The sequence below is a fragment of the Emys orbicularis genome, chromosome 3, assembly GCF_028017835.1.
Source record: "Emys orbicularis isolate rEmyOrb1 chromosome 3, rEmyOrb1.hap1, whole genome shotgun sequence".
Taxonomy (NCBI): Eukaryota; Metazoa; Chordata; order Testudines; family Emydidae; genus Emys; species Emys orbicularis.
In genome coordinates this window covers 206,584,072-206,656,160 of record NC_088685.1, presented here as the reverse complement: position 1 = coordinate 206,656,160, position 72,089 = coordinate 206,584,072, and the positions used below count along the sequence as shown (strand labels likewise).

The window sequence follows — 72,089 nt, the reverse complement described above, 5'->3', positions numbered from 1 at the left end:
GAAATCTCTGTCCCTGAGTCTGCACCAATGGAGGGATGAATCTGCCCCTTTGCCTTTTCCATAGGTCAGTCTTAGTTCACAGTTTCCCCACCACGGTGATCTTGCCACTTAATTGTAGTTAGATAGAATAGATATCAAATACGTTCCCCTCCACTAACACCTTGGGGAGCTACCCAGCTAGAAGAAAGGGAGGGGACATACAGCTGGACCCAATCCCTGCTCTCTTATTGCCACTAAAGAACCTCTGTTCAACAGTGGATGAGTCCATCACCGTCTCCTAGGCAGAGCTGAGATATTTTACCTTCCCAAGGAGGGTAGAATTGGGAGAGTGCATCACTGGGGAAATGGCCCAGGCCATAGACCTTGAGCTGGCCTTAGTAAAGCACATAAACAAATTCTGGCTGATAATATAATATTGAAGACAGTTAAAATCTTGTTCTCGTGGATGTGGGAGTTTCCATATTGCTGCCATGTCAGGCCCACTTCTCAAGTCTTTCCTAGCAATGGGGTGGAACTGTAAAATCAAGCCCAGTTTTTGGTGAAGGGCTTGGATTTGTATCCCTAGATCTGGGCCTGACCTTTGATTTTTGTTCTGGGACACATCCAAAAACCTGCGGAAGGGGACTAGCAGAAATCAACTGATATCGCAAGACAGCTGCTGTGTTGGATCCAAACCTCACAAGATTTTGGTTCTCTACCTTGAACTGAATACACACTGAGAATTATCAAGGGCATGTTCCTTCACAAGTGTTACCCTCCTGTGAAATAGTTGATCTGTTTTGGTATTAAAATGTCTTTATAATTATTATTTGCATTGGTCGCATGCAGAGGCCCCAACTGAGAATAGGGCCCCATTGTGCTAGGCTCTGTACATACACATAGTAAAGGAGAGGCCCTACCCTCCAGAGCTTACAGTTGAAATACAAGACAAAGTGTGGGATAAAGAAAGGAGCATTATCCCCATTTTAAAGATGGATAAATGAGGCACAAAAATATTAAGCAACTTGACAAAGATAAGCATTGATCCCAGATCTCCTGAGTGCCTTCACCACAAGATCCTCCTTCCATGCAAGACCTGGCTTCCAACTGCTTACTCTTGGTATCTGCACCACATTCAACAAGGCCCTGTGTACTCTGCAACAAACTGGAATGAAATGGCTTTAAATTGCCTGTATCCTCTGGCAAGGCAGACTGGAAATTCTGTGGTAGCATCATTTAAAACGACCAACTGAGGTTTTTAATTAATTAAATATGAAAATGAATAAAACAGTCAGCACAGCAGTGGCTGAGTTGTTAATTTCTAATATTAAATTCAATTTATTTTATGCTGTCCTGATCTTTTCAGTTTTTGATATGCCACATATTTTTGTCCTGCAATGTATAATTACTGTATAGAAAATATCAAGGGGCGAGGTAGAGGTTTTGGTAGGTGAATAGGGGACAAAGGGAGCTTTTGTCACCTGTGGGGGGCAGCTTAGGTTTGTGGGATAAGTGTATTTGCTGGATATTTCTGCTAAAATAACCAGCAATTAAACAGTTAACAATAACAACTTTTAAAGTATAATTGGTAGGTTTCAGCATCAGCATAATATTAAGCTGAATGGTGGCACTTCAGCCATTTTAGAACTATTGTTTCAGTCTGTCTACAGACTCAGAACAACATTTAGTTCTTGTTTTCCTGGTTGTCTTTACACCCATGAGGACTAGAATCATATATATTTTTAAATGAAAGAGTAGATTTCAAAGTACAGTTTGCCAACAAGCATTGGCAAAGGGAGAACCCTACAAAAAATTCTAGAGCAGAAGAATCACATAATGCCTGGGGCCATTTCTATAATAAATCTAATCTGGATTCCAACACGTTTCTCAGGGACTGTTGGCACAGCAACCTTACTAAAATCACAGACCATAATTAATACATTGTACAAGTAAGGGGCAAGAGTTGTTTTAAAATCGTTTCAGTAAATCACACTGAGAACAATCAAGGACATATTCATTTACAAATGTCACTGTCCTTTGAAATATTGGATCTCTTTTGGTAATAAATCTGCCTTGAGGATCTGCTTTCATTACAATAAGGGTAGAGGGAAGGTTAGAGAAACCATCTTTCTGCTTATAAATGGAGCATATTTGATACAGAAGTCATTGGGGCACAATAAATATGCCATTTTTACAATCACCTTTGGGAGTAGAGCAGCACTTCAACTTTTAATTATTAAAAAAAAGAGTTTCTAGTTCTTATGAGTATGAAAAGTATCAGGGGGTAGCTGTGTTAGTCTGTATCCACAAAAACAACAAGGAATCTGGTGGCACCTTAAAGACTAACAGATTTATTTGGGCATAAGCTTTCGTGGGTAAAAAACCTCACTTCTTCAGATGCATCTGAAGAAGTGAGGTTTTTTACCCACGAAAGCTTATGCCCAAATAAATTTGTTAGTCTTTAAGGTGCCACCGGACTCCTTGTTGTTTTTACGAGAATGAAACTGATTTTCCAAATGTGGACCAATGCCAGGTTGTCTGAAGAGAGATTGAAACAAAGGGGTAGGGACAAGAACTGCCTCTCTTAGTCTTAATATGTTAGCTCTGAACCCTAATTATGGCCCCTCAATTGGCAACATTGTGAACAATTTCAATGCTAATCATTTTAGCAGAGGTATCCAGCTCCCCTGGGATTGTGGATGGATTGTCTGTAGAACACCATCACTTTCTACTCCAATCCAATCCCTGTTTGGAACAAACCCAGTCATCAGACAGGGATCACTACAGCTCTGGCTACATCTTTCCCAGCGCCTCCTTTAAGATTATTCCTTTGCACGTGGTAACTATCAAAGGAGATCAATACCTTGTGGGAAATAAATGTCTGAGCTATAATGACAACTTTCCTCAAAAAGTTTGGGGGTAAATCTAGTTCATGATTCCAGGGTGCCCCTAAATTTCACTCCCAGCCGTGGGCCAGCCTGGAGAGAGGTGCCCTGAACCCAGATGTGTGTGTATATCCTGAACCCGCCCCGTGCTGTGTGTGGCTGAGAGCCTCTTTCTCCACTCACTGGGCAGGGCAATACTCCCTGCAAAGGGGGGAAGCGGGCGGATTTCTCTCTAGCGCAGTGGTCTCCAAAGTGGAGACCAGGGGGAGCGCCGCTTCGGCAGGAGTCCCGGTCTTTTTGTTGTTGTGGTTGTTGTTTTTGCTTTGGCAGTTTGGGCGGGAGTCGGAGCGGCTTTTTGTGGTGGTTGTTGCTTCGGCAGTTCGGGAGGCGCGGCAGAGGCTCAATTTTTTTTTTTTTACTGCGCAGCTAGGGGTGCCCCTCAAAAAAGTTTGGAGACCACTGCTGCCCTGTGCAGCGACCCGAGCCAGACGGAGCCGAGCTGGGGGAGGCGCAGCCACCATGTGGGAAGCGCCCGCTCTGCTGCTGCTCCTGCTGCTGCTGCTCCTGCCCCTGGCCAGGCTCCCGCGGCCGGCAGCGCTGCAGCCCGCCGGCCGGGCGGTGCTCATCACCGGCTGCGACAGCGGCTTCGGGCACCTGCTGGCGCTGCGCCTGCACCGCCTGGGCTTCACCGTCTTCGCCGGCTGCCTCTGCCCGGGCGGGGAAGGGGCGCAGCGGCTGCTGCGGGAAGCCGCCTCCGGCTCCGGCCGCCTGCGGGTGCTGCCGCTGGATGTCACCCGGGAGCGGGACGTGGCCGCGGCCAAGGAGATGGTGCTGAGCAACCTGCCGGAGACAGGTGAGAGCATCCTGCGCCCACCCCTTACTCCGAAGGCAGCGCGTTCACACGGCACTGCCCAGCTCCGGGCTCCTGTCCTCTGCCCCCGGCTGCCACCTGCCAAAGACCCTTCCCAGAGACAGCAGCCACCCAGGGCAGCCACTCACCCTCTGCACCGGGGCCAGGCAATGGGTGCAGGAGCTCGGGACACTGGAGTATATCCGGAGCAGCGTTTGCTCCGGTGTAGGAGCAGGATGTGGTCCTAGACTCAGGTCTGGGAGTTCAACCAGGGTAGATATGGGGGCAAAAATAGATTATCATCAATAAACCTTCATGTGTTGTAAACTCCTTGGGGCAGGGACCCTGCTGCCTTTGTCTCTTGTCCAGCCCCAAGTTTGCTCTGAGGCTTCATCAGTAAAATGTATTGATCTGGCCATCAAATATCAATGGAAACAAAATTGTAAACAAAGTTCCCCTGATGTTCCAACCTGTTCTGCTAGTTCATACCCCTTTTGTCTGGGGAATTTCATAACCCTGCTTTGTCCAACCATTTGACAGAGCTGAATACGACATGTGCTGGGTTAGGTGCTAAATAGATGCTGCTGGGGACAGAGGTTCATGAAATCTTTCTTCTGAGGTTTGACAGCTTGGGGTTTGCGCTCCTGGGGTTTGAGCTCTGAGATTTGGGTTGGGAAGAACCCAAAAATCTGAACCAAAAATTCAGCTGGGACTACTGACTATCACCTATTTTTTGAGACTTAGCCATAAACCAACCCAAACTGTTGTTAATTTGTCCTGTGGCAGCACCTAGGAGGCCCTACATGGACCCAGGACCCCTTGTGCGAGGTGTTGTGCAGACACCGAATAAAAAGACAATCCCTTCCCCAAAGAGTTTACAAGCATGAGCCTGCCAATGAATCCTGACTAAATTTCAAGTTTGTAATGAAAAAGGAAACCCACCAAGTGTTGCTTGTCTGGGGGTTTCTTTGTGAGTATTTTGCAGAGATCTAATCACAGGAAATATGGGGAGGAGACCAAATTAAGATGTACAAGCAAGAGGAAAAAAAAGTAGTTTCGGGCGTGATTTGAAAAGAGGTGAATAAATGCAGGAAAGCTGCAGGGAAGAAGGCTCTTGTACCAAGAATGACCAATTATTTATCATTCTAACGTTTTGTTTTATAAAGCTAGTGCATTAGGACTTGCTCAGATTTGGGATGGATATTGAAAAGCAAATGTAAAGTCTAAGCCTTATACAGTGTGAATGGCTGACCTGACACCAAAGGGAGCAGAGGGGAGATGTGCTCATTTGCACTCCTCATTGGACATGTTACCCATGGTAGCAAAAATGAGGCAATTTCCCTTAAATTAGGGACAGCATGTAACCAGAATTGCGTTGTCAGGTGGGCATGCTAGAGATGGAAGAGCACACTGGAAGCCTCCTTGGACCAGCTCCCTGTCCCACCTGCACAGCAGTAGGGTCGAATTTCCCTCTAGCATGGGCAATGAGATCCATGCAGGAGGACCCCTCTGCCTGCACAGAGCTGCATTAATTTCAGCAGGGCTGTGTACTAACACAAGTGCGCCCACAATGATTTATCTGCAGAACTGGATGGTTGGGCACAAAGTTGGTGAGGGGATGACAGCACCCATTAGCCTCCACATAATACATGAACTTAGGGTATATTATATTGTCCAAAATAATCACAAGCAGCACAAATCCCTGTTTATCCTATCAGAATAGTGTTAGACTGCCATGAGTGAACTTAGTGGATCCAAACCATGCATGAATGAATATGTGCCACGCAAGGCAAAACTCTTTATAGACTTAACTCTGCAAGGCGTAAACACTTCTATTACCCATTGAAGCCAATGGAGTTGCATCAGGGATGGATTTAGCCCAATACATTTACTCAGTACTTTGCAACAGAACTTAAGTGCATTTGTAATTCTGAACAAATGATTTCCATTAACACAAAAGTTATAATGAAGAATAAAGCACATGACACAACCATGGAAATGCAGGACACATTCTTGACTAGCTTGTTAGGATATGTCGTGGAAAGGAACAAGAATATAGAAAGTAAACAAAAGCACAGACGCCTCTCATTAAGTATGTGTATTTATGGGTTATCCTGACCTCAACTGATTAAGTCTTCCCCTTTTAGGTTCTTTCCCCAGCTTTAGAAACAACAGCTGAATCCCAAGGGTGTTTATAGGCTAGACAGAGCCCAGGGACTTAAAGGAGCATCACCCTGAAACTCCCGTTCAGGGGCAATTAGTTGTACCTTATACCAAAGCAGTAGCTGGCATCTATTCAGCGAAATCTTGATTAACAAGGTTAGCTTGCCAAATTGCGGGTATTATGAAAGACTCTTACTGCAAGGCCTGATTCATGGGGGCAGCAGGGAAGGGAATTTTCCAGGGATTATGCTTGTTGATTCAGCTCATTTACACGGAATGTCCAGATCATAATATATACATTATCTTAAATTGATCTAGACTTTTAAAGCCTGATCCAAAGCCTAAGAGAGTCAGTGGAAAGACTCTTCTTGCCTTAAATGGGCTTTGGACCAGGCCCTTAATGAGACAGTTATACCTATTCCGTTATATTACATTATACATAATCAGGATCTTGTATGTATTATACATCTGATGATGGCCCTTCACTTTTTTGCTCAACCTCTCTGCTTGAGCAGCTATTGAGTGTGCCATGGAGAAAACCAGGTAGTCAAAAGGTAAAGTGGTTTTACAAATCCTACCAGCATGTACTTTACTTCTAAATTACTAGGCAATCTTTCTCCTATGAGTATATTAACGTTACGTACAGTGGAGCCACTGGCTTAATTTAATATCTGATTTAATACAGTGAATTCAAAAGGCCTTATTAGTGGCTTGCAAAATATAGGGGCATAAAACATTTCATTTCAAGTGGAACAAAAGCCGAGAAACCGATGTATGTGGGATTGACATTAGCAACCTCCCTGCATGGGCTTCTTCAACAAGCCAGGATGTGGTGATCCATCTCTTTAATTATAATGGGCTAGGTTGTGCCCTCCCCGCCTTTCATGATTGTCCTGTGTGCAGGGGCGCTGGAACAATTTGTATCATGGGGGTGCTCAGAGCCATTGAACCAAACTGTAAACCTTGTATATAATGAAAACCACTTCAAATGAGGGGGTGCTGCAGCACCCCCAGACCTCTAGTTCCAGCATCTATGCCTGTGTGGGTGGACAGAGTAAGGACCCTGCCTCCTTTGTGAGGCCTGGATAAGAGTCTCCTAGAATTTCTAACACTGTGCGTGTGGGAGGACGCAGTGGTCTAGAGACTGTTTCTGAGTTGCTCGCCTCCTCCTTCCTATTTCCCTAGAACAACTCACTGTAAGAGGGTGGGCCAGATTTGGGGGGCGATAGGATGAGGCGCTCCTTAAAGCAGTATAACCAATTACTTTCTCTGCAGTGCAACCTGGAGCTCAGAGCATGTATGCTGTCCACGGGACGCTGCACCTCCCAGGTTAGCCCAATATTTCAGAAGGGCCTAACTCTGCAGCCCGTACTCACACCATTCACCTCCTTGGGACTCTTGATGAAAGCTATGTACCTTAGTTGATTTCAGTTGGACTCCTTGTCCGAGTAAGCACTACTCAGTGTGAGTAAGGGTTGCAGAATCAGAGCCTAAATGAATGAAACATAAAAATGAGAACCTCATCTCCCTTGCCTTTTAAAAATATATACGATATTATAGATAAAATTCTACATCTCATTAGGCTAAATATTATTTAGCCACTAGATAAGTACAGTACTGCACTTTGAGTGCTGCATAGAGTTCCAGACAAAATGTAGTGCCTGTAAAACAGATCCAGATCAAGCAGGAACTCAAGCTGTCTGGAAGCCTGTTCGCTTGTGCCTGTAGATACAATAGCTTTTTATACTAAATTTCTCCCGCTTAAGAAGGACTGTGATCCCGGAATTCCATATGCTATGACACAGACTAGGCAGTATTATTCCAGGCATAATAATGACCTTACAGCCAAATCTTCCAAAGGGGCCACAGATTTTGGTTGCCTCAGTACAAAGACTTCAGTGGGAGTTTCGGGTGCTCTGCACCTTGGAAAATTGGGCCTAAGGTGACTTGTTTTTCAGCAACAAAACAAAACAAAAAAAATTAAATTAGTGAACCATTTGGATAACGGTTTTGATACAAATTTTGATACAAATGTTGCAAATGTATGTTTTGGGAAAAGCAATTTAAAAAAAAAAGTCACATTTTTCTATTTTTGAAAAAGAAGTACATCTTTTTGTTTTTTTACAAAAAAACCTTTTCATTCAGAAAAAATCTAACCTGTGTAATCATGACCTATAAGTACCTACACGGGGAGAACATATCTGATAGCGGAGAGCTCTTTATCTAGCAGATGAGGGTAACAAGATCCAATGGCTGGAAGTTGAAACTAGACAAATTCGAGGTTAAAAAAAAGGAGCACATTTTTAACAGTGAAGGTAATTAACTATTGGAGCAGTTTACGAAGGGATCTGGATTCTATATTATACCCAATCTTTAAATCAAGATCAGATATCTTTCTGAAAGATACGCTCTTGTTCAACCACAAGTTACTAGGCTTGATGCAGAAATCCTTGGTGAAATTCTCTGGACAGTATGATGCCGGAGGTCAGACTAGATTATCATAATGGTCCCTTCTGACCTTAAAGTCTATGAAAACATCTTGCATTAGAATAAGTTCACCTAAGGTTTCCCATTCTAACTGACGAGGATAGCTAGTTTCTAGTTTTAAGTATTGCTGAAGAATTTTCTGACCCTCTTAATACTGTGAATAATACAGTTGTATGCATGAAAGAGGTGTTGGATCTTTTTGAGTCACTAAACATTTGTCCTTCAGACGTGATCTGGTGAATAGCTGTCTTCTGAGCCCCCTTTCCTAATGGATAGGCCAATATTGTGTCATCTTTGTTCCCTTTATCATAAAAGGAGTATTTATTTACTCTTTTTCTCTAAGGAGCTGATTCCGTTTTCCTCTAGTGTTTATTACATCCCTAAATAATATTTCCTCCACTTTGGCCTTCTGCAGAACATCCATTACTATTTGTATTTCAGTATCACCTAGAGACCCCAGAGAACATCAGGGCCGCATTGTGCTAGGCATATATATACATGTGGTAAGAGACAGGCTCTGCTCTGAAGACCTTACGGTCTACATAGATAAGTCAAGCAGAAGATAGGGAATTGAGGTGCAGAGAGATTAAGTGATTAGCCCAAGGTCACACAGGGAATCTGTGAGAGACCAGGAACGGCATCCAGATCTCCTGAATCCCATTCTGTTGCCTTAACCTCAAAAGCTTCCTTCTTCCCAAGTTCTAACCTATGTTTCCCATCTTTTCTAGGGTCCCTCTGTAGGCTGCAGGTCCTTTGAACATGAGTTCACTCATTATTATTGCTTTGGCAGCTTTCCATAACACATCATCACTACAGTACTGTGTTCCTTGTTTGCCATGTTCTCTGACATATCATTTCTCAAGTTTTTAAGGCTGTTCTCCTTTTGTAACATAGTGTTATGTGGGGCCTAATGCTACTGGACCCAGGGGAAGATATACTTCAGCAAAATCAGTACCAAATCAGATACCAAAGTACTGGTAATACTTGATTGGATACTCTCTCTCTTCATAGATTGTTTCTCTCTGTTGAGCTATGGTCTATTCTAGACTATAAAACCAGGTGCTTCTGAAACTCGTTTTCCATGGGTATGTAGCTTTCCCTGGACAATTTCTCTGACAATTGTGGATTCTAGGGGTCTGTTACCCCCTTTTTTTTTTTCAGGGCTAGGAACCCAGTTAACGTTTCCTGCTACGTAGATGGTTCCCTTAATACATTTAGTCAGAGGCCTTGTCATCGTGCTTAGGTATGAGAAGGTTGTGTCATTCAGAGCCTGATCTAAAGCCACGGAAGTCAATAGGCATCTTTCCATTGACCTTAATGGGCTGTGGATCAGAATTCTGATTTATTATAGTAACCCTCTTGTCATAAAAACATACCCTGCAGTAAGATGTCTCCCAGCTGTTCCCCTTACAGTCGTCTCAACTCACAAGGAGAGTCCTCTTTTAATTAACCCCTCTTCTTTTCCTCCTTGTTATAAGTGGTTGCATAAACTTCCCTTTCCCATAATTGTTGTCTTTTATAAGGGAAGATGTGTTCCTCACAGGGCTGTAATGTCCAGGTCCATTTTTTCAGGTGATTAAGTACTTTCTTCCACTTGATTGGATTATTCTGTCTGTGTACATTCCTTGAAAATACCTTAACATTCTTGAATCCGATATTTCTGAATCTATTAACCAAAATAGGTCCACGCTATCATATTTTTCTTCCAGTTTGCCTGCAGGCATGTACTCAACCTGGCAACAATAGCAATCATGACAACAGAACAATGTAATCAAAACCACCAACTATTCTTGGAAGGATGCTCTTCTGATTAAGGCACTGGTCTGGGACTCCGGAGAGTTTAGTTCCATTCCTGCCACAGACTCCCTGTGTGATCTTTGGCAAGGCACTGGATCTCTCTGTGTCTCAGTTCTTCATCTGTAAAATGGAAAATAATGTGTCTTTCGTCTGTCACATCTATTGAGATTGTAAGCTCTTCAGGAAAGGGACTGTTACTCTGTATCTAAAATACTTAAAACTTAAAATACTTACACTGTATATCTAAAATACTTAAAACAATGGGGCCTCAATTTTGGTTGGGGCTTCTAGACTCTACTGTAATCAACATCATCATCATTATGGAAGATGGTATAACACAGAGCCTTCATTACTGAAACACCCTCTTTAACCATTTATAACATAATGAGCAGAGCTGAATGAAAAGTGGGAAGCATGTTTCAAATGAAAAAAATAAAAATAAAAAATGATTTAAAAAATTTTTCAGTTTTTGAAACCACACAAATACACACACAGAAATAAATAAATCAGTTTTTTTCTTCCTATCTCTCCCCTTTTTTCTTTTTCTCCTTTTTTTATTTTGTCACTGAAAGGGAGGGGGGGAAAGGGAAAGAACAGGGAAGTGGGGGGAAATTAAAAAAAATCAGTTACATTTTGTTTTAAAAAAGACCATTTTTCATCAGAAAAAAAGTTCAAATGAAATTTTTCAACCAGTTCTAATAACTGTGCTTTTTTCAGTGGATTCTGAATTGCCAACACACCACAATACATATAAGGAAGCAAGAATATTTACTAACAATATATTTCACAGAACCAGTAACCCAATTGGCATCTATCTTGTAACACGTTCTTTGGTTTTATATTCCATAAAACCCGTGGTTAAATATTCCCTTCCACATGTAAAATTTCCCTTCCTGTCTGACTGCTCATGCATAACCTGGAGAATCTCAAAAATAATCAAATTTGAAATTGCAAAAGAGAAATAAACCTAGAGACAGCACATTTTTTATTTTGCTTTTCACCCTCTTTTCATCTTGGATTCTCATTTGCGGATTTAGAGTGCAGTTTCCTATCCAGGGAGCTATTTAGATTGACAGACTGTGGGCTTCACTGCCCAGTAACCTTTTCCAAGGAGTCAAGGAATTATTTAGCTTCTTACAGATGTGCTGAGACATTTGGGTTTGTTGTAAAGAATATGCAGCTTTGTAGTGTACCACACTGCAGAGTGTGTACCCAGCTCCATAAGATTTTCTATATTTTTAAACAGGAGTGAATTGTGTTATCTTTTTCTCTGTTTCTACCCTCACATCAGAAAGAACATCAGGGTATCTTCTTTATATGAAAGAGACATCATTTCACGTGGCAGGGATAGGAGTTTTTCTTTGTCCTTGTGAGAGCCTACTCCCCCTTCTGGAAGCCCCACTAATCTGAAATGAGGTCTCCTAAAGTGAACCTCCAGATCCTCTACTTTATCTGTTAATCTTTGTCCTCAGAATCCATTTTAACGACCACGGTGTTAGTGAGCATCTCCCCCCAGTCCTCTAATTCTGTTTGCAGCTTCAATCCTTCTGTGTCTGATAGAATCTGTACATTGCCCAATGTCTACCCAGCTCTCAGAAACTGCTATGAGCTCAAGTGAATGTGTGTGTGTGTAAGGCGGGGGAGAGGCGTGATAATATCCATTAGGTCTATGAGCGATGCTGCTCCCCTAGCCAGGAACCTTGCTGGCGTGGTTGCAGCAGGCTGCGGTCCCTGCTACAGCCTTGTAGCCATAGATAACTAGGCAGATGCCCAGCACCCTGTGTCAGGATTAAGAGGAAAGATTCCATTACCCACTCCAGCCCCTACAAATACCCCATTTTCACTGATTCTGTGCAGGGCATGGGAAACGGACCATTTGTATCAAATGCTGCCTTCAGATAACGATGGGCAAGGCCCCCGGCGGGGCTCACAGTAAGCAGTAAGCGAAGATGACGAACCTGGGAGAGACTTAGGGGAAGTCTACACTCCAAAATTAAGTCGACCTAAGTTACGTTGACGTACAGCCACTGCAGTGATTAAATCGTTTTCGCATGTCCACACTGCGCTCCTTGTGCTGGCGGTGCGTGTCCTCACCAGGAGTGCTTGTACCGACTGTACTGTCATTCTGGGGCATTGTGGGATGGTGTCTGAAAGGCAGCAACAGTCGATATAAGCCATGCAGTGACTACACTGACCTAACTACAGCGACGTAAGTGCTACGCCTCTTGTAGAGGTGGAGTTGTTAAGTCGGTGTAGTGGGCAAGTTATATCGATTGGAGCCACATTTTTGTGTAGACACTTGTAGTTAGGTCAACATTATGTTGACTTAACTCAGTTATTGAGTCCAATATAGACCTCCCTATGTGATTCTTAACTACTGCACAGGCATTACAGTGCTGGTCAGCCTGGAAATACCTGCAACAAGTATTTGAGGACAGGATCTGGAGTAATGTTTTCAAAAATGACTAAGTAACTTTGGCTCAGTCCCATCTTTTAAAGTGACTTAGGAGTCTAAGTCCATTGACTTTCAATGGGTGTGGGCTCCTAAATACCAAATCATTTTTTAAAATAGGATTTACGCTCCTAAGTTACTTAGACACTTTCGAAAATGTTACCATTTGGCTTTTAGTCTGCTTAATATTGTTTTCACAAAGGTGCTCCGAGTTACATAGCAGGATTCATGTAGTTAAAATACCTTGGTGTGCTGTTTTGGTAGCAGAAAGTGGCCTCCTAGATCATGTTATTCATAAATAACTTAAGGAGACAATATAGTGAATGATTATTAAATAGTGCTTAACAGGCTGATAGGGTCCAGATAATGGCCACAATTATGTTCCTTCCTTAAGCAAAATGTGCACATGCTTATGAATACAAACCTAAAATATAATGTAGCCAAGGACTTATTTCAGATTGCTCTCATTGTGGTGTTCACTGGTAACTTGCTATATAAGCTGCTTGCAAGAGCTCTGCTTTATTCTATGTCAGTTCCAACTGAGTGGGTTTCAGAGCGCCGCGCCCAGCCTCTGTCTGGGAAGCTCAGTCCTCAAAGGCACAGACCAAAACCACACCCATTTTATGAACATTGTTGAAGGCTCTGAGGGTGTTGTGTCCAGTTTGTCTGGTGGTTAAATATGTTGCAATCAGGAGACAATTTTTCCCCCTTCAGGTTTTTGGGGACTGGTGAACAATGCTGGAATATCGACATTCGGCGAGACAGGGTGGCTGCCTATGGAGAAATATGAAAAATTTGTGGATGTGAATCTCCTTGGGTGTATAAGGACAACGTTGGCATTTCTTCCCCTTCTAAGGAAATACAAGGGTAATCCTAATCCAATGTCATCTACAGTTGTAGAATAATTAGCTTACTATAGTTAGCTGAAACAAAACCAGTATGTTGTCCAATTTCCTGAAAGGTTACCTGAGAGGACAACTTGATCCTGACAAGAGGACAAGGATGTATAAGGTGAAAAAAGTAGTTAGTTTTAGTTTATGAGGAATTAATGACATCAATATCTGTGATTGAAAACAGAGGGAAATGCTTAAAGCTAGTTGTTAGCAGCCTTCCTTCGAGTGTAAGAGACTGTCAGCATTGGCACTGGGACACACGCAGCATGGACAAGGGCTTGTTCCGGTATTTAGATTGTACTATTTTACTGTTCATTGCTTCTGGGAGGAAAGATGATCTTGTGAAGGACTCAGGAGATCTGAATTCAATTTTGGCTCTGCCACAGGTTCTCTGAGTTTTAGGGCTGGTCCCTTAATCTTTCTGTGTCTCTGTTGTCCCCATTGAACAGATTGGGGATAATAATATTTCCTTTCTTCCACCTTTTGTCTGTCTTGCCTTAAGCTCTTCGAGGCAGGGATTGTCTCCTACTATGTGTGTGTACAGGGCCTCTCACAATGAGGTCTCGCTTGAGGTCTGGAGGTGCTACTGTAACACAAATATTAGAAAGGACCCTGTGATCCAGAAATGGATGCTTTTATCCTACCATTTATCCCTTAGTCACAAATACGCAGCTCTTCAGCCTCCTAGTAACACTGCTTATGATTTTTCAATATATGGGAAAAAATGTAATGAACCCTTAACACACTGTAAAATGAATGGCCAGGTTATGTGAATATCACAAGAACACAGCACTGCGTGTGCCTCTTTAGAAGCTATGGAAGTGCTATACTGCTAACATGTGGGACACGGTCACTCTCCTATGATATGTCGCTGCTGACACTCTGTCACCCAGATCCTGCAAAGACTTTTATGCATGTGCTTAACTTTAGGCACGGTATGGCAATGCATTGACGTTATTCCTGAAACACTGCCACGATTGTAACAACTTATATTTTGTCTGACCCCAGCGCCCTCTTATTCTGGCCAATGGAGATAGGTCCTGTGCAAGGGAAGTGCAGAGTGATCCCAGAGTGGCCAGGCTGCCCTGAGGTTCCTGGGCCATTGTGTCTTCCTGGCACAGTACATAGTACAATAGCACCAAGATGCCACAACCAAGATCAGAGCCCCATTGTTTTGGGTGCTGTACATACATACACATACTCTGGGCTGGTCTACACTACGGGGGGAGATCGATCAAAGTTACGCAACTTCAGCTACATGAATAACGTAGCTGAAGTCGACGTACTTAGATCTACTTACCGTGGTGTCTTCACTGCGGTGTGTCGACGGGAGATGCTCTCTCATCGATTCCCCTTGCATTTCTCATGGAGGTGGAGTACCGAAGTCAACGCTAGAGCGATCGGCGGTCGATTTATCGTGTCTATACTAGACACGATAAATCGACCCCTGCTGGATTGGTCGCTGCCCGTGCAGACATGCCCTAAGATGCAATCCCTGAGCTGAACAATTCACATTCTAAATAGGCAAGGCAGGGAAAAGGAAGTACTGTGATCCCCATGTTACAAGGGAGCTCTGAAGCACAGAGACATTAAGTGGCTTGCCAAGGTCACCCAGTGACTCTGACACAGGAGTTGAACCCAGATCTCTTGAGTCCTTAACCACAAGTCCATCCTACTTCTCAATACCTGAGGTATCATCATACATGTAAACATTTCTAGTTCTATGGTATAATTATTTGTGGAACTATAGGAGTAAATTGTTGAGATGGGTCAGAGCACAATTTCTTGTTCTGGACACCTTTGAACTTCAGTAGACATTTGACAAAAAACATTTGACAAAAATCATAAAATGATTATAACAATGGCACAAGCCATGGAAATCACTGCCAAATGGAATGAGAAGACACACATTAGTGGAAATCAAACTGCCTTTCCAGGGCTAACCTTCTTTGAAGTCAATGGAGTTGCACTGGTATAAAACTGGTGTCAGGGCCGGCTCCAGGGTTTTTGCCGCCCCAAGCGGCACAAAAAAAAAAAAAAAGCCGCGAGCTGCGGCGGCAATTCGGCGGGAGGTCCTTCGCTCCGAGCGGGAGTGAGGGACCGTCCGCTGAATTGACGCCAAATAGCTGGACGTGCTGCCCCTCTCCGGAGTGGCCGCCCCAAGCACCTGCTTGGCAAGCTGGTGCCTGGAGCCAGCCCTGACTGGTGTTACAGTGAAATCAGACCCATAATGATGAATAATTAGACACTGTCTCTCTCCCCTACTACAATCCTCCTTTTAGATGCACAATCCCTTCATTTTTATTTCTTTTATTTACCCACTGATTGTAGGGGTTGCTTTGCTGCAATCTCTTTCCTCCACTCTGTGGAGTGGTTATACAATTCCTGGTCTTCCACAGTTTCCAGAGAGGACCAGGATATATTTCACCAAGGAGCTTAATAAATGTAGGAATTTCATGGGTCAGGGAATTCTCTAGTTGCTGGCTAAAGCATGGCTCTTTGCGTTTATGTCCTCACGCTACACTCTTTATATCTGAACTTACTGGCTCAGAACTGGTAGGATGCAAGTTGTGACTATATTACACTTAGTCTGGTTCAGCACCTGCAAATAACCAAAAAATGAGACTTTTGGAGGAAGCCTGGTTTTCAGGGCCGCCCAGAGGGGGAGGCAAGTGGGGCAATTTGGCCCAGGCCCCGGGCCCCACATGGGCCCCCACGAAAATATAGTATTCTATAGTATTACAACATTTTTCTGTAAGGGGCCCCCGAAATTGCTTTGCCCCAGGCCCCCTGAATCCTCTGGGCAGCCCTGTTGGTTTTTTGAGCTACAGAGCTGAACATACTATAGTAAGGTTATGCTGGGAATGCACATCTTAGCCTAGCTGCATAGTAAGGCAGTTATGAGGGAAAGATTATGAGGGAAAACAAGGGATTTAAATATGAAGTTATTTGAACATTTGAACAATGTTTTTTACCCCCTCCAGGACGTATGGTCTTTATGTCTAGTGTTACTGCATACTTCACTTTGGGGAATGGCATTTACTCTATGACCAAGGCAGCCATAGAAAAATTTTGTGATGCCTTAAGACTGGAAATGAAGAAGTTTGGAGTTCTGGTAAGATACTTATTCAGCGTTTTTCCCTCACAAAAGCTGTTTATATATTTCAGGAGTAACCATTAATTTTGCGGGAAGAAAGATGTATTCTATATTTATATAGCACCTTTCCTCCTGAAACTCTACACACATCACTGACCTGCCGTTATTTCTGGGGGGGAGGGGAGCAAGCAGCTGACGCAGAGGGATATTGCATATTGATGAGGGGAAAGGGACATTTTGGCCAAGGAGACTCTTACTCTTGTGAAAAGTCATATTTAAAAGCCCCTCCCAGTAAACGGCATGTAAATGAGTATATTAACGCTGGAAAGATGAAGAGCCGAGCCAACCCTGGGATTCCAGCCTCTGATTCCAGGATGTCTGAGATGCAGATTCTTCTAGGATTTATGTTGGTTTCTAGGTATGTGATCCCCAGTGTGGCCTAGCGGATAGGGTACTGGCTTGGGAGTTGGGTGCTCTGGCTTCTATCCCCAGCAATGTGGGACTTTGTGCAGAATCATAGAATGTCAGGGTTGGAAGGGACCTCAGGCAGTCATCTAGTCCAACCCCCTGCTCAAAGCAGGACCAATCCCCAGACAGATTTTTGCCCCAGATCCCTAAATGCCCCCCTCAAGGATTGAACTCACAACCTTGGGTTTAGCAGGCCAATGCTCAAACCTTTGGGAAGACACCTTCCCTGTGTTCCCCCTCCCATCCTTTGTGTGCCTCATCTGTTTACATTGTAAGTTCTCTGGGGCAGGAACTGTCTCTCTCCATGAGTTTATACAGTGCCTGTCAAGAAGAAGAGGTTGAAACAACACACTGTAACTAAAACTTCCCTTCAGTGGGGCCGCTACTGGCGGGGATGAGGACTTCAAAAGTGAGTGGTGTGGGGTAAGAAGGAAGTGGGACCAGGTTGCCCAGGGAGTACATTGACCTGGTGTGTCTCACTCACAGAGCTCCTCTGGAGTTTCCAGGAGGGGGTAAAGGTTCACTCCTCTGGTAGAAAACCTGAGCGCAGGAGACATCCCTCCCCACTAGATTGCCAGGGGCTGTGCTGATGGTGACTGGTGAAATATACACCCCCTGGACAAGGGCTCCTCTGCTGATGGAACACTAATGACCAAACCTAAAGCTTAGATCACTGAACAGCTCATCTAGCTTTTTTCCTTTGAATCATTCCTCCATTTAAATCCTCATTTAGTGCTCACTAAATGTTCCCCCTGAAGTAATAACGACAGCAAAGACGAACTGTATGCACTGCTCACAGCAGTTTGGTTGTGGAAAAGCTGTTGTTGTGTTTCAACAGCCGCCCCCTTTTGGAAAACAGTATAAGATCACTTGCTTTATACACTTTGAAATACCTAGGGCACGATGAGGATTTGAACTGCTTAGCTAAGGATAATCTTGAGTGCGTGGAAGTGCTTAGTTTAAGAGGTTAGCTGTTCTATTTGCTTGGACTTCAATGTTCAAAAATATATTTCTCTAATAATTACCTTTACATGCCAGCCGCAGGTTTTTAATTACTGTTTGTGCTCTCCGTAGCTAGGCAGGCCATTCGTCCAGTAAATGGTCCTGCTTTTCTAAGGTTTGTCCCCCGTCCGGCACTGAGACAAAACCAGACATGGTTTTGTCTGAGGGATGCCCTTTTGAAGAGTGTGCTATCCTGCCCCTGCCAGCGTGACCTCATACACATCATGAGTGTGAGGTCCAGTTCTCCTTGCCTTGCATTGGGTCTGTGCTGCCACTTACAACAGGCTGTGGCTAAACGCCACAATCTAGCCCTACAGGGTAAGTCTACACTGTAATTAAAAACTCATAGCTGGCCTGAGCTCTACGGCTCATATTATTTCACTGAATTCAGAGCAGCTGATTATAGTCTAATAGTTATTTCCTAATTTTGTTTTCCTTTTAGGTTTGTGTTATTCAGCCAGGAAATTACGCACGTTCAACTAATGTTCAGCCACCAGTCAATGCGGAGCAGATCTGGAATGAACTCAGTGAGGAGGAAAAGGCAGTGTACAATAAAGAATATGTGCAAGAACGTTCAGACTTTTTCAACAACATACTTAAGGAAGGGTGCACCACAGGCCATGAAGTTGTAGATGCCATGGTGGATGCGTTAATGTCTCCTGCGCCCAAGGCACGTTATATGGTTGCGAAGCTAAAGGAAAAACTGTTGGTCTTTATATGCACAGTTTTCCCAACTGTTGTGATGGATTCAATTCTGTCCTATGCACTGAGTAAAGTAAAACTCACCTAGCCCTGTGGAGAGAATATTGACTCCTGTTTCTGGTCTATAATTCAGGTTGGACAACTTTTGTAAGCAAAGGATTTACAGCTTGGTCTAAAGCCCATTGAAGTCAATGGACAGACTCCCATTGACTGGTATGAGCTTTGGATCAGACTCTTATACAGGACTGTAACTTTTGCATACTGAAATACATCTGGAGTTGAATGTAAAATAATTCACTTGCTGTACTCTGGGGCACAGCATTTCTTCACTTGTTGTAAGGATTAACTCCCATACTGCTGTATTCCTTGCCTGTTGAATCTAATGCATTTTATTTTTTGATCGAATCTTTTATATGAAAGTACCACAAAATGCTTCCATGTCAGTTACAAGTAGAGTTTACCCTACAGGAGCATTGATGGATACAATCAGGCAGGGATGAATAGCTCAGTGGTTTGAGCATTGGCCTACTAAACCCAGGGTTGTGAGTTCAATCCTTGAGGGGGCCATTTAGGGAACTGGGGTAAAAATCTGTCTGGGGATTGGTCCTGCTTTGAGCAGAGGGTTGGACTAGATGACCTCCTGAGGTCCCTTCCAACCATGAGATTCTATGACCCTTGGGTTTTTAGGACACTAAAAACCAACCAGGTTCTATGAAGAATGCAATAGTTCTGAGAGCCTGAAAAAGTATTTTATTGTTTTGTTAGAGGCAGAGCTAGGAGTGTTAGGCTGGGAGTGAGAAATGGGCCTTGAAATAGGTTTGAATGGAGTCAGAAGGGTGCAGAGAACTAGGAAGCCTTAAAGGAATTCTGAAAGGATAGGTCCTTACCAATGGAAACAATAGCTACCACTGTGAAGTATTTTAAGCTCACAGATATTTTGCTTAAATCTGTAACATCAGAGCAAATATGTCATATGCTTTGTAAAATAAATAAGTAGCACATTCCACTTACAAATGAATGTTCATTCCTAATACGATGTATTACCTGCCTCTAATGTCCAGATTAACCAATGCATTAAGCTAAAGTGCGGTCAGAGAACTAAACACAAAAGATGGCAAGCAGTTAGCACTGCACAATCAGCAGCTAGTAGTTGAGGAAAGTCTGCACATCTAGCTTGTAGCTCAGTTTGATGTTTAAGAGATGCCATTTCTTTCTGTCAATATAGGAATTCATTAAGGGTCTGATGAAAAATCTATTGAAATCAATGGAAAAAGTCTCATTGACTTCAATGGGAGTTGGATCAGAGCCTAAATGCTTTTGGATGTATATGAATTTAGTGCTCATGAAATGTGCTAAATTAACACACGTGAAGCTGCTGCCCCATCAATCTGCCTCCATCCATACTGGAGACTGCTCCAATCAGTGTTTTCCCCAAGAATTGAAATTAGAGGAGATGTTCGAATTTACAGGGGGATGAAGGCCGAGGAGCGAGACCATAAGGGTGAAGGTGGGCTGCATGGCACCATAGTAAAAACTGAAAAATGTTTCACGACCATTTTATTAGATTTAACTCATGTTTTAAAAATCATCACACAAATTACAGTTGGCTACTCAAGCCTTCTATGAAGCACTACATCTACATCCTTCTTGGTTTCTTGCTGTAATTTTGCACAACTCTGTTAATGAACTTCTCAAATGCAGTGCATTCATCTTTGGTGGCTTCTCGTGTGTCCAGTATTTCCAGTCCTTCAATTGATATGCTCATTACTTCATTCACATGATCAGGCAGAATGCGACTTTTCTCAGAATGCAAAATTCTATCAGTGATGAAAAAGAACACTCAACTGTAGCTGTTGTGACTGGGAGTAGCAAGAGATGAATTCCTACTTCTTTCATCCAAGGAAATATAGCACAAAGATCAGGTCGATCCACTAGTGATGATAGAACAAATGAATGAAGATTTGACTTCAACTTCTTTTTTTATGACATTCCACTCTGTGTTCAAATTCTCCATTCTGTCCTGATCACATGGCAGCCCCATTGATGGTAGTGCCTCATTCCATTCACCTGTCAGTGTTTTATAAGACGGGCATCATTAAAAGCTATGTAGCGGTTGAGTAGAATCCAGAAGTCGCTGTTGTAGATTTGTAAGGATCAAGTTTGTTCAGCTGGCTTAGCAAACACTTCTTGTCCTCTTCACTTAATGATTCAATATAAGTGCCTTCATTAGTCAACCTCTGGTCTGAAGTCTTTGCTTCTTCCAGTACGTTTTCAATGGATATCTCTCTGATTAATCCAATTGTAGCTTCTATTGCTGGACAAAGATCTGCTACTGTTGTAGCAGATGCCTGGATGGCATTGTTTAATGACCCAACTGGTTTCAACAGTAGACTTACAAAAGAGAGAATGGCAATTGTCTTCTCTGAATGTCTTAGCAAAAGTAGTCCACCAGCCTCACTACTTAGATCCATCCCCTCCTGGTAGATACTTTCCAAAGCCAGTAATAACGGCTGCAGTAATTTTAAGACAATAGCCAAGAATCGCTCATGAGAAAGCCAGTGGGTTTTCCCAGATTGGACTAATTTAAACTTCAGTTCCAGAGCATCATCTATTTTTTCCTAAGATGTTCAGTCTTTTTGGACTCTTGTTGAAAAAAGAGTATACAGTAATGAAGACATTAAATTTATGGCTTTTTAAATGTATTTTGAAGATTCTGCAGCTCATACTAGTGCTAGTTGGAGTAGATGCCCTCTACAGTGTGTATAGGAGAGATTAGGGTTACACTTTTCTCTGAGCAAAGCTTGTACTTCATCATGTCTTCCAGAGAAGTTTGCAGCTTCATCAAATGCACAAGCAGCCATCTGTTTGGGGTCCAATTTAAAAGTATTTAACTCTTTTAAAATGTGGGTTATCCGCGATTCAGCTGATGTGTCTTCTATAACCTGAACATCTAGAAATGCATCGACTGGCCTTCCACTGACATCAAGATAACGTATGCAATAATTTAATACTTGATTCCCATTTGCATCGGTGCATTCATGAGCCACGTACACAAGTCTTTGATCATACTTTTCAAACCTATTATGCTTTTTCAGGTACAAGTGTTTTACCATATATATGCTTTTAAACTGTGTATTAACGTTTCAATTTCAATTCAAATTTCCAACCAACTAAATGGAATTTTTTCCAACTAGAAATTTTTTTAAAACAACAAGAACAAATTGGAAAATGACTAAATTGGTAATACTGTACGTAACTAGTTGACCAATGGAGGGATGGATGAAAGAGTTCAGGGTTGGTGGTGTTGGGAAATCCCTGGTTCCAGGGGAACTGATTTGTATCAGTTGTGTTGGTGATCTCTGTGACACAGATTCTTCCCCTTTTTGAACTGGACTGAGTTCACCAGCTCCTTCCAGGTCTGTCACTGAGGATCCTAGATGGTCATGAATTTTTTTCACAGCAGACCTGAGACTGGTTTGAACCAGTGTCCATTGGCTAATTTTGTTATTAACAGAGAACTATTAGGGGAGGGACTGCATAGCACAGAGGTATGTTTTTGTAAGAGTTATTAACAAATGAATACAAAGAGAAATAACCATGTAAGAAGAAGAGTATTTAATCTGAGAAAACTGATGCACATTTCAAGCTCTGCTTCAAACATGTTGCTGTAATCCTGCCTTCCTACTGCAGGGATGTTCTCTGAAATAATCATTACACAAGGGAACAGCAGTATTCCTTTAGAAGGAGTTATACTAGTACAAAGTAAGTCACTGAGCACATGAGGTTGGTTGGTAACTTTATGATCTGAATCAGGGGCAGTGCATAGCCCAGGAGAAAATCACGGAATGCATTGGAACTCACAGTGTTATAATTCCTCTGCTGAGGGCCCCTTGCTTTGCAGGGGAACAGCAAGTTACTTCATCCCTTGTAGTGAAGCAGTTTACTCCCCACCCCCGCCCCGTCATGCTTGACTAGCCACATTGGCTACCGAGTAGGGAAGGTGAAACTAGAGCTCTTCTCACCCTGTGGCCCGCTCCACCCCTTCCCTTCCGCCACCCACCTGCAGTGGGATTATCAGGTACGTAGCCCTTGCTTTCCTCATTTAGCCCCACCTGAGAAAGGCCACGCAGGTGAACAGGGTTGGGGCTTCTGGTAGATTTAGCATCCCTCCTTCCCCACAAAGCCAAGTCGCTTTAATCTGGGAATTACAGCCATCTTTCCTGACATTAGAAAATCTGGTGCAGCTATCCATTCTTCACATAGGGTAGGTAAACTGTGTGCCTGGCTCACATGGGGTTAGCGTTTGATATACTCGCAGTGAGGTAGCACTTTACTCCTCAAGGAGATCCTTTTAGATCAACGGGACTGCTTGCGGAGAAAGGGACAGCACGTCAGTAGGGGTTTCACAATCCAGCACATGGTACACATGGTCATTCTGCTCCTTCTGTTTCAAGGATGTTGCTTTTCCACTACATGCTGTTTTACTTTCCGTTTACCGGTTACGTTTCCAAGAGGTTCAGCAATAATTCAGGGTTTGCAGGAAGACAGCAGGCATTTCAGAAGAGCTGCTTTCCCAACCCACTTCTGTCTGACATGCATTATTATCAGTTGAAAATCACTCTGTTGCTTGCTGCATAAGCGATGAGATTGATCAATATTTCATTCGCCTTGTTCATAAGAAATGCTAGACGATTGACCCACTTGAGGCCGTTGTTTCTCATCAGTCTGGCAAACTTAAGTAAGAACCTACAACACATATTAGTAGACAATAGTGATAATGTAACAGCAGGGATCACAGGGGGTTGGACATTAGTGTATACAGTATCAAACGGAGTCTAAGATACACTAGGGTTGCCAACCCTCCAGGATTGTCTTGGAGTCTCCAGGAATTAAAGATTATGACGTGATGAAACCTCCAGGAATACGTCCAACCAAAATTGGCAACCCTAGCTACGTCTCACCATTACTAACCTGCCCTAACTACACTAACATTAATGCAAAAGAACTACAAAAAGAACTCTCTTCTTACTTTTTTTTGTCCTAACCATAGTTGCATACAAAGAACTAATGAAAGGAGTGAAGTGGATCCATGACTCCTGTATTCAATGGACTTTGGCCTATGCCCTTAGACAGGTGAACAAAGAAGACCCGAGGAATTTATATCCCCTCAATTCCAGAGCTTAAGAAGCCTGGAGCACCTTTCGGAGAGTGGGGATTGGATACACTAAAGTAACCTTAAAGAGTTAAAGTGCGGATCCTCCCACAGCACTTTAAAATTCTGATCCTCTCTCTTTTGTGCATCCAGAGCTCCTGCTGAAGTGAGTGGGAGCTTTGGGTGGGCAAAGAATGTAAGGCAGGGCCCGACATTTGTACTTAACAAGTTAGGGGGCAAGTAGAGCTGTGTGAATAGTTGATTTTTCTGTTCCCTGGCTGGAGCAAGACATTGAAACGAGACATTGTTTTAGATTGACCCCAAATTAATTTTCCCCCCCTCTCTTGGTGAAACAACAAAACCAGAACAAAATTCATTTGGGGTTGACTAGAAGAGAGGTAGTAATTTGAGACACCCCTTTATGATGTCTCCCCAACCCTATACACCCATCCAGCTCCAGTGGCCAGGTTGTGACGGGGAGGAGATAGGGCTCGGTCCAGACCTGCCCTTCCCTACCCAATCCCCACTCATTTGCTCCTGTGAGGTTCTCTGCTCCCTCGTGAGTCTGGAGGAGTGATATGGGTAGCGCTCAGACGTGCAGGAGCTCCTCCATCCCTACAGTGCCAGGTGTGGGCTAGGCACAACGTGTTATTTAACTCTACCAAGACTAATACATTCATTAGCCAGGCTAAAGTGATCTCACACTCCTGCAAGGTAACAGGTGGCTGATTTTAACATGATTTATGACCCAGATGGACATTACAATTAGCCACATGCTAGGCTTGTGTCCTTGCACTATGCATCAGGCTTGCAAGCTGGTATGGAGAAGAGCATACAACAAAAGGAAGACTCTTGCAGTAACGTGGAACTAGATGAAAGAGTATAGTAGCAATTAACCTTGGGAAGTTAATGATTGGAGGAGCAATAGGTTTAAGTCACAAACATGCTCAGTGTAATACAGAACAGCATGTAATACCAACGAAAATCATACTAGGCTCCAAACCAGCTCCCACTGAGGTCAATATGGCCAGAATACCACTCTTTGTGCCTCAGTTTCCCCCATCTGCATAATATTTCTGACAATATACAATGCCACCTTCATAGTTCTAGTGCTTTGGGATCCATGGATGAAAGTCACTATACAAATGCAGCATGCTGGTATATTGAGACTGCTAGCAGTGTGCTGCTCCTGTCTTGTAGAGAGAACTTCTCCAGTTGCTGTCAGCCTGGTGCCTTTCACCAGCCCTGAACAAAACACTCAAAAGCTCTTATATTTAAATTCCAAGCACTCTGAAGCAGCTGTTCTGCAGCAAAATCTTTTCATGAGTAATTAGCTCATCCTGCTGCTGTGCAAAGTGAGCATATTGATAATGGGAGCTTTGCCCACCATAATATGAGGCACGCATGCTATCTGAGTCATTGAGGTTAACACTTTGCATGTATAAAACAGGATTCCCTTCTTACAAATTAATATTTTATTGACATAGTGCTGTTTAGGAACTAAAACTTCATTTATTTCTGATCATCTATCAGAATCTGCTGTTATATACTGAACAAAATGATACTTCCTGCATCCTCTTCCGTCGATGGATCAAATTCATTCCTGGTGTAACTCTTTGGAGAACACTTGAGTTTGCTCCATCCGTTGCAGTTTTCCTTTTGTTTACCACAGTCGAGGGCAGATCCTAGCCTTTGGTTCGGCCCTTTGTGTCCCTCCAGCAGTACCAACGGGGCTGTAAACTGCCCTAAATGGGGCAGCTGAAAATTCACCTGGAGTGGGGAAGTCCCCAGCTGGCACAGCCAGCTTTACACAAATCTCTCCTGGCCCCCCGTAGTGTAAAGAGGTGTGCTGGGAGGAAGGGGGTGTGGCTAAAGCATGCAGAACTCTAGTGATTCCTGGATAGCTTAACAGACCTTTGGGAGTTGTTACAAATTAGTGCAGGTTAGAGCAGCTTTGAGGCTGCCCTAACTTATGACATGGGTTAAAATGGCTCTTCCTAGCTCTGCAGGTCAGATGAGCACAAAGGTAGCATACAGCAGCTTTGCCTGCTCCATTGAGCGCTACATCAATGGCAGTTCAGCGAGATCGAAGTAGATCAGGATCTGATTTTTCCTGTGTCTTGATCCCAAGTTCTTCACCTCCTCGGGCTGATTGATCCCTCCATCTATGGAAGCTGTTTTTTTCCAGTCACAGATCTTCGTGGCATAGTCAAGGCTCTGCACCATTTATGTTTCAGTCTCTCTACCTCCTACATCCTACTTGGCTCATCTCCAAAACTGAGCTGTCAACCAAGAAGAGCCTGTTGGGGGTAAAAAGTTGGGAAACGGAGTCACAAGTCCATTTAATTTAGGCTTAATCTATTTTCACCTTTATTTATACAATTGCCGACAGAATTATTGTCACTGATAGTGTCTGGAGATACATTTATACCAGACATATAATAACAGACAGGATCGAATTGGTAAATGGGTCCAAGTTGCCACATTCTGCCATGATAGTCGTCACCCTCTCTGATCTCTTGGCCTGGTCCGGCAGTCCCGTACTTCCGTTTTCTGGTCCAGTGTCTCTCAAGTTTGGGCCCATGTTCAGTTAGGTCATTTATACATTTCCACATTACAGATTACTTAATCTTTATCCAAGTGGTTTTAGCATGTCAACTGTTTGGATTTTAGGTAACTCATATATTATGCATGCACAAGCTTCAGTTACCCAACTTCTAGATACTTCCCGATGAGTTTGCAGTTTCTAGCTCATGTTGTTTTTGTGTCACCCTGCCCAGGGCCTTCCCAGGAAAAGGGTGTTTTTTATTTCTCATTACACATTTGTGTATCTATTACTTACATCTTCCAACACAACATGTTACCTTTGTTCTCTCAGCAATAACATTTTAAGCAGATTTGCAATTCTATGTAAAAGAAGAATTGGCAAAGCCACATTTATGCCAGCAAAGACTTGGCCTAAGTGTTACCTCATCTGTACTTCTTCACTATACAGAATTACAAATCATTAAAAACATCGCTATCAAAGCTCTTAATCTTACCATGAATAATTCTCCATTTTATATTTCATATGTCATTCTGTGCTATCCTATTAGAAAGGGGAGGGGCAGTTATGGAAAACATGATGATTCTTTAACGTCAACATTTGTTTTCGTCTGTAAACATGGGTTTTTCATTCAAATCCAGCTTTGAGAGTCATTAAAACGAAATTTCCTTAGACATTTTCCTGTGAATGCATTTTCATGGGTATCTCAATTTTAAAGCCTTGATATTTAGTTGTTTCTAATGGTACCGCAACAAGCCTGGCAGCATCAGGCTCCAATTCCTGTATAATTCTTTCTGATGATTTTTTTATTCAGGTATGTCGATCCTCATGGCATATGTTGTTGAGAGTTTCTCATGCAAGATTTTGATCTCGTCCTGTCTTGGGAGTGTGGTCAGGGGAGTTCCTAATGTCATAGTGGCAACTGTCTAGGCAGAGACAGACTTCACCCTTGGGGTAAAGATGCTGTGAAATACCTAATTGTGTATTCTACAGCTGCTGAAAAGGGATATTTTCCCCTTAGAATCATGAGTCCCCAGCATCATTCTCAAGAGCATGACAGGATATAGGGCAATCAGACTGCATGGTCTGAGGGAATGAGACAGTCACTATAAAAGGGGGTTATGCCCTACTTAGAATAGAATTCAAATCTCAAAAGTTCCCATAATGTATTAATTTGAAGGTCTCATTCTTATTTTGTGTGTGTGTGTGTGTGTGTGTGTGTGCGCGCGCTTAATTGGATCTCCTGTATTTTGGCTTTAAATTACATTTCAAATTAAGCAAGTTGGCATTTCCCATCTTGAATTGTCTATTTTAAAAAACCAAAAATGAAAAAGAAATATTTGCAAAAGTTCCTCAGCATAGAATTTGGCCACCCATGTTAGCGTAAGTCTTGCTTTCGGAGGGCACAAAACTACAGCAATAGCAGCAACAATATGGAGGAGCAGACTACATTTTGTCCTGCCATACAAAAGCACAATGACTGTGACCCCAGCCTAATGCAATGGGGCATGTACCTCTGCCAAAGCAGGAATGATCAACTGAACTAAAGTAATAGTTGGCCTACAGTCTGGCTAACTCAGGTTACCATCATAAGCAAGTGCTAGCTGGAAGCAGCTACCATGCAAATGGCACTCCTGTTAGGAGAAGCAGTGAAGAGTTCACAGGAGACATCCTGTTTTGTGGCATCAGGATATCTCTTCTTTTGGACCTGGATCCACCTATGCACCGCTGCCCATTCTGATGAAGATATTTGATACGTAGTAGGACTGTCAAGCGATTGAAAAAATTAATCACAATTAATCGTGCTGTTAAACAATAATAGAATACCATTTATTTAAATATTTTGGATGTTTTCTACATTTTCAAATATATGGATTTGATTTCAATTACAACACAGAATACAAAGCGCACAGTGCTCACTTTATATTTATTTTTATTACAAATATTTGCGCTGTAAACATAGAAACAAATGGAGTAGTATTTTTCAGTTCACCTAATACAAGTACTGTAGTGCCATTTCTTTATTATGAAAGTTGAATTTAGAAATGTAGAATTATGTACAAAAAATAACGGCACTCAAAAATAAAACAATGTAAAGACCCAACTTGCTTGCACAAATCAAAATCGGGAATGGGGTGGGGAAGCCTGTTGCTCAGAGCAGTGCATTTTGCATTGTGAATTCCAGGACTCTGAGAACCACACTGTATTACATTTAGTGTACACATACCTTAAGGGGCTCTCCTTTCCAGGGGACCGCACAGGGAAAAAAGCTATGCTGCTCTTTTTTCCCCTCCCTCCGCACCCTCCCTTTCTAAAGCTTTGCAGCAAACTGGGCCCCACCTTGCTCCAGGGCGGAGAGGACAGGAGCAACATCCCAAACCATGGTGAGTGCAAATCTTTCCTGTTGTTTCACGCGGAGTTAGGAACGCAGAATAGGGGGTGAGGGGGGCGCAGGGAATTGGGGATCATGCACATTGCGGGGATGACGTGCAGGGGACGGAGGGCTCCTGATGAGGGGTGCAAGGAGCAGGGCTGCAGACTAGAAGAGGGGGTGCAGGGAACTGGGGCCCAGAGGGGGGGGATGAGGCGGAGGGACCGGCGGGTGCGGAACGGAGCGCAGGGAAGCGGGGATGGGGCGCAGCTGCCCACACAAGCTGGATTCAGCCCGCCCCGCAGCAGCAGCCAGGCGGGGACGCCCTGCGCGGGGCGCGGAGGGGGCAAGGCTGGCATTATGACGCATGGACGGGCGGGGCTGCCGGTTGCTATGGGAACTGCGGGCTAACAGCGTCCCTCGCGCTGCCTGTCCCGGGGCGCGCTGCAGCCCCTCCAGCGCGCGCGCGCCTGAGCCATGCCGCCCGACCGGCTGCTCCCCCCTGGGAGGTGAGTCCTGGGCTCGTGCTGGGTCCCCCTCCCCCGCCCCAGCACATCACAAGGGAGCACGCGCAGGGACATGTGGGGCAGGACTCCCCCCGGGGAGTTTCAGTGGGGTAACGTGCTCTCCAGGGTAGTGGGCGTGCAGCGCCAGTGCTGTGGCCCGCCCCCAGAGGTGGCTGCATTTTGGCAGTGGGTGCAAGGGGGGGGGGGATCCCGGTGCATCGCTGTTGGGAACTTTGGCCAACTTCTTTTAGGAGGAGACATGCAATGGAAATGCAGGGTGGCTGTCCCTAAAGCCTGCACTCCTGCAAATACTGGCACATGTGCTCCACTTAACCCTGGCCTGAGCAGGAGTGAAGCCACTGGGCTGGCCCATCCTTTGCCAATTCTGGTTTGTTCTCCAACTATCATAGACTCATAGACTCATAGACTTTAAGGTCAGAAGGGACCAATATGGTCATCTAGTCTGACCTCCCGCATGATGCAGGCCACAAAAGCTGACCCACCCACAACAGAATCTTCCAGCCTGCGACCCCTGCCCTATGCTGCGGAGGAAGGCGAAAAACCTCCAGGGCCTCTGCCAATCTACCCTGGAGGAAAATTCCTTCCCGACCCCAAATATGGCGATCAGCAGAACCCCGAGCATACAGGCAAGATTCTACAGCCGGACCCTCATTTTACCCGCGATGGCACGTTAATGCCTAATTGACTAAAATCACGTTATCCCTTCAAACCATTCCCTCCATAAATTTATCAAGCCTAATCTTGAAGCCAGAAAGGTCTTTCGCCCCCACCGTTTCCCTCGGAAGGCTGTTCCAAAATTTCACCCCTCTGACGGTTAGAAACCTTCTTCTAATTTCAAGCCTAAACTTCCCCACGGCCAGTTTATATCCATTCGTTCTCGTGTCCACATTACTACTGAGCTGAAATAATTCCTCTCCCTCCTTGGTATTAATCCCTTTGATATATTTAAAGAGAGCAATCATATCCCCCCTCAGCCTTCTTTTGGTTAGGCTAAACAAACCGAGCTCCTCGAGTCTCCTTTCATAGGAAAGGTTTTCCATTCCTCGGATCATCCTAGTGGCCCTTCTCTGTACCCGTTCCAGTTTGAGTTCATCCTTTTTAAACATAGGAGACCAGAACTGCACACAGTACTCCAAATGAGGTCTCACCAGCGCCTTGTATAACGGAAGCAGCACCTCCCTGTCCCTACTAGAAATACCTCGCCTAACGCATCCCAAAATCGCATTAGCTTTTTTCACAGCCACGTCACATTGCCGACTCATAGTCATCCTGCGATCAACCAGGACTCCGAGGTCCTTCTCCTCCTCCGTCACTTCCAACCTATGCGTCCCTAACTTATAACTAAAATTTTTATTAGTCATCCCTAAATGCATCACCTTACACTTCTCACTATCCTTCATTAGAGTTAGGGAGGACCATGTCAGTTGGAAATGTATGTTATCCCATCACTGTGTGAATGTATTTCTCATTAATCTTAATAGATGTTGCAGAAGAGTAGATACATTAAGCCCCTACTCTTTAACTTCCAGGCGTGCTTAGCCCCAGGTCTCCCCATGTGGGGCTCAGGATTGGCCCTTACACCCCAGTCGTGCAATGGATCTGCATGGGCAGATACGTGCACCAGTGTGGAACCCTGCTACCTTCCATGGAGGCCCACCCATGAGGAGCTCAGAATAGGAATGGGAGATTTAGCAATTACAAATTAAAAACAGACACTGGAGCTGACTTTTAATTTTCTAGATGGGTGCATGAGTCAGGTGTGAAGTCCCCGCAGTGTCCATTTGCTTCTACGCTATACGGTATATCTCTGTTCAAACAGAACATTTTTTGAGAAGTGGCATACAAGTTAAAAATAAAAGGCAAGGGGATATCCATCTGAGCCTTAACTGTAGCCAGGGCCGGTGGAAGGATGTTTCACGCCCTAGGCGAAACTTCCACCTTGCGCCGCCCCCGCCCCCGTCCCCGAGCCTCCGCCCTGAGGCCCCCCCCCGCGGCAGCTCCCCCCCTCCGCCCTGAGGCACCCCACCGCGGCAGCTCCCCACCCCCCACCCTGAGGCACCCCCCCCGCCCCAGCTCACCCCTGCCCCGCCTCCTCCCCGAGCACGCCGTGGGTGCTTCACTTCTCCCGCCTCCCAGGCTTGCAGCGCCTAAGCTGATTGGCACCGCAAGCCTGGGAGGCGGGAGAAGTGAAGCAGCCACGGCGTGCTCGGGGAGGAGGCGGGGCAGGGGTGAGCTGGGGCGGGGAGTTCCCCTGCGTGCCGCGCCCCCCCCCCCTTGCTGCAGGCGGCCCTCCCTGCGCTCCACTGCCCCAGCTCCCTCCGCCTAAATGCCGGTGGCGACCGGGGCGGCCGAAGATCCGGCCGCTGCGGTCGCTGCCGAAGAAAATGGCGCCCCCCAAATCCTAGCGCCCTAAATGGTTGCACCGGCCCTGACTGTAGCCTTGTAGTTATTCGCTGTACTGGGATAAATTTTCATCAGACTTTGGTGCTCATCTCCCATTAAACATGAGTCAAATGGAGTCTTTATTTGTATAAAGCAATAAACACATGGGGTACTGTTACCATATTAAGTTCTTTTATGTCATAATATAAGGCTCATGCTTAGATACACTGTCAGTATGTAAACTAATTAGAAATTTTAAAATGCCTATTTTTTTAAAATACAAAGTCGGTGATAACTTTGTTTACTGATTTGTGAACAGTCATTGTTAAAAGGGACATTGTCAACTTGAAATTTAGCTTTTAAAAAAGGAGTAAAAGTAGTTTCAGTGACTGCACATGTCCCTGAATTTCTCTGCCAATTTTTGTGGTTTTACATTTTCCAGGGTTCTTTTTGTGTGTGTGTGTTTCTTTTTGTTGTTGTTGCTGGGTGTGTCTCCCACACAAACAATGGGCAAGGAGCCAACAATATACACAAAGTGCTGACACATGCACACACCAAACAAACAGAGGAAAAAACATTTTTCTCAACTCTTAAAGCCTTGCTCTAGCAAAGACTTATTGTAATCCTTGAGACTATGTTTGTGAGTAAAACAAAGTGCGTATGTAGGTGTTTGCAGGTTTGTGCCTTAGGTGTTACTGGTAACAATAACTGGGGAAAAAATCAGGCAGCGGTGTGATATTTTTATAGTTGATAATGGCCTTTGAGAAACACAGTGGGGGAGATTTTCAAGGGCATAAGGGGCAATTAGGCCCCCAGCTTCCATGGAAAGTCAGTGAATGGGGGAGTTGGACATCATCTACTCACACTTGTGTGCCCTTGAAAAGCTTCCCCTTGTGCATCTAGCTAGTTTGGCAAGTTCCAGGACGAAACAGGAATCTGCTTAAAAGGATCTTCCTACTAATGGGTGCACTGGAAAAATAATTAAACTGAAATTAAAATGTTTTTTGATTCTCAGCCTAGTCCATCACAAAACCACAATGGAATCTGGCACGATTAGCTAGTGTCTCCCTCATTGTTTTTCAAGAGAGACAGAAGTGTTACAGGTTTGGATTTAGGTTTATTGGCATAGGTATGTGAGATGTTCGCCAGAGTGTACCTGGCTCAAGGCTATGCCATCAGTCCTTCCTCCCAACAAAGAATAATATGTCACAGGTAAAACCGATTAAAACTATGTAATGAGTTCAGTTCCTAATATTTGCTTAACAACACAGACTAGCAAGATGCTGAACAATATTTTAAAAAAATCAATACCAGTGTAGTTGCAAATTGCACAGAATTAGAGTTGGTGTTGGTAACATCACCCATGTTTTAACGTTCCCTGACACTTCCCATTTTAGTACCCTGTTTTCAGTTGTTTATAACTTTGACAATCTGTAACTGCTTGGGCTGGAATTTTCCATGCTGAGTGTTTGTCTGAAACTGAATTATTTAGAAAAGTTTCAGCAAAAATGGTTCAGGGATTTCCAAGAATGAGTTTAGGGGAAAATGTTGTTTTTTTCCCCATTTTTAAAAAAAAAATTGTACAACCATTTTCACGAGAAATTCCAACTCCTCCATGCTTTGGAGCAGAGATTTGAAATTTGTCAGGGACGTTGTGCTAGTGTCAGGGGTGTGCCTTCTGAGGCTGTTGTGAAAATCTGCTAAAATTGGCCAAATTATAATCCTCTAAAAAATCAGTTTGCACATGCTCAGTAGTGATGTTAGTTTGGCAGTTAAGTTCTCTGAAGGTTTAATCTGCACTGGGACATGCTCCACCCTAGGGATGCAGAGGCCAAGCAGGACTTTCCTTGCATTTGCGGGAGGTTGGGCACTAGAACTGAAAGCAGGGAGTCTTTTTTCCTGTGCTGTTCATACTCCCAGGGAGCATGGAGAAGGAAGAAGTTGCTGGAGACTGAGCTCATATGAGAAGTCTGGAGGGAGAGGGGGAGCCGCATGGAGAAGTAGGATACTGAGACTGATTGGACAAGGAGACTAGGAAAAAGAAACCTGGGGGGAGACTGGGACTGGAAGCTGCGGTGGAGGAAAGACTGGGACTTGGCTGAAGAGCCTGGTGTGGGAGAGTGGGCCTGCGAGGAGGAGCGTAGGTTTGTGGGGATTCAGATGAGTAGCCTGGGGAGAGGGAGACAGGGACAAGGAGCTGGTGGAGGAAGACTGAGATGAGGAGCTGAGAGGGAATTACAGGACTGGGACAGAGACAGGCTGAAGGGGACAGGGCCCAGAAGTGATCAGCCTTTGTGGAGGAGAGAGGAGCAGAAGGGTCTGTGACCATTGGCGCATGCTCCCGTCTAGAGCCTGGAATGGAACCCATTATTTCCCAAATCTGTCAACAAATAGCTGTGAAACCACTGGCAAAATGTGCCGCATCCCTTCCTAGTGGTTGGTCCACGTCCAGTATGACAGCCCATTATTGCTTTCAGTTACTCCACTAGCTCAAGTAGCAGAGGCCTCTGCTGTGGCTAGCAAGGTTCCGACCCTGCTGAAGACCCTTGGGGAGATCAATATGGTTCCATGAGGGCACAGCTAATCACAGAGCCAGGAGGCGCTGCTCACATGGGGAGTCTCATTGCTCTAGAGGGGAGCTCTTGGAGGGATTGTGCCTCCCAAACTCACCAGCGCACACGGGGAATGCACAGTCTGCACCATCCCTTTGGGTGTTACAGCAGGCTCTTCTCTTGGCGAGGAGCCATTTATGCTGGCCGGGGTGGAACCTTCCCACCCTTCCTTGTCCATTTTGGGATGACTTCTACCCCCAGAGCACTAAGAAGGAGCAGGGACTGTGATTGTGCCTGGCTGTTGCTCAGAGGTAGGGACACACAAAGCAGCTGAAGGACTCTTTGTTCACCCACTCCCTCCACCCAGCCACCAGCACAAGGCCAGGCACAATTGTGCCTTGTAATAATATAGTTGTACACTTTTTTTTGCAGGGGGAGAGGGGAGGGTGACCAGAGTCTCTAAGCATTACGACAATGCAAATCAACAACAACAAGGTGGGTGGAGAAGAAGTGCTCCACTAATACATGGCAGATTTTTAAAAAGTGAATCCAGGCTTCCCTATCATCATATGCCAACAGGCAACGGAACAGGACTACAGGCAAAGAATTCATACTGAAAATTACAAGGGGCTTCCCCCGTTCCCCTTAGCATCTTCAGACACTATCCCTGCAGAGCTCACACCCCTTTGCGCCCAGCAGCCAGGCCCCAGTGCTGACTTGCTGTGTTGAGTCTCTGCTCCCAGTGGCTTGTTAACATTCCAAGCTGAACTTCCTTGTGGGTCACAGCTTCCCTGGTGATCTGGAATGGAGAGCACCTCTGAGTTCTCTTCATTCGGGGGTGAGAACCCTGGGAGGCAGCTCGCATCAATACAAGACATTCATGATTGTCTGTTATAAGAGACTGCACTTATTCCCTTTGACAGAATAATCAGATGCAATATGTATGAGGAGGAAAGAACAAACCACACATGACTGACGTTAGTCTTTTTGCTTAGTATGCTATCAGGTGGTGCGTGGATGCTGTGGTAACAAGGATGGTATAAGAACCGACACAGAATAGAATTTAACATTTAAATCCAAGTATTTGCCTAAACAGGTTAATACTTAGATCGTAAACTCTCCGGGTCAGGGAATATCTTATTGTTCATGTTTGTACAGCGCCTAGCACCATGGGGTCCTGGTCCATGACTGGGGCTGCTCAGTACTACGGTAAAACAAATATAAATAAATAATAATCTAATTCCTAGTGATATTTAGTTTGGAGAAAGCCACATCCTCTGGAAAGGTAATTCCTTAAATTATTGTCTGGTACAAGGGTCAGCAACCTTCGGCACGTGGCCCATCAGGGTAATCCACTGGTGGGCCGCAAGACATTTTGTTTCCATTGAGCATCCGCAGGCACGACCCCCCCTGCAGCTCCCAGTGGCTGCGATTCGAATGATTTTCGAAGTCTTATGTGCGCATGCATGTCTCTGTGTGTGTCTATACAGAGGTGTGTATATAATATATACCTGTATGCATATGCACATATAAAATCAAGAATAATGAGGCTGCTCAGTGGCCTCTGAAGTCAAAATGAAAAACTTTAATTGACCTAAATGTGATTTGGATCAAAACCCATTATGGCTTGTAAGGAGAATAACTTCACACCTGTTTTTTGTGTGTTTTTTTGCCCAGAAAGCATTCCCTTTGAAGAAGACTAGCTTCAGTTGATCAAGGATGTCTTTGACGGACAAAAGACTTGAAAATTTGCAGATCTACAAAGTTCTCCAATGTGTTCGCCAGAAAGACAAGAGGCAGATCGAGAAGCTGACCAAACTTGGATTCCCAGAACTCATTAATTTCACAGAGCCTGTCGATGGAGATAGTGCCCTTCATTTGGCGTGCATCGCAAATGACATAGACATGTGCAACTTTCTGCTGGAGCAAGGAGCTCATCCAGATGTTCAAGACCGAATGGGACGCACTCCTGCAATGAAAGCCGCCGAGCTAGGACATGACTTAGCCTTGGATAAACTAGCGAAGGCCGAGGCAGACATGACCATGGTTGATAATGAAGGAAAAGGTAAAAAGAGTCCCGCTTAATCATATTAGACAGAAAAAGCATCTTTGAAGCCAGAATCAACACAAATTGCAATCCTGCTTTCTCACCGCATATCATGTGCTAGCTATGTGTGTTATGTCCCCCTCTAGTGGCTGGTCAACATAGTGGGTAAGAGTCTTCTGCTGCAGGACTGTTCTTTGGCTCATGTAGCAAAGGTCTGTGGCTTGGTACTGAACATCCTAAGATTCAACCCAGGGTGGGTGTTGACTACACATACAACCCAACAAAGCCATTTTTCTTAAGAGCTTTTGTGGTGTTGAAAGTGAAGACATTTTTACTGGATCAGGCATTTAGGTTGTAGCTCTCTCCAATAGTTAGTTTTATATGTGCCTAACTATTAAGGGTCAGATTCTGATACCCTCACTCTCATTGAATATTGCTTTCTCCACAAGTGGTCCCATTGAAATCCCAAATATCATTTCATGTGTTCATTTCTAAAGTCTTCATCCCGTAATCTGATTCAAATGGACAGACCCGTAGGCCTGAGAAATGAATGGGTCTCTATACTGGTTCAAGGGGTCTGTCTGTGCAGATCAGATTCCTGAATCAGGGCCTTTCCTACTATTTGATTCAGCCTCCTACTGTTTGTTGCTTAACAACCATTTTGTTTTTTGTTCCAGGCATTTTGTTTTACTGTATTTTACCTACGAAACGGCACTGCCGCTGCGTTCAGATTGCTTTAGAAAATGGCGCAGATGTTAACAACTGTACTATTGATGGGAAGCCAGTATTCCTACAAGCCTGTGAACAAGCACACGAGATTAAGGAAATATGTCTGAAATTTTTGGAAAGAGGAGCAGACCCCAATGCGATAAACCTAGTAGGAATATTCCTATAATTAAATACGTATACATACTATTGTAATGCAGTTGTAAGACCACTACAATATATGACCATAAATCTTTAAATTGAAATAATAATGAGACATATCAGGTGGTTAACTTCTGGGCAATGCACAGATGACTGCCACTGATAGCACCTCTCCATCATTCTTGTTTTATTTTACTGGGGTCCCACACCTGGATCATTTATCTCCTGTTTTGGATTTTGGTAGGTTGTGATCCAATTATTTATATGCATAAAAACAACCAGGTCATCTCCCCAAATGGTGTGAAGTGCTATTGCCCGTTGACTTCAGTGAAGCTGTGTCCATTACACTGGCCGAGGGATCTGGCCTATTGTTTTAAATGTTGAAATTATATTCAATAAAATTAGAAGCATAATGTGGCCGGCCCTGCATGAGAACCAAGACAGTGAGATGTTACAAGAAACCGTATCCTTTACCCTCCTTTCCATCTGCACGGGTTTGCAAGGGGCAGCCGTAATCCAGGTCATTTATTTGTTTATCCAGTACAATGAGACATTTTAAAAAAGCCAGACCAGTGCTCAACGTTCCATATGTTTCAGGTAACCACAAATCCAGGAGCTTATCCTCATCCCTCTAGTTAAAGTCAACCAGTCCAGACATTCCTCATGTGCCCACAAACACCGTCCCTCACCGCATTTTTGTCTCCCAAGATGACCATGCATTAAAGGTCAAGAGACTCAGGCTATTTCAGCCCAAGAGGGGGAAGTGAGTGCCAAAGCCACTCACAGAGAGTGCCCTTCCAGCTGCCCCTCTTTATTAAAGTGTGGGGGCCTCCAATTGGAATGGCTTTACAGTTTGTGGGTGATATGAGCTCCAGCGTGCAAAGAAAGGAGAGTGCTAGTACCACAAATGGTGCAAGACACTCCATAGGGAATGGCTTAGGGATATTGCCCTGCTCTCCCTTAGTACCAGCTGGTGGATTGAAGCTGGGACCTGCTGGCTATGCCTCTCTTCCCCCCCCCCCCCCCCCAAAAAAAAACCTTAATAGCATTTCTCCACAGTAAACTCTCTGAGCCCCACAAGACACATTCAGCCTGACTGGAATTTGCACAAGCATAATCACTCCAGCCACTTGCCAGCAATACAGCAGCTACTTCCAAATATACCCTTTGAAATAGACCAGAATAATGGATGAACAATCAAATTTCTTTACTTATTAACTATTGAGTTAATCTGCATTGGGTCAAAAAGCAGTGCAAAATTTAATGATTTTTTTAAATAAGACAAAAGAATCCCTGGCACCTCCTCCTAACAGTGATAGGCAATGAGGAACATTTTAATACCGGAGTTTAGCCGTAGGGAATTATTTTCTGCTCAGTCAGTATCTTTACCATTCCCTAGGACAAATAGTTTCCTATTCACTGTGACTCGCCGTCTGGCCCCAGCTTGTACAGAATAATTTTCAAAGGAAGAGAGTCGCACTGCCTGGCTTGCATGTCCAGGGTGATGCCCAGGGGAAGGAGATGCTATTTCCTCCACCTCTGGTCAGCTAATAATACTTTACCTGACTGGAGCATCTCTTATATTAGAGTGCTTCACAAAATATATATATATATATATATATATATATATATATATATATATATATATATATATATATATATAATATGACTCCACTGAAATGTGCCCGCCTCTGGGGTGTAAAGAACAACAGCACAATGTCTTAATAATTCTAGACTATATTTCCCTTTCACATAAACACATTTGAAAGAGACAAAATGCGCAGGCAGCTATGCAGAAAGAGCGATCCAAGTAATTCTGCAGTACACACTTGGATTAGTGCATAGCCCTATGCATCAATAAACCCGTCATGTACAGCCCTATCCTGTGATTATCTTACTGGAATTCCAGCATAAAGCCACACTCCAACACGTGGGTCTGCCGTAGCAAGTAAGGGGCAGAGCGTGTGTCACTGACTATCTAAGAAGATATGCTATGCATAAGGAAAGGTCTCTGGGTCACCTAAAGCTAGACATTCCTAAGAGTGTATATTCTGTTGTAACAAAATGTGTACAAATGTCATGCATTAATTTGATGTTTGTACTAGCATATGCTAGTTTTGCTTGGGAATATAAGAATACTGGTGGAATTCCCAAAACCCTGCCATCTTCTAATAAACCACCTCCTCCTTGACAGAACTGGTGCACTGAATCAGTCTTCCCTTGCACGTCCATCTTACCACATGGACACATCTAGCACAAGTGGTTTTCAGGCACATTTTGCAAAAAGTTCTTGGTATTGGCTAGAACAGTTACTCTCAATCTTTTCAGATTACTGTCCCCCTTCCAGGAGTTGGATTTGTCTTGCGTACCTCCAAGTTCCACCTCACTTAAAAACTGCTTGCTTACAAAATCAGACATAAAAATACAAATGGCATAGCTTACTATTACTGAAAAATTGCTGACTTTCTCATTTTTACCATATAATTATAAAACAGATCAATTGGAATATAAATATTGTACTTCCATTTCAGTCTGTAGTCTATAGAGCAGTGTAAACAAGCCATTGTCTGTATGAAATTGTAGTTTGTACTGACTTCGCTCGTGCTTTTTATGTAGCCTGTTCTAAAACTAAGCAAATGTCTAGCTGAGTTGATGTATCCCCTGGAAGACCTTTGCGTACCCCCAGGGGTACACACATACCCCTGGTTGAGAACCACTGAACTAAAGGAGCCTATGGTCCTGTGTCCCTCTCTAGGTCATCTGTGACATGGAAAAACAATGGTACTCTGTTTTAAGTCTGTATCCACAGTTGTGGAACTCCTAAGCAAGATCCAACAAGCCCTTTGAGTGTATGAGAACAATGTCAGTTGCTGGGTGAGGAGCACTTCGTTGAAGTACCTAAATGGCTGAGCTGAGCTTTTCTGAATATCTAGGGGCTGATCCCACAAACATGCCTCTGCGTAATTTTCCTCAAGTGAGTAGGCACATTGACTTCATAGGGACTACTCACTTGAGTAAAACTACTTGTGTAGTTACTTGTAGGATTGGGCTTATGTGGCTTGATCCTATAGCTTTTACTCAAGAGAAGACAGTGGGACTGCTCACGTGTTTTAAAGACTGTAGGATTAGGTTCTTAAAGGTGACCTGCAGAAGACTTTTGAAATTATTGGGCTTGCACCCACCCTTCTTTGCTTCTTTATGATGCATAAAGGAGGCCTTCAGTTCTGCTATCCCCTTGTGACATTGGCTTGGGCTGTCTAACACGAAAACGAACATAAAAAGCTGTTTAATTTGCAGGCTACTGGTCGCACTGCCTTAATGGAAGTGGCAAGGGAAGGCGTAATAGAGATGGTGCGTGGCATACTTGAAAGAGGAGGAGATGTTAACATCTTTGACAACGAAAGACACAATGCTGCACATTTTGCTGCCAAAGGAGGCTTTTTTGAGGTATCTTGCTGATAGTACTGAAACTTAACTTCAAAGCTACCCAGCCTGTTTTTTTCCTCCAAGCCAAGCAGCTTTGCTGATTAAGCAGAGAAATCAGTATTCATGAATGGCTTCTATTAAACCATTGAAGGGAATTTAGAAATTATGGTATTTCTCTTATAAATCTGCAGCCGTTTTCTGTGAGGTACCTATAAATGCATGTTCCTACTTATGTCTTATGCGGGTGGGCCCACCAGGGCAGAGGGGTCTCACAAGGCTGTGTCCTGGCTGTGTCTCACGAAGGAGGTGTTGCTTGTAGGTGCCCAGTGATGGGGGAGCGGCTTCTTTTCTTCCCTGTTGTCTCTAAGGCATGTTTGGGAGTCGGGATAGCTGTGGATTTGCCCCCTGTAATTTCAACAGAGATGGGGGAACTGATCAGCAGCAACTACCCCCGCTCCCCCATTCCTACCCCAAAGATCTCTACATTTCTGCTATAGAGAAGCCTGAAGGCAATGCCCACCCCATTAGTACCATGTTGTTTGGATCTAGGTCATTTACTGTAGCAGTATTGTTCTATCTATCATAGGTAATTGCTTCTTAAAACGCAACAGCCTTGGATGGGTTGATGGTCATAGGGATTGAACGTGGGCACTCTGGATTTAAAAGCACAAGCTCCTACTGCCTGGCTAAGGAATCACATAACTGTAGCAACCTCATAAACTTTTATATGTAGATTAATCAGTGGAGAAGGACAGATAGCTGCACAGTGTGGGCATGGGTTGCACAGTGTGGGCATGGATTACACAGTATTTCAATTAGCGCTGTCAAATGATTACAAAAATTAATCGTGATTAATCGCCGTTTTAATCGCACTGTTAAACAATAATAGAATAGCAATTTAAATGTATTATAAATATTTTTGGATGTGTTTCTACAGATTCAAATGTAATTGATTTCAGTTACAACACAATACAAAGTGTGAAGTGCTCACTTTATATTATTTTTTTTATTACAAATATTTGCACTGTAAAAAAGATAAACAAAAGATCGTGCAGTCTACAAGTCGAAGCATGAAGGGGCATATGAATGTTTAGCATATCAGGCATGTAAATACCTTGCAACGTTGGCTGCAACAGTGCCATGCGAACACCTGTTTTCACTTTCAGGTGACATTGTAAATAAGAAGCGGGCAGCATTATCTCCCGTAAATGTAAACAAACTTGTTCAGCCAATCACTGAGACAAACAAGAAGTAGGACTGAGTGGACTTGTAGGCTCTAAAGCAGGGGTCAGCAACATTTCAGAAGTGGTGTGCCGAGTCTTCATTTATTCACTCTAATTTAAGGTTTCGCGTGCCAGTAATACATTTTAATGTTTTTAGAAGGTCTCTTTCTATAAGTCTGTAATATATAACTAAACTATTGTTGTATGTAAAGTAACTAAGGTTTTTAAAATGTTTAAGAAACTTCATTTAAAATTAAATTAAAATGCAGAGCCCCCTGGACCGGTGGCCGGGACCCGGGCAGTGTGAGTGCCACTGAAAATCAGCTCGCGTGCTGCCTTTGGCACACATGCCATAGGTTGCCTACCCCGCTCTACAGTTTTACATTGTTTTGTTTTTGAGTGGAGTTATGTAACAAAAATCTACATTTGTAAGTTGCACTTTCATGATAAAGAGATTGCACAACTGTACTTGAATGAGGTGAATTGAAAAATACTATGTTATCTTTTTTACAGTGCAAATATTTGTAATAAAAAATAATGATTTCAATTACAACGCAGAATACAAAGTGTACAGTGCTCGCTTTATATTAATATATTTGAAAATGTAGAGAAACAAAAAAATATAATAAATTTAAATTGGTATTCTATTATTGTGTAACAGTGTGATTAAAACTATGATTAATCACAATTAATTTTTTAACCGAGTTAATCTGTTCTGAGTTAATCGCTTGAGTTAACTGTGATTAGGGTGACAAGATAGCAAGTGTGAAAAATCGGGACGAGGGGGTGGGGGAGCAATAGGCCTCTATATAAGAAAAAGCCCCAAATATCGGGACTGTCCCTACAAAGTCGGGACATCTGGTCACTCTAACCGTGATTAATTGAGAGCCCTAATTTCAATTATTAAAAAAAAAATTAAAACCCCCACAAATCCCAGTCATTTTAATGCAGGGTTTTTAATGGCATTGACTTTGCTTTTCTAGATCCTAAGAATTATTTCAGCTTATAATGGAGATGTGGGGCTCATTGCTATGAATGGGAACACGCCACTTCATTACGCTGCTGCTGGGGGTTTTGCGGATTGCTGCAAATTTATAGGGCAAAGAGGTAAACAAAAAATGTGTATTTACATAGATCATCCAAATCTTTGCTTGTCTTCTGTGCTAAATACAGGAGTTCACTTTTCTATAAATGGAGGATTTGACTTTCCAAAACTGTCACAGTTGCACTTGTAATGAGCATTTAATCCACTGACAAATACAGATTGTCAGGAAAATTTTCCTAACTGTGTGGCTGAGTCTGTAGAATAATTCTCAAGGGAGGCAGTGGATGCTCAATAGATTGGAGTCATTTAAAACTACGCTGGGCTAAGTATTTAGGCATACACAGGTGGGAACGATATTCCATTAGCATTGGGATGGATTTAATTCTTTCAGAAGTGAGTGTCCACAGCTGCTTTTGAAACTTTTACATTTCATAGGAAAATAATCACTGTATCACTTAAAGGGACTGATCCAGAGCCTATTGAAATTAACGGAATGACTCCCCTTAATCTCCATGTGCATTGGATCTGGCCTCAAAGAAGCTGTGGTCACACTGACTAAAATCAAAGTCAGTGACACACCTGGAATTTCACTGTTTCCACATGAACCTGCAAAATCTGTTCATGCTCTGTTCATGAGGTCCAAACATTTTAAGTAATGGCACCACACATAGCCAAACTTCAATTCTTGGGTACAGAATGGTGAGTTAAAAATAGTATTTCAACCTTAGCTTTGCTCTTCATGGCTTCTTTTATTGGTTTAAGTAAAATCTTTAATGCTTTCAGTGTAGTTTTTGTGTATTTGTGTTTAATAACTATCCCACTCCCTAGTTAAAAAGTGCAATTTAATAGTTCTGTGTAGATCCCAGACAGTATAAAATTATAGACCCTGTTAATAATTATCTGCAGCAGTTTGCAGCAAATCTGAATTAAGACTCAGCTAGTTTTATACACCATCTTGTTTTTTCAGTAAAACGATTTCTGTATGTTTAGGCTGTGATCCTAAATGGAAGAACCTACTAACAAAGACCCCAAGAATGACTGCCAAAGAAGGTGGTTTTAAAGCAGCATCAAAGGAACTGCGCAAAATTGAACGACTCCATGCTAAAATCTCCAAACCTGGACCGAAGGAAGACAATCCACGCTGGGCGATGAAGTTGCACGATTGGTCCTTAGAACACCAGACAGCCCTTCGTGAGGCATTTGAGGTGGTGGATAGAGGTGATGGAACAATAAGCAAAGATGATTTTGCATCAATTATTCAGGAGAAGTGTGATTTTGTGGATGCTGAACTAATACAAACCGTTGCTCAGGCACATGATAAGTCTCGTGCTGGGGGGGTTAACATTGAAGAGTTCTTTAAAGGTTCCAAATACTTGCAAAAAGCCTATCTTATTTCGTCTTTTGGACCCAAAAAGAAGAAAGGGAAGAAAGGAAAAGCCAAGAAAGGCAAGTTCTCCATCCCCGTGCCCATCTGCGTCATTCCAGAGAGCTTGTACCCACGCCGAATAGACGGCGGGCCCCCTTTGTACATGATTGAGACCTATCAGAATGTGACCGATGGTAACCGCTTTAATCGGGATCACCCCCCTGAACATCCTTTGCAGGATGACTCTGTGTGGTACATTGATGAGCCGGAGAAGACTTACTCCAAGATTAACTATCTTACTAAAGCAGGAGACATTGTGTCACTGAAAAAAGCATTTGACGAGGGGGTACCAGTGGACATTAGAGATGTATATTATAAAACTCCTTTGATGGCTGCATGTGGAAGTGGAAACATGGATGCTGTGAAATATCTTCTAGAGAAGGGGTAAGTTTTTGTGGGGAGGGTTGTTTTTGTTGTTTTTGCACAGTGTATATATTTGATAGTCACTTAAACACAAAAGAAAAAAAACTTGGAGATATTTAACTTTATTCTTAAGAATTTGCATAGTGTTTATCACTGTACAATCAAAGCATTGCAAGCAGTAATGAATTAAGCTTCATAACGCCCATGAGGTAGGGTATTGTTGTTATGATCCTTGTTTTTGAAGATGGGGAAACAGAAGAACTTAAAGGTGATCTTCAAAGTTGGCTAAAGCCAACATTTTCAGAGTTGCTAATTTAGGGGGTCTGAGCTTTTGGTCTTTCAGAAGTGCCAGGTACCTACATATCCAGTTGAAGTCAATTGGATCTGTAGGTGCTCAGCACCTCTGAAAATCAGCCTTGGCGTGTCCCAAATTGGGCATTCCAAAAATGGAGGCATTCAAAATTAGTGGATGCTTTTTGAAAATGTTGGCCTAAGTGACTGGCCCAAGGTCACACAAGCAGTCTGTGGCAGAGTTGGGATCTCCTGATTCCCACTGCCTTTAGAGGCAAAGGTGTGAATGAGACTGGTGCATAAAAGCATTACTTCTATTCTACAGCCACAGCAGGCTGACACATGTGCTGACTAGATCAGGCTTAAGGCTATAGTCAGACACTGCTATCTAATATATTCACCACTTTAAAAGTTCTGCAGCAGATTGTAGTCAGCAAACACACTAGGGAAATCTTAATAATAAAAGGTAGGATTTTTATTTTGAATGATAGTTAACGATTCATTAAAGTAATTTGGAAGATGTTCCCTTAGGCATTTATCTGAATGACTGTAGGGCTATACCAGAGCACGACAGGGTGTCTGTTCAAAGAGGAGAACAAAAGAGCAGTATGTTATGTTATATGCAAAAATCGCTACACACAAGTGTGATGGGTTTTTAAAAAACCTTTTTTTTTTTTAATTTTAAAGACAATGACATTAACATTAGCATTACTCTCTACATGTAGCAATTCCCATTTCCAAGGGTGAGCAGTTACTTTAGGGTGACCAGATGGCAAAGACCCCAAAATCGGGAATGTCCCTATAAAATTGGGACATCTGGTCACCCTACGTTATTTACAATCTTAGGCTCTGTTGTTAGTGAAGCCTTGCTGAGGCTGGCACGTGCTCCTGTATCGGTCAGCTTCACCAGCAGCTTGCTGATTCAGCAGACCTCGGTGTTGTTCATAAAGACCATGGACTCGGTTCAGTGTTGAAGGCATTGTCGACAAAGCACAGTTCCAGTGCCCCATAGGAGCTACAGGTACACCACTATATGTATGCCTGTGACAATGGTACCAGCTCAATCAGGATGCTAGGATCCGGTCCCCTAGGCCAGCACAAAGATGCCCCTCCTGTGTCTTCTCCTTTTATACATTGATATAAAGAAGTTACGTATTACATTCCATATGCTTTTCATTCTTTTCTTGTACCTTGCACCTGCTAGTTCTAACAAAACATCCTCATCCATTATCCTGTCATTCCCTCAATATCTTACGAGGGCTCTGTCTGTCCCCGAACCATCTCCTGGGAATGTGTTCACGCAATTACTTGAGAACTCTGGGTGTTCCTGTACCATCCTCTCAAGCCTGGAATGTGCTTACTTGGTGTTAGCTAATACCTGGTGCATTGAAATTTTGCCAGGGCCAGGCTTCCTCTGGTTCACAGCCTTTGGTTCTTACTGTTAGTTGTGTGTAGGGCTCCAGTAAGGCCTCTTTTGCCTACAGGCCCCAATCCTGAAGAGGCTTAAATTCATGCAACTTAATGCATTTCAGCACTTCCACTAACATTAGTGGGACATTTGTAAAGTTACGTACGTGTTTAAGCCTGTGCATTCTTGGGATCTAGTGGTTATGCTCATTGGGCCAATTAATCTTTACTGACTTCATCAAACCTCCATTGAGTTCAATGGAGTTACAGCTAGGATAAGTTTTGCCCCTTATCTTTAACATTTGGACCTTGTAACGTGGTAAAGCAATGTTAATTTTGGGATTTTAAACAGACAAAAACAGGAAATTCAGAGGTAAAGTGCCATAGTAAATGTCAGCTTTGCACCTTTCGGCAAAAGAGAATTTCAGCACATGGTGAAAATATTGCTATGGGAATCTAACTGGGCTCCTTTTTATAACATGGTCTTTCAACAAACCATATAGAGTGGAATACAAAGTGTTCTGTATGTTCATCTAAGGTTCTAGAAAATGGTGCAGTTTGAACATAAATTGGCAGTGCGTGCTGTGGTTTATTTGCACGGTTTTGCTGGAGCAGGTTTATAAATCAGTTTGATTAAAAAAAATACAGCAAGAGACAGTGCTAACATACAAGTCCTGTGTAAATCAACGTTATGCCCTCCCCTGGAATACTCTGTTCAGATCTGATCAGCTTGTCCCTAAAAGGATAAAACAGGAGCAGAGAGTGTTCAGTGAACAGATGGAGAGAATAATTGCAGGCATGGAAAATATTGCATATGAAGAGAGACTGGAAGGCTTGTGGCTCATTGACTCCAGAAAGGAGATGAATAGGAAATGATAGTGATGTATAAAATAATGAATGGTATGGAGATGATTGAGCACTTCCCCTCCCCCACTTTCTTACACCAGATCAAGTGTTATCCAATGACACTGAAAGCCAGCAAATTTAAACCTGGTAAACAAATAACACTCGATTAGCCTGTGGAACTTATTGCCAAGATGTCACTGAGAGCAAAATTTCAGCGGGATTTTAAAAAAGATTAGACATTTATATAGATTACAAGACCATCTAGGACTACATTAGTAAAGAATTTAAAAGACGTGTGGATAGAATGCAAACCCTTGTGTTTCAGGGCATAAAGCAGGGGTCGGCAACCTTTCAGAAGTGATGTGCCGAGTCTTCATTTATTCACTCTAATTTAAGGTTTCGCTTGCCAGTCATACATTTGAATGTTTTTAGAAGGTCTCTTTCTGTAAGTCTATAATATAGAACTAAACTATTGTTGTATGTAAAGTAAATAAGGTTTTTAAAATGTTTAAGAAGCTTCATTTAAAATTAAATTAAAATGTACAGCCCCCAGACTGGTGGCCAGGACCTGGGCAGTATGAGTGCCACTGAAAATCAGCTCGCGTGCCGCCTTCGGCACGCGTGCCACAGGTTGCCTACCCCTGGCATAAAGTCACCTTTTGGCCAGAGCGGGTTAGGAAGGAACTTATCCTGAAACATCTTATAACGGCGGGGTTTCTTGCATCTTCCTGTGAAGCATCTGGTATTGGCTCCTGGACTAATGTTCTAATGGATGCTTCAGTTCAGTAGTTTCTACATTGTAGCTCTATGGGACAGTCCCAGATACAATGAAGCTGATGTAGCTGGGGCGTGTGTGTGTGTGTGTGTGAGGGGGTTTTGGGGAAGAATCCCTCAAAGGTCTTTTACTCCTTGTAAACCCACACAGTGGGGCTTCTGAGAGGCAGCAGCCTTGGGGAGGATTGTGGGAGGAGCTTGTGGCTTGTTTGAAAACAGAAGGGAGCATCTTTCTCCCCTTTGATAACTGCGAAGGAACATAGGTGAAGTGAGAAGCCAGGAGAAGTGGCTGATGGGGCCCCTCCTGTTATGAGCTCCACCTGAGGGAGGTGTATCACTATCAACTGGGTCCCAGTCCTGCATGGATGGACCCCTGCACGCATGCAGGGCCTCATTAACTTCGGCTTGCACACAGGTGTCTACATCCCTGGATCTAATTGCCTTGGACTGGAGACAGTCCTTCAGACCACTGCATTTCTGTTAATTCAGTTCTTTGCATGTACATTTTCATTTCCAAAAAGTAAAAAAAAAAAAAATTAAGAGTGAGTAAAATAAAAAGCAAATGCAAAAAATATGAATGGGAAATATTAAAAAAATGAAATTAACCAGAAGGGAATATGGAAGAAGGAGGGAAAAGTCTGAATATAAGATGTAGAAAGTGTAGAGGCATAATCAGAATCACTATTCAGGTCACATTTTATGAAGCAGCTATGTCAACAATATTGCAGCAACGTTGATTATTTCTGTTCTGTAGTAAAATAAAATATTTATATTCTTGCTGCTGGCCTAACTCTTCTGCTTTCTCTCAAGTTGCACATTTCACTTCTGTCATGGCATCATTGCTGAACTGCTGTGTAGGATAAACTGGATAAACAATACTGAAAACACCCCCCCCAATTACACCAGTGTGAAGTTTTTAATATCAATCTTGATTCTTTCTAGCTCTGAATAATTAAAGAAATACTGTAATTTTCTAACCTAAAGCTGTAGAGGCATGCAGTGTTGGATCATCAGCTTGTATAAATCAGCATAGATACTCTAGTTTCAGAGGAGCGACACTGATTTATGCCAGAGGTCTGGCAATTTATAATCAGAGAGAGTCTGTTTAGTGTTAAAAGCAAACATGAGTATTATTTGATTCTAGAATACGCATCCGTTAAAGTACTGTGAAATCTGGTAGTAAACTACTTGGCCACATCCCTTTTAGGATGTAACTAGTTCAAAATAAAATCGGGTGCACTGACTTTAAAAAAAAAAAACACGGTTGAGAAAAATCTAAAGAAAATCAAAGGAAATGATCTGATAATTGGATGAGCTTCTCTTTCATGTCTCCCTTCACTGTCATCCCTATTTGGAGTCCATAGGCTGTAATTCTTTGGGCTGTGGAAGAATATTCAACAGATGAAAATGTTAAACTAGGAGGGGAACTGAAATAAATGATGTAACTGGAATTTAGAGATAGTACCTGGAAGTGTTTCTGCCTCACATCTATTGTGGCCTGTCCCTTGGGGCTTGTCTTCACTGCATCAGTTAGCTCAAGTTACTGTACTAGAGCTAACCAGGCCCCAGTGAGCGCAACCACACTGCAAAACAACACTGCACTTACACAGTGTGATTAGATTATCGGGTGATGAGTTACTGTAAGTCACTGCATCCTAGGGTTTAAAGCACCATTTAACTTGACCAGGAGATTTTTGTGAGTGGATGGGAGTTGAGGAAAGAGTAACCTTTGAATGATCACGTGAGCTAACTGTGCTGTGAAGACATGCCCTTAGACCTGCTTCAGTTTAGGCCCTGATCCAGCTCCTTTTGGAATTGAATGGAAATTTTACCCTGGGCTTCAGTGGAAGTAAGATCTGTGTTTAACCCATACTCCCTCCCTCCCTCCTCCCCTCACACACTTCTTACTTCTCCTACCCACAGCTCAAGCTCCCGTTCTACCTCTCCAGGTACGTCTACACTTGGAGCTGGGGGTGTGATTTCCAGCTTGCAGAGACCTGCGCTAGCGAGTGTGCTTAAAAATAGTGTGTCACCATGGCAGCGCAAGTGGTGGGAGGGGCTAGCTGTCCCAAGTACATACCTACGGTCTCAGCTGGGTATGTACTTGGGGTGGCCAGCCCTTCCTGCCAGTCATGCTGCCGTGCCTACATTCTGTTTTTTTAACGTGCTCGCTTGATCAGAGCTAGCACGGGTATGTCTCCTCAAGCTGGGAATCCCACCCCCACTGCAAGTGCCGATCTCATCTCCTCTTCCTCTTCCATTAGGGGCAAGATCACTGCTTGCCCTGTATGCCCGTACAGGAGTGTGAAGTGCCTACTCACTATCCTGGACACTGTGGAGAGAGCAGCCTTTCTTTGTAGGGCTACTACGCCTCTTCCTGTACAGGGAAGCAGGCCCCTGAGGGACAGGAAGAGGCTGTGGCTCTGCCTCCCGTAATGAGCCAACACAGCTGAGTCAACTCACATGAGAAAAATAAACTCTTAGTCTAGCTCAGTGGCAGATTCCTGTCCCCTGGATCATTGCTTCTGAAGCAGCAAAGCACCATGCAGTCCCTTAACTCAGGGCAGATTTTCAAGTGACAATCAACCGGAATTGTTCTGGTAAAAACAATCTAAGAATGCTGAGCTTTTGTTAAAGAATGTAAAACACAGCCATAAGGGTTAGAAATGGTAGTCCAGGTGGTCCAAATGGAAGCCAAAGGACAGTGGTAGCAGCACTATAAAAGCGACATGTTTGATTAGTGACATGAATCATTGACAGCCCTATTGTTCCCCTCCTTATGGAAGCATTCTCACAGTAATGTGAGTAGGCACCGTACAGCTGTTCCAAAATGGGAATCATAGGACTGGAAGGGAGCTCGAGAGGTCATCTAGTCCAATCCCCTACGCTTATGGCAGGGCTAAGTATTATCTAGACCATCCCTGACACATGTTTGTCTAATCTGCTCTTAAAAATCTCCAATGATGGAGATTCCACAACCTCCCTAGGCAATTTATTTCAGTGCTTAAGCACCCTGATAGTTAGGATGCTTTTCCTAGTGTCCAGCCTAAACCTCCTTTGCTGCAATCTAAGCCCATTGCTTCTTGTCCTATCCTCAAAGGTTAAGAAGAACAATTTTTCTCCCTCCTCCTTGTAGCAACCTTTTATGTACTTGAAAACTGTTATCATGTCCCCTCTTAGTCTTCTCTTCTCCAGCCTAAACAAACCCAATTTCTTTCAATCTTCCCTCATAGGTCATGTTTTCTGGACCTTTAATCATTTTTGTTGCTCTTGGTTAGTTAAGTGGTCATCAGCCATACAAACTGCTCAAATTCATTTAGTTCCACGATAAGCCACATCAGGTATTTTAAAATATTTCAAAGCTGTATGACAGTGAGTTGAAAACCCACGAAAAGGCTTTTTATGTTTAAAAAGTAACGTCATGCATTTAATGTTTACTGGACCTGGAATTGTGAAACAATCAATCTAGATACAGCAGTTGTATTCATCTTTATATGTACACAGTCCCTCTTTATTAGAGAAGTTCATGGAGGACAGATCCATCAATGGCTATTAGCCAAGATGGTCAGGGACGTAACCCCATGCTCTGGGTGTCCCTAGAGGTGAAATGGTTTGAATCTGGGATTAGATGATAGGGGATGGATCACTCGATAATTGCCCTATTCTGTTCATTCCCTCTGAAGTATCTGGTACCAGCCACCGTCAGAAGACAGGACACTGGGCTAGATGGACCATTGGTCTGACTCAGTATGGCCATTCATATGTTCTTACGTTTTATTTATTTACAGGGCTGATGTAAATGCAACTGACAATTTCAAGTGGACTCCTCTGCACCATGCCTGCCATGCAGGTCAACAGGACATTGCTGAACTGCTTGTGAAGTCTGGAGCAGCGATAGATGCAGTTACAATCAACAGTGCCACCCCACTGATGAGAGCTATTGAGAGCTGTAGACTGGACTCGGTGCAATATTTAATTGATTCCGGTGCGAAAGTCCAGATGGAAAACAGAAAAGGTAAATACCCACACTATTTGTGGTCACTTTCGATTAAAAAGGCAGTAGAGGGTTGGAGGTTTTCTCAGTTACACATAAGCTTTGTTGAGACGGTGGACCATATTGTAAAAGAAATAAAATGAAGTGGTATGTTCTTTGAGGATCTGGCTGTACTACATTTCTGGTTGTTGTCAGCATGGTGCTCTGGGGATAGAGTTAAAGTTGTCTTAGTAAATTTAGCAGGCATGTTCCTATTTTCCAGTGTTTAGGGTTTTCGTTTTTACTATGTGGAACCCACATTTTAAGAACATTAAGAACGGTAATACTGGGTCAGACCAAATGTCAGATGCCGGAGCATGGGGTTCTGTCCCTGATCGTCTTGCCTAACAGCCATTGCTGGACCTATCCTCCATGAACTTCTCTAATTCTTTTTTGAACACCACTATACTTTTGGCCTTCACAACATCTCCTGGCAACGAGTACCATAGGTTGACTGTGTCTTGTGCGTGCATTTGTTTTAAACCTGCTGCCTATTAATGTCATTGGGTGAATTTCATTCTTCTGTTACGTGAAGGGGTAAATAGCTCTTCCCTATTCACTTTCTCCAGTCTAATTGTGATTTTATAGACCTCTATCATATCACTTAGTCATCTCTTTTCTAAACTGAACAGTCCCAGTTTCTTTAATCTCTCTTTGTATGGAAAATGTTCCATGCCCCTAATCATTTTCGTGGTCCTTCTCTGCACCTTTTCTAATTCTAATGTACCTTTTTGGAGATGAGGTAACCAGAACTGCATGCAGTATTCAAGGTGTGGGCATACCATGGATTTATATAGTGGCATTATGATACTTTCTGTTCAGGATTTCTGTTGTTTTGTGCTTTTTGAAAAAAGTGAGTCTCAAGAATTTTTTTTTTTTATTTATTCTTTATGTGAAGATTCAAGCTTAACTCTAGGTTAACAAAGTTTTTTGCAGTGAAATAGAGTGTAATTGAAAACAACTCTGCCAGAACTGTAGTGGCTCCATGGTTTGCAAATGGTTATTAGTGAGTACAATAATGAGGGAATTCTAGTTATGTAAAGGAAAATTGTAAAGGTTTTAATTGTGACCACCTGTAATGGCTATTGTGTTTTTACTTTTAATTCTGTATGTGGCACTTGTTTGATGTGCTTCTTCCTGTTTAGCAGTGGGATAGATATTATTCTGCGTTAGCAAAAGGGACAACAAAAATTATCTGAATTTCTACAGAGGTTATTACCTTCTAGCAGCAGTAGAGAGAGGGATCTAGTGCAGCTCTGCTAGTTTACTTGGTTTTCACGTGATGTCGTGGGAGAGTCTCATTAACTTCAGTCTGCAGTCCAATAGATGTCATGCATCAGAAACTACTCCCAGTAAAATAAACGTTATTAACGTTATTAAAGTACACCTTCCTGCTAGCATGAGTGAGCACAACTCATGTGTTTCGTGGTTAGCAGGCTTGATCTCTAATTGAGTTCAGTGAATTGCAGTGTCATTATGCAATTATGGTGATCAGTGCCACTGTTTATTTTTATGGCTACTGACAGCTACTGACAGTGATTCTTCTCATGAACTTTGTTTGCTTTTTGTTTTTCTTTTTTAAAAGGCCAAAATACTTTGGACATTGCAAAGGCGTACGCGGACTTTAGACTAATTGACCTGCTTCAAGAAAAACTGGACCGTTTGCCAAAACCACCAGAAACCAAAGCAGATAAAGGGAAGAAAGGGAAGAAAGCTGGCAAGCCTAAACCAGCTGCTAAGCCCACGCGGGGGGAGGCTGCAGCTGCAAACGAGGAGGTATAATAGATAGCATGGGGTAATGAAATACAGCCCAGGAGGTGATTTGACTTGACTTGATTTGTGAAGCACTGGAATCGGTTCCCTAGGGAGGTTGTGGAATCTCCTTCCTTAGAGGGTTTTAAGGTCAGGCTTGAGAAAGCCCTGGCTGGGATGATTTAGTTGGGGTTGGTCCTGCTTTGAGCAGGGGGTTGGACTAGATGACCTCCTGAGGTCCCTTCCAACCCTGATATTCTATGATTGTATGATTTGCCAACAGTTACTAAAATGCTCGTTTTCTTCATTTATTTTCCAGACAAAAGCTATAAAGATGCTCCACAAAATACTTACAGACTGTGAGAAAGGATTAAGGCTTTGGGTATCTGGGATTGAACCCCGATCTCCTAACTCAGGCTTCCTTCTATGACCTTGGGCAGTTCCCCCTCTGAAAAATGTCTTGTCTATTTAGACTGTAAACTCTTTGGGGGCAGGGACACTGCCCATCACATAGGCCTCTAGGTGCTATTTTCATCTTAACAATAGCCCGTGTGGCATGCCCCCAGACAAATGGTATAAGGAGCATTTCAGCTCCACAGTAACTTGAGCTTTTCTGTTTCTCTGGTCCCTGAACCCCTGTTTAGCAGCGCTCTCCTCACGGTTACTAGTGCCCCGCCAGGTACTGCTGTCACACCCGCTACCTCCTGGTGTCATGTAAGACACTTTTTGCCAACATGACTCCATTTTTAAAAAAAGTTTTGCAATACCCTTATTTACTATCCCGGGAGATTGAGCATGAGATAAGGATATTAAAGATCAGACTTTCCAACATGTAATCTTAGTGGTGGTGCAGGCTGGATTGGGTTGGAATTTAGTTCTTCGTAAAGTCTGCATGCTTCTGAGCTGACCTGTGGTGAGAGGGATGATTCCCTGAGAGTGTGTGCTGGAGGTTTATACCAAGCGGACGTAGTGATTGAGGGGTAGTCTGGACGTCACAGATCTGGAGAATGTTACAGAAGAAGAGCTCGATTGTCAGTGTTTAGCTGCAGCTCTTTAGTGCAACCCCTCGGGCCCAGCAGGAGCTGTGGAAAGCATTCTGCCTAATCTTCAAACTAGAACAGGAATAGCCACAGTAAAGAATTCTGAGGGAGCAAGAGCCTTGCAGCATGGACCATGAGAGTGGAGAGCGTTGCAGATGGAAGAGTTTATTATTATTTGTATTACTGTATACCTAGTAGCCCCGATTATGGACCAGGACCCCATTATGCGAGGTGTTGTACAGACACCGAACAAAAAGACGGTCCCTGTCCCAAAGAGCTTTCAATCTAAGTATGTTAGGTGTCTTTCCAAAGGTCACACAGGAAGTCTGTGTCAGAGCCACGAACAGAACCCAGATCATCAGAGTCAGACCTTTACCCACAACTTCAGCCTTCCTTTCTGCTAAGCCGCGCAGTCAGTACCCAGAACCCTCTGGTGCTTGCATAGCCTGGGCTGTGTCAATAGATTTGGCCACTGAAAACGTGCAAGGAACATAATTGCTATCCTAGTTGTGGACATCAAAATGTATTATTGTAGCACTTGACCCTCACCAAGAGTATTTACTTCGTTTAAAGTCTGTACTTTGCAACATGTGGTTTCTGAATGACACTCGCCTGCTGCTTTGAACTCGTGTAGTACTCATTCATCAGCTAAAACTGTGGATTGGGTAATTATCTGAGTGCAGGGTAGCCCACTGTCCTGCCTAGTGTGTGATATTCCAGGAATTGTGTGTTCTCTGGTACCTAAATACAAGGTAGAGAAATGTCCCTTTCCCTCATATAATCTTTACTGTCATCATGATTGTGATATGTTAAAAGGAGACCTTGTTACATCCAGCATATGGGGCCTGACCCAAAGCCCTTGAAGTCTACAGGAAGACTTCCATTGAGTTAAGTGGGCTTTGGATAAAGCCCCTTGACTTTTTTTCCCAGTAGTGAGTCTGCAGTTATCACATATTCCACCTCTTCAGATGTTGAGCTATTTGAGTCATATTTTTCAAACCCTGCCTCTGTTCTGAGTGTTCTTTTCCCTGGTGTGTTCTCTGCACCCCAGCTAGAGCCTTGAGTACCTGATCTTTTCCCCCAATACACATTCTAACACCAGCCTTAGCAACTTCATCATAGTTATGGCATTTTCAGTCGTGACTTTCTTCTGAGTTTATCAGCGCTGCTTCTTAATCAGTCCCAGGGGACGCTATTTAGAGACACAATGCAATTATTCCCTCCGGGACTAAAAGTGCTTTCCTTTCAGTAATCCTGCCCTTGACAGCCTAGGGAGAATGTGACTGAGACTAGAAGTCAAACTCTGGTTAACCCCCTTGGTGTAGATGCCCTTCAGGCTTTTTCTTTGCAGGCTTGCTAGTTAATACTTGTGATACATGGAAAAAGCATCAAGCTTTCTAAACTTGTCAACCGATTCTTTTGCAAATGTTAATGTTTCATCTGTAAATTCCCAAGAACTGCATCCACCCGCCAGATTCTTAAAATGCTTCCCTCGTTTTTATTTCCAATATAAATGCTTACACATTATTTTAAAAATGGTTCGATAATAAAAATCCTTTCTAGAATGGATGCACACACACATCGATCTGGCTGGCTGGTAAAAAAATATCCTACAACAACTAGTATGAACAGTGCTTGAAAGAGTGACATATTTGTCTTGTGCTTAAACTTTTGCAGCCACCTCCACCAATCGTAGAAAAATCTATTTTTGAAGAAAAGAAAGAATCCCTTAAGGACAATGTTATTCATCTGAATTCTTTAATAACCAGTGGAGCTACTAAGAAAGTTGATATCACATTCACACCCAGAAAAGTAAGTATATTAGCAGAGCCTCATACTGCTGCATTTTGATACTGAAACGAATATGACAATAGACCTGTATTCTCTGCTGGTGTAAATATCTACAGCTTGACTGAAGTCAAAGGGCTGGTCTACACTGGGGGGGGGGGGATCGATCCAAGATACGCAACTTCAGCTAGTCGAAGTATCTTGGATCGAATTACCTGGGGTCCAGACGGCGCGGGATCGACGGCTGCGGCTCCCCCATCGACTGCGCTACCGCCGCTCGCTCTGGTGGAGTTCCGGAGTCGACGGTGAGCGCGTTTGGGGATCGATATATCCCGTCTTAATGAGACGCGATATATCGATCCCAGATAAATCGATTGCTACCCGCCGATACGGCGGGTAGTGAAGACGTACCCAAAATCAATTCAGTGGAGCTGAACCCATTAACACCAGCAGAGAATCTGGCCCAATATATTCAGAAATCTCAAAAATATACCACTTTTGTTTGCATGATTTGGAAACATGGCTTTCATAACTAGTGTCACTTTCCTTGCTCTGCTTAAGAGAAATCATTTTGTTCTGATTCTAGAAATTAATAGCCTTCAGTATTTTTATTACAAATCAGTTGATCAAAGAGCAATAACCTTGTAAAAATTCAGGTGGTTTCTCTCTGAGAAAGATGCTTTCCAGTGTTGACAATGAAGTTGTATCAGGGTGTAAGGATGATCCTAGTGTACCAGGGGTTAACTCCAGATCAGCTTTCCTCACCTCTTCTACAGCTATTAAGGGGAAGGGCTATAAGAATGGCTGCTTTGGAGACAGAGGGGAGAGTACCTTTAAAAGAGCAGGGCTGTCATATTGTCTAGGGAGTCTTTCTACTTACTTGTCAGTTATGTTATTAATTTATTTGACTTTCCTGTTATAAACAATTATCTTTGAGGAAAAGACCTTGCTGAAGACAACTGATTTTTTTTCTGAGTCATTCTCCTCTCCTTCATAAATTAAAGAAATTACAATTAGCCTGTGGAACTCATTGCCACATGATATCGCTGAGGTCAACATCGTAACAGGATTCAAAAAGGGAGTAGACATTTAATGTGGATCCATAGTTACAACTGTAACTATATTAAATGTATGTTAAAAATAAATAACACCTTTAAAGGCTGTAAAAACCCTCATGCTTCAGGCATAAGTTGACTTCTAACTGATGGGGCTTAAGAGGAAACTTTCCCTTTGGGCAAATTATCCCATGACTGCACCTTCCTCTGAAGTAGCTGGTGCTGGCCACTGTTGGTGACAGGGTACTGGGCTAGATGGGTCACTGTTCAGATCCAGAATGGCAGTCCCTGTGTTACTGTAACAATTAACAGGTAATATACACGCCAGGACCTCTATTAATCTATCAGTTGCAAGTGAAATCTTTGGGAGTTGCACTTGCAAACTGACAGAGCAGTCAGGCCCCAGTCCTTTTTCAAAGCATGTTTGTAAACATTTGTCCTCACTTACAATGCTCCATTTGCGATAAAGGTCTGTGGCCTCCTCCTCTGTCACACAAAGCTGCAGATTTTGATGCCATCACTGGCTATTCAGCAGGAGTGCTGGACACCCATTTTTTTCTATATCAAATATTCATTGTGAAGCGACAATGGTAAAGAGCCTGTGGCATATGCTTCCCTGCAGCTATTAAAGACTATTAAAGACAATGGAAATTACATTGGGGGACTCTGTCACTATGACGTCTTTGAGCTGGGAAAGCTATTTGGTTGTGCCAGGAATGGAAGCAGGAAGCAATGCTGGATGTGCCCTCCCATGCCCACGAATATTTTACTGAATGAGGAAGAGGTTTTGTAACTATAGAGACTATTTTTAGGGTGGGGTTTTTAAAAGTATCTAAGGGACACAGGGTAGGATTTTCCAAAGCTTATAAGTGAATTAGGTTTCCAGTTCCCATTGGGAGTCAATGAAAGTTAGGTGTCTAACTTCCTTAGGTGCTTTTAAAAATCCCACCCTTAATTGGCTGAAAGTAATGTAATATCATGGTGAATTTCGGGATTCAAATCACAGATCTTCCAGCTGATAAAGCAAATATTCAACTAAATAACCAATAGTTTGTCTGTCTGATATTGACTCTAATTTAAAAAAAAACTATATCAAAAATGTTAAGACAATTGCATAAGCATTATTAGTTAATTAGAACATACTAGCGCTTAATTATTACAATTCTATTTACCTTTGTTTTCCAGACTTGGAGCCCGGAAGCAACAACAGCCAGTCTAATAAGAAAGCGGGAATTGCATCGTGAGCGCTTTACTTATGAGGTGGACTTTGAAGACTTCATGATGCCATTTAAGAAGAATTTCATGGGAAAAGCCTGTGCGTTAGAAATGGCGTCTTAAATTAATTCATGCCGTTCTTTGCATCAAAGTTCAGAAAGGGCGTAAAAGCAGAGGCTCCTTTTTTGAAGACAGAATCATGTTACCCTTTTTTAATGCCCCTCAATTATGATAAAATTGTAGCAAAACTTTTTTTTTTCTTTGTACAATTATGTTGTTTCCCTGTAGTTAAGGGCTTAATCCTATAAGAGGCTGAGCTGCACCAAGATTCTAGAATCCTCAAAGGATCAGGCCCTGATTGACCAGTGTATGCAGACTCTAGTTCCATAAAATGATGTATCCTTTTTAACTTATAAACATAGGCACCGTTGGCTACAGCTTTATGCTGCCATATTCTTGGACACAGGGCGAGACTCATCTAAGGGCAAGTAGGTTTTTATTTATCCTTCTCTTATTAGGATATTTTTTTTTTAAAAAAGAACAGGGTAAATTGCAAGCAGGATAAGTCCTCTATTGGGATGCTCTTAGCCAGTGCTACAGGACAGTCGGGAGGAAAGCCTCATCCGCCAGAGAGGTAGATGGCATCATTCCTATTAGTTAAAATTTGAAAATAGACGAGTAATGAGTAGTTCTGGTATTAATTGCTGAACTGATATTTTCATATCCCATCACACACACTTGCACAATGGACAAATGCAGGGATTCGCTCAGTATTGCTTTACTCCAGTTCTGAGCCAGCGCACCACACATGTGGCTCAGGCCGCTGGTATATTTTCAACAAACTTGCCAGAAGCTGGGACTGGATGATGGTGGATGGATCCCTTGAAATTGCCCTTTTCTGTTCATTCCCTCTGGAACATCTGGCACTGGCCACTATTGGAAGACAGGATACTGGGCTAGATGGACCATTGGTCTGACCCAGTAGGGCCGCTCTTATGTTCTTTCAAAAATAATCACCAGTATTGGGAGTGTAGTTTTGCTCTCGTGGGGCTTGATACAGGGCCTTTTGAAGTTAGTGGATGTCCTATATTCAAGGAATGAAGGCCAGTGAATATTGTCCCTACCTTAGAAATGGGGCTTAGGAGTGATCTTGTGAATTATAGACTGGGGGGTCTTGTTTTAGCACCAGGAAAACTGGTTGAAAACATACTTAAAAAGAGAATTATAAGACACCTTGTTTGTTTGAAGATGAAAACGCCCAACGTGATGTTATGTGTCATTTAAATAGTACATAAATTTTCCATAGGGCATAAATAACCAGTGGAACTCCCCGCTACTATATATCTGAGGACAATAACTTAGTACAAGATGTAGACATTTATATGGATTATGAGAACAGCCATAGTTACTTTAGACATGACTTTTTTATATATATAAGGGATACAAACCCTCATGCTTCAGAGCCTAAGCCAATTACTAGTTGAATGTGTGAGGAAGAAAGTTTCCTTGTGGCTAGGTTATTCTATAATTTTCCATTGCAGAGATGCTGGCATCTCCCTCAGAAGTATGTTTCTGAGACATGATACTGGACTAGAAGAACCATTGGTTTGACCTAGTGTGACAATTCTTGTATTTATATTTGTGTCTCCATGATTTCTAGATCCAGTTTTTTCAGTTTACAAGGGTGAAAATATTTGGGTTTTTTTCTGTCAGTCCTGCCAACTCTACATGGAATCTGAGAGTCAAGCTGGGTTCTTTCCTTCGTGTGCATTATCCCCAGTAATAAAGATTCTGCAGACCAAATTCTGCCCTCAATGACACCTGTGCAGCCACATTGCCCTTAATGGGTGTGCGCAGGCACTGCTGAAGATAGCATGGACTTCAGTGGGAGCTTTGCCTGAGTAAAGACTGCAGGATTGAGACCTTAATAGTGGTGGTACTGTACACTTCTCTACCCATGCCTCTTACTGGCCCAGTTACCCAAATGAGCCCAATGCTTTTTACCCTAATTGCATGTAGGATGATAGACGTACTATTCAGTGGTATGGAGACAGAAACTTGAAGCAAATGACTTAGACACCATTTGTTATGAAAATAATTCTTAATGAGCTATGTGCTTGACATTTGAAAATGTTGGGGCCAGGTTCCCAGCTAGTGTAAATGCACATAGTTCCATTGACTTTACATCAACAGAGACCTTGTGCTTCCTTTCTTTTGAAGATGAACACACCCAGTGCAATATTATGTGCAATTTAAAATGACCTTATTTAACATGTAATTATTTAGAATAGAATTGGCATCTTAGCCCTGATGAAAATTCTCAGGGCAAGATGCTTAGCGTGGAAGAATGTCCCAGTACTACTGGTATTGTAGTTTGTATATTTCAGAGTAATGGAGGCCTTTCAAGGGAAATAGGGTGTCCTGGGTGGACATAAGTTGTTTGGGGATTCTCAATATATGGGCATGGTATCTTTGACCGTCAGTGTGAAACTTCTGTTTTTACCCAGATAGTTCAAAATAATAAAATAATTGTATGAAAACTATTCAGGGAAAACCGTGCAAAGGAGGATGAGGTGGCAGACAACAAATGATCAAGAATAAAGCTGTATCTGTACATACAGATAAAGCATCAGGATCGGTTTGATAAATCATACACACCAGAATAAAGCAGACTTCACGGATAGAAATGGGGGAGGGGGTTGGGAGGGGGAAGATTCATAAGTCATTTATTTCAGAAGGTAAACAACCATGTTCAGGACACGGGCATATCATGGGAATTAGCTGGGAGAGTTTTCTCAACCATTAATGTCAGCTACTCATTAATATAGTAATAAATAGCCTAACCTTAGGTAATCACTGCTATGATTAACTAAGGGCAATGTCGTCTTTGGCTTACTCAGATGAGTGGCCCCACCAGAAGGGAGAAGGATTTTGTTTGGATGCAGTAGAAAAGTTTAACCTAACTTTAATGTACAGTGTACAATGCTGTTTCTCCCGTCGTTTTGGGTTGTGCAGCGTGAGGCTTGATTGTGACCGGCCTTGGAAAGGATGTGCGAGAAAGCAGCATTCAAAAAGCCTCTCCTATGCATAGTTGCAGCCCCTGTGCACCTGTGACTGACCCCTCTGTGCATGCTGGTAAAAGAGGGGGAAGGGACCATGTAGGGCCCCACCCCCTTCTTACACATTGCCCAAAAGTGGGAAGGGAAGGAGGTGAAGGCACAGCTCAGCTGGGTACAACATGCTGGGTGCAGCGGGAAGAGCAGTTTGTATTCTGGTAGCCTGGGCAGTCCCTCTGCATGGCAGGCTGCTCAGGGAGGGATCATCCAGGAGGCTCTGCCCCCGCTCTCAACAGGTGCCAGTGTATTTATGGCACCATTTGGCCCATAGCGTTCTAAGGTGGGGATAGGATAAAAAGCACCCTCTAAAGCAGGGGTTCCCAACCTGCGGCCCACATGCTGCTTACAGCCCAATCAGCACAGAGCTGCGGCCCATGTGACATCCTTAGAGCCATTCAGGTAGTATTGGATGCCGGCCACATAACACGTTGTGGGCCGCATATGTGACTCACAATGGTAAATACGTTGAGAACCACTGCCCTAAAGTAAATTTTGAAAGTAAAACTCTAGTCTGGGGGAGGGGGTATTTATAAGTTATATAAGTATAATTTTCAGCACTGAAGGGCAATTCAGAGGCAACACTAGTTTTTAAAGACCTGGTTTGGTTAATTTTGGACCTCACCGTACAAATGCATGCTCACATGAGTAACCAGAATCAAGTCCTTTGGTGGCACAATTTTCTCCTGTTATGTTTTTTGTTCCATCTGTACCAGGGACTTTTAGCAAATCAACAATCTGCACAACAACCAACTTTTTTTTTTTTTTAATGAGGAGACATAATTTCCATTTGGTGCAGCAGCTGCAGTAAGTCACTCCAAGTGCTCCATTTCTTGGGATTATTACACTCAGACTTGAAGGCATTCGGTATTTTACCTCACACCTCAAAGCACACCTCAGGTGTCGTACAACCTCACAAACTAACAGACCTCGTTGTACAGAGTCATGTGGACTGGAATCCATTTCCATTGGGTGTTAATGGAACTACTCATGTGAGTAATGGTTAGCACGTACATAGTGTTTACAGGATTGGGGCCTTAGATTGTAAACTCCTCAGGGCAGGGATTGTGTTTTAGTTTGTTTGTAGTCTGACTAACATGCGAGGGCCCTGATCCCTGACAGAGTGCTACTGCACTATATTAAATGATGTTTTATTTGGAGCTATCCTTGAAGGCCACTCATAAGCCAAGGTTACATATTCTCAGTTTGGCAGAAAAAAGGAAGTAGTTGGTCATTTAGAGCCTCATTCAGCAAAACACTATTTATGTGAGTAAGGATTTTGCATGATTTCAGTGCATCTCCTCGTGTGAATAGAGATTACTCAAGTGAGGAGAGCTTTTCAGGGTCATGTTGCCTTTGAATGTGTCTGACATGACTTGCTATATATAAATATGAAACTGTATGAAATATGTGGGAATGTTCTGCCTTCAAATTACCCACTTGGTGTTTGTACCTGTTATATGTTTGAAAAGCTCAAGCTCTTTGTTCAGGAAGCCCAGGGACGTGTGTGGAAAAACTTTTGTTACGTGTATGTTTAATAGCAAACCAATAAAGTATTTATTAAATAAAATCATTTACAGCTAATGCAGAATGCAGCATCCTGATTCCTCGAGGGCTTTGAACAGCAAAAGTCATTGCCACTCATGCTATCTGGGAGTGTAGGATGTGAGACACAATTTTCTGCAAGACTGCCAGTGTGAAGATAGTGAAAATATCTGTGAATGAGTGTGGAAAACAGTTGTGCAAACCTGCAGTACCACTGAACAGAAATCAGTCTGCAAGTGTGTAGACAAATCAAAACCTTGTATGTGAAAATAACCTGCATCACATGAAAAGAGAGAGATTTGCCTCTAAACTGTGCTCCGTGATCTGCACTTGGGTGGCTTTTATTCAGCAGTTAGAGTTCATGGTTTAAGCCCTAAATAAGAAGGCCTATCTGCCTAAGGGATTGTTTGCTTTATGTCCCTTCATAGAAATTGAGACTGGCTGGGATGGAACAGCCTATCATCCCTCTGGAGAAATCCAGAGGCAGATTCTTCTCCATTTAGGAACAGTTCTGCAGAATTCTCTCATCTTCAGCAAAAATACAGGGGGTGGGGGGGCATCATTCTGGGCTCTGTAGCCCTCAGGACTTTTTAAATTTTATTTTTGTAGGTTATTTCGTGTAATGAACTGTGCATATGTTGCGTGATTCTGTATTATTGTTTGAGGTATTTCAGACTTTGTTCCTTCTGATGCGGCATATAAACCTCACACTGGCAGTGACAGGTAAGGGAAGTCAAAGAGCCCAGTTACCCCATTCTATCACACTTGGAGGGGAGACGGGTAATTAAGGATTATATCCAGCGGGAGAGAACCAGACTGGGTGGTTCCTATAAAGGAAGGCAGCCGGGTCAATAGGCAATAGGAGCTTGGCAGGTGGGCAGAGTGAGCCTGACTGCTGCTGGGAGATGGAGGATTCTCTGACCCGCAGATGAAGTCACTCTGGAAAATGAAGAAGAGTCTATTAGAGAGGGGAAATGGATACAGAAGTAGAAAAAAATAGAAGCAGCATCAGATGATGGCATCAACATAAAAGCAAAGTTGAGGAAGGAAATAAACCAAAATGTTATAATTGTAATAACCCTAGACAGAGAAATAAGATTAGGTGATGTTAACCAGGTGAAAGTAGTTGACTAGGTTAAAAAAAAGCATAGGGGATATTGTAGGAGCTAGCAGGCTGCAAGATGGTGACCTTTTAGTTGAATATAAAAACAAAGAGCAAGCTGATAAACTGCTAAAAACTAAAATGCTAGGGAAAGTTAAAATAAGTTGCCAGCTACCAAAGTATTTGACTGAAATAAGGGAGGTAATGGAGTGCCATTAGAGCTGATCAATCATGAGATAACCAAAAGCATAGCAGAAGATAAAGTGTTACTATAAAAAGAACAGGAGTACTTGTGGCACCTTCGAGACTAACAAATTTATTAGAGCATAAGCTTTCGTGGGCTACAGCCCACTTCTTCGGATGCATATAGAGTGAAACATATATTGAGGAGATATATATAGACACATACAGAGCGCATGAACAGGTGGGAGTTGTCTTACCAACTCTGAGAGGCCAATTAAGTAAGAGAAAAAAACTTTTGAAGTGATAATCAAGATAGCTCAGTACAGACAGTTTGATAAGAAGTGTGAGAATACTTACAAGGGGAGATAGATTCAATGTTTGTAATGGCTCAGCCATTCCCAATCCTTATTCAATCCTGAGTTAATTGTATCTAGTTTGCATATCAATTCCAGCTCAGCAGTCTCTCGTTGGAGTCTGTTTTTGAAGTTTTTCTGTTGTAAGATAGCCACCCGCAGGTCTGTCATTGAATGGCCAGACAGGTTCAAGTGTTCTCCCACTGGTTTTTGAGTATTATGATTCCTGATGTCAGATTTGTGTCCATTAATTCTTTTGCGTAGAGACTGTCCGGTTTGGCCAGTGTACATGGCAGAGGGGCATTGCTGGCACATGATGGCATATATCACATTGGTAGATGTGCAGGTGAACGAGCCCCTGATGATGTGACTAATGAGTAAATGAGGAGAACGCAAGCCACCAACTGCTGTACTAATTACATTTAAGGGAGGGACTCTGCCTGAGAAAGTAAGACTAGGGTTTCAGATATTCAGAACCAAGCCTATTATATCCGCCCCTCCCTTGAGGTGTTATAAGTGCTCAGGGTATGAACATGTAGCAGCTGTTTGTAAAGGGAAAACAAGTTGTGGTAAACATGCAGGAAAGAACATAAGAATGGCCGTACCAGGTCAGACCAAAGGTCCATCTAGCCCAGTATCCTGTCTACCGACAGTGGCCAATGCCAGGTGCCCCAGAGGGAGTGAACCTAACAGGCAGTGATCAAGTGATCTCTCGCCTGCCATCCATCTCCACCCTCTGACAAACAGAGGCTAGGGACACCATTCCTTACCCATCCTGGCTAATAGCCATTAATGGACTTAACCACCATGAATTTATCCAGTTCTCTTTTAAACGCTGTTATAGTCCTAGCCTTCACAACCTCCTCAGGTAAGGAGTTCCACAAGTTGACTGTGTGCTGTTTGAAGAAGAACTTCCTTTTATTTGTTTTAAACCTGGTGCCTATTAATAAAGCATTCTTATGAAAATTCTATAGAAGGGACAGAGGTCAATTGTGGTAACTGCAGTGGTAAGCACAGTTGGCACATAGAGGGTGTGTTGTGGCAAGGCAAGCTAAAGAGATACAAAAGACAAAAACTGTCAATAACATATTTTATGCGGAAGTTGAAAGGAGACTCATAGCATCAGATGGAGAAGAAAGAGGCAATCTTTCTTCTCGCAGATGCAGCCTCATTCTATAAAGAATATGATAAACACCATGTAAGAAATAGTCGATGATCTACTAGTAATGAAAAAAGGTTTATTGCGTTTATGGTAAAAGTGATAAATTGTACATCACAAACAGGGGAAAAGTCAGAAAATAATTAAAATTATAGCAAGGGCAGTGGAGAAATACTTGTATATTAGCAACCTGTGCGTGAACCATATATTCATGCAACTTTGAATGAAGTTAATGGTGAAATACAACTAGTATGGGGATTTCAATCTTTTGTTGGAATGCACACTGCCTGATAGCACGCGGTCAAGAACTAAAAGATAATAATATCCTGGAAACGAAAAATAAACCAGATGTCATATGTACCCAGGAAACATGGTTGGTTGAAAAGCTCGCCTTTAACATTCCAGGGTTAGAATGAAGTTAATGGAAAATTACCCACCTGGAATTTTAAGAAAGCTAACTGGGAGCTATTTACAAGTAAATGTACTGAATTTGTGAATAATCGTTGTGAGAGTGGGGACATAGAGAATTTCAATGATAATGTCACAAAGGGATTATTAGCAGCAGTTACTGTAGCCAGACCTAGGATATTGAAATACCCCCAAACTAACAACTGACCTCTATGGTGGAACGAGGAGTCAAAATTTCAGTTAAAGAAAGGAATAAAAGCCTATAAAAAAGCAAGAAACACCATGAATAGTGAAGATCTAATGAAGTATACAAGCAGTAAGGCAACAGCACAAAGAATTATAAAAAAAAAAATCAGAGAGAGTCGGAGGAAGTACTGTGGGCGGTTAAACAAGGATACAAAGACATTGGAAATATACAAGGCAAATTAGAAGAATGAATGGAATTCAGACAGGCACAGCCCAGTTCTTAGTGTTATGGTTAGAAGTTCTGATAATGTGAAAGCAGAAGTTTTAGCAGAAACTTCCTGAGGGATGAATAAGGATGAAAATCAAAGTGAAGTTTTCACCAGGTTAAGACAATTCATTGAAGAGAATCATGATCTAGTATGCAGTTGAGGTGAACATGAATATATTATACTGAATGAGTGGTTTTGTATGCAAGAACTTGAGAAAGCTATTGATATCAGCAAGAATACATCCCCAGGTAAAGATAATATATGCAACATAATGTTGAAATCTCTCTCTGAAAGCAATTTGAGGGTTATCTTGCAATTATTTAACATGATATGGGGAAAAGGAGTGATACCAGTAAGGTGGAAACATACAGTAGTAATGCCAATACAAAAAACAGGTAAACTGTCCACAAAAGTGGATACCTATAGATCAATTGCCCTCATGTCCTGTCTGGGTAAAATTATGGAGAGAATGGTGAATGAAATGATTGCCTATTTGAAAAACAATAGTATTATACACAAGATACAGGTTTTAGGAGAGGAAGATGCACCATTGATTATATTGCTAAATTAGAAACTGAAATACAAAAAACTATGAGGCACAACGGTTTCATGATCGCTTTCTTTCTCATACGACCTGCTATGGAGGGAAGGGTTATTGTACAAAATTGGTGCACTATGGATAAGGGGAAGAATGTCTGAGTGGGTTAGAGACTTTTTGAGTAAAAGGACCAGGTCAGAGTTGGGAGAGGTGTGTCAAATATATATAATATTAAAAATGGTACACCCCAGGGAAGTGTTATCAGACCAACTTTATTTAATATTATGACACATGATCTCCCCAAACAAATAAATGCTGGAGTAGGTGTCACTCTATTTGCAGATGGTTGTGCCCTGAGGATTAGGAGTAGGAATACTGAGGTGGCAGAAAAGAGAACCAACAAAGAGTTCTGAGAGACCTCTGATGGGAAAATGCCTGGGATTTCAAGTGCTCCAATGAAAGGATTGATCTTTACAAAAAGGAACGTTACAAAGGAATGTGAACAGTATCTGTGTGGAAAACAAAGAGATATAGTTAAAAAGTTCAAATTCTTAGGGGTCATATCTGATATGAAATTACTTTGGGAAGATCATATAGACGTCCCTGGGGCCTTTGCTTTAGATTCAAAAGTTATGTTAGGCCATAAGAATTAAGACAGCCAGTTGACTGGATTATTGTGGTGATTTATTTTGAGTTGCACAAACTATCGCAGCTGTGAATTTCCATTTTGCAATACATGGATACAGCAAAAGATGCATGCAGTGACTAACAATTTTAATCTAGGTCAGGGGACTCTCGGTTTCATAGCACCAAAGCAAATGAATCAAGGGGACAAGCTAGAACAACTGCCCTGCCAATAAAATGTCAGACAGCGTTTATAGGCATTGCATGACACAAGAGGCACCTCTGGTCTCTATTCTCCAATAATGCCACTTACACAATTACCGTCATAACAGGGATCTTCTCTTTTTCTTTTTTGGTTAAAGAACGCTTAGTGTCTGCTAAAAGATTCTCGTCCATGGATGCAACTGTCTCGTGTCTTACGCAACGGTTAATTAACACTTAAAGGTGACTGTGAGTAGAAACATATCCACATATTTAGAGGAATGGTTCTGCTTTCTTCCACTTGTGGGGCTGAAGACTGGCAACATTTTGGGCAGTGCAACCTGCATTGGCCTAACAAGAATGAAAGGAAATCAAGAGTTTTGCAAGTGCCCAATTTTAATATATATTTGTGCCTTTGCCTCAGTACCCTTTAACAGGAAAGTTGTCTTAATGGCAGTCATGCCGAAGGAGTTCCAAATCAGTGGGCTTTAAAAAACAAACAAACAAAGTTGATCTAGTCTCAAGGAATAGATACGAGAGAGCTGGAGATATCAAAAGTGCTTTCAGCCATAAATATCTACCGTATGATGTCTGTATTGGAGTCAACATTTCATTGCAGTACAGATATAACCCAGAGTCGACCATCTTTACTCATACTGGGCCACGTTCTTGGCTAATACAGATCAAATAGTACCTTGCTCATCAAATAAACCTATTGATTTCAGTGCCACTGCTCAAGAAGCAACGCAATACTCAAGCCTAGCAAAAGCAGAACAGCACCACAAAGTGGGAAATGCAAGGAAAGAAAGAAAAGAGGAAAAATCAATAAATATCTAGTTATCAAATGGTCTTGAATAGCTTGTACAGTGGAATGGAAACATAACAGCATAAACCTAGCACCACTAACGTTTGGAAGTGCTTTGCACTCAACTAGGGTGATCAGATGTCCCGATTTTATAGGGACAGTCCCGATATTTGAGGCTTTTTCTTATATAGGTGCCAATTACCACCCACCCCCCGTCCCGATTTTTCACACTTGCTATCTGGTCACCCTACACTCAACACACGCAGAGCACTGTACAGACATTAACCAAGCCTCACAGTGTGCATTTATTCCAAGCTACGAACATTAGTGGCCTAGCTGAGGGACGGGGCTGCACAGAGGTTTTTGGGACCTGGGGCAAAATATGAACCTGGGACACCCCTGTCCCATCCTTCCAAAAAAAAAAAAAAAAAAAAAGGATCAGGGGGACAAAAGTTCAAGAAGAAGGGAGGGGCTGGGGGATCAGAGACAGCTGAGGCCTGTGTGGTTTCTGCCCTCCCTGTGGAGCTTGGGAGTTGGGGAAGGGGTGCGTGATCAGAGAGGACCCAGGCCTATGGTGTTGCTGCCTTCCCTACAGGGACGGGGAGGTTCTGCCCTGCATGCAGCCTGGGGGCTGGGCCTGGTTCCACCTTTTCCTGAGCTCTGGCCCTGCTGCCAGTCACGGCAATATCCCCCTGACCCTGCTTCTTCCTCCAGGTTCTCAGCCTGTGGGTTGTCTCAGGCCTGGTACAATGATGCCAGCAGTGGCCATGGTGGGATCTGGGCCCAGCTGGGGCAGGCAAGTTGTTCCTCATATTATTGTTGGCACTGCGGCCCCATGCGCCAGGCTGCAGCACTGCTCGCTCAAATGGGGCCCAGTCACAACTCCTTCATTTTGGGGACCCTCTCAAATGTGTGGCCTGAGTAAAAAATTGCCCCTTTTGCCCACCCTGACTCCCTGGCAGCCCTGCTAGGGCTCGACCTTGACATCGTGACAGGGAGCAACACTGCCCCTCACCTCCAGAGGATACCCCCGCTGCAAGTACCCCCTCCAGCATCCCCAAATACTCCCTCCCAGTACACACACACCCCTCAAGAGCACCCCAAATGTCCCCTCCAGCTCCCCTCCCCCCTCTACCTGGGGAATTTGAAATCTGGTAACCCTCGCTGCCCGGCCCAGTCACCTGAATATATAGTCAGGAAGTGCTGTGTACTCATTCCAGCTCTTCCACTGACTGGTTGTGTGACCTTGGGCAAATCACATAACCTCTCTCTCTGTCTCAGGGTACGTCTGCATTACAGCAGCTGTCGCGCCGTAGCGTAGACGCGTCCTATCGACAGAAGAGGTTTTTCCATAGATGTAGATAATCCCCCTCTCCAAGAGGGAATAGCTAATTCAGTGGAAGAATCCTTCTGTCTACCTAGCTGCATCTTCTCTGGAGGTTAGGCCAATATTACTATGGGGCTCAGAGAGCAACATTTTTCACACCCCTGAATGCTACAGCTAGGTTGACCTAAGTTATCCGTATAGACCAGGCCTGTTTCCCTGTATGTAATGCAAAGATAACACCTACCTCACAGAGGCACCATGTGGACTAAGTCAAAGTCAGTCCGTTGAACATGTAAAGAGCTATGTGAGTGTGAAGTACTATTCAGTGTCTCTTGTCCCTCAGTTCTCTTTCCTTGGCATAGGCGAGGGCAGTGGTTCTCAACCAAGGGTAAGTGTCTTTTTCAGTAATAGCATACTGTGACACACATGTATTTTTATGTCTGATTTTGTAAGCAAGCAGTTGTTAAGTGAGGTGAAACTTGGGGGTACAGACTCCTGAAAGGGGTACAGTAGTCTGGAAAGGTTGAGAGCCATTTGGGCTAGTGCACTGAACTGGGACTCAGGAGACTTAGGTTCTATTCCTGGCTCTGCCACTCTCCTCCTGGGAAGTCACTTCACTGCTCCGTGCCTCAGTTTCCCCATCTATAAAATGGGGATGATGATACTGACCCCCTTTTTAAAGCGCTTTGAGATCTATGGCTGAAAAGAGCTAGTTATTATTAGATGCTACTGCCATCCACACAGTAATAACGCATCACTATAGGGAAATCAGTGGAAAATTCCATATGCCAAAAAATGTGCAGGATCAGATCCTCAGCAGGTATATTTCTTCTTACTGGTTCAACATAAAAGCGTATCATAGTTGGGTCACAGTAAAAGAATGGTCAAACTCGTCAAGGGCAAATAGTACAATCTGCATTCGTTTTCCCTTTTAATTGCAAGTAAGTCCCAAGACACATGTGTGCCTTCCTATTGGCATTTAAAACAGGGTGCTACATGTAATATATCTATGGCGTATTTGTGAAACTAACTAATGATGCTGTAACTAGTTGGATCTGGAGATTACATATATGGAGAAACTAAAAAACCGGGAAAACAAAATAAAGACATCTATCTTGGATTCCTTCCCTTGGGACAGGTTTTAAAGCCACATATGCCTCATCTTCCCAACTTTTCATGATCAACTGGATCTGCCTTTCGCTCCAGCTTGTTCTGTCTCAGGAAAATGTGTTGGACCAACAAACACTTCTCCTTTAGCTGTAATGCTTCCTGAAATCAGGTGGAAGTCAGGATTGCTACTTGAATATCTTTTTACAAAAAGGCCTTCTTGATGGGGAAGAAAGTGACCAGTCTGAAAAACAGAGAGGGGCTGAA

At 43.0% G+C, this 72,089-nt stretch overlaps 2 protein-coding genes across 2 annotated transcripts; both read left to right on the top strand.

The window, feature by feature from the left end:
• The first annotated feature begins 3,383 nt into the window (after positions 1–3,383).
• LOC135875515 (D-beta-hydroxybutyrate dehydrogenase, mitochondrial-like) lies at positions 3,384–18,863 on the top strand. The gene is made up of 4 exons (XM_065400380.1): positions 3,384–3,717; positions 13,328–13,480; positions 16,491–16,621; positions 18,516–18,863. Exons 1-4 carry the CDS (start codon positions 3,384–3,386, stop codon positions 18,861–18,863), a joined length of 966 nt encoding a protein of 321 aa, XP_065256452.1.
• A 17,160-nt stretch (positions 18,864–36,023) lies between these two features.
• ANKEF1 (ankyrin repeat and EF-hand domain containing 1) lies at positions 36,024–59,025 on the top strand. The gene is made up of 9 exons (XM_065401887.1): positions 36,024–36,369; positions 37,029–37,228; positions 40,516–40,665; positions 42,851–42,974; positions 43,903–44,722; positions 51,808–52,034; positions 53,638–53,828; positions 56,522–56,656; positions 58,873–59,025. Exons 1-9 carry the CDS (start codon positions 36,024–36,026, stop codon positions 59,023–59,025), a joined length of 2,346 nt encoding a protein of 781 aa, XP_065257959.1.
• Positions 59,026–72,089: the final 13,064 nt, after the last annotated feature.

Coding starts and splice junctions, on each gene's coding strand:
- ANKEF1 (XM_065401887.1), top strand. CDS start 36,024: ATGTCTTTGACGGACAAAAGACTTGAAAATTTGCAGATCTACAAAGTT. Junction 44,723..51,807: donor AAATATCTTCTAGAGAAGGG/GTAAGTTTTTGT, acceptor ATTTATTTACAG/GGCTGATGTAAATGCAACTG. Junction 52,035..53,637: donor CCAGATGGAAAACAGAAAAG/GTAAATACCCAC, acceptor CTTTTTTAAAAG/GCCAAAATACTTTGGACATT.
- LOC135875515 (XM_065400380.1), top strand. CDS start 3,384: ATGTGGGAAGCGCCCGCTCTGCTGCTGCTCCTGCTGCTGCTGCTCCTG. Junction 13,481..16,490: donor CCTTCTAAGGAAATACAAGG/GTAATCCTAATC, acceptor TACCCCCTCCAG/GACGTATGGTCTTTATGTCT. Junction 16,622..18,515: donor TGAAGAAGTTTGGAGTTCTG/GTAAGATACTTA, acceptor TTTTCCTTTTAG/GTTTGTGTTATTCAGCCAGG.